Source organism: Sesamum indicum, linkage group LG7 (genome assembly GCF_000512975.1).
Source record: "Sesamum indicum cultivar Zhongzhi No. 13 linkage group LG7, S_indicum_v1.0, whole genome shotgun sequence".
Classification (NCBI taxonomy): domain Eukaryota; kingdom Viridiplantae; phylum Streptophyta; class Magnoliopsida; order Lamiales; family Pedaliaceae; genus Sesamum; species Sesamum indicum.
In genome coordinates, this window is record NC_026151.1 from 7820807 (window position 1) to 7892303 (window position 71497).

The 71497-nt window shown below is 33.1% G+C and overlaps 7 protein-coding genes across 12 annotated transcripts in view; 5 read left to right on the forward strand and 2 right to left on the reverse strand.

Moving 5' to 3' along the window:
* LOC105166564 (methyltransferase-like protein 6) lies at positions 6150-17795 on the forward strand. Of its 3 annotated transcripts, none has more exons than XM_011085958.2 (7): positions 6150-6435; positions 7541-7650; positions 9852-10027; positions 10171-10262; positions 10369-10444; positions 10580-10722; positions 11093-12054. In XM_011085958.2, exons 1-7 carry the CDS (start codon positions 6223-6225, stop codon positions 11405-11407), a joined length of 1125 nt encoding a protein of 374 aa, XP_011084260.1. In that variant the 5' UTR covers positions 6150-6222; the 3' UTR covers positions 11408-12054. The 3 variants fall into 3 exon arrangements, with proteins under 3 accessions (XP_011084260.1, XP_011084259.1, XP_011084261.1); XM_011085957.2 differs by having other exon boundaries at positions 10369-10471; positions 11093-12050; XM_011085959.2 differs by lacking the exon at positions 11093-12054 and adding an exon at positions 17461-17795 and having other exon boundaries at positions 6153-6435; positions 10369-10471.
* LOC105166565 (cell division cycle 5-like protein) lies at positions 18931-24776 on the reverse strand. 2 transcript variants are annotated; one of them, XM_020695308.1, is made up of 5 exons: positions 24428-24776; positions 21678-23390; positions 20596-20877; positions 19513-19923; positions 18931-19464 (listed from the first exon to the last, which is right to left on the reverse strand). In XM_020695308.1, the coding sequence occupies exons 1-5, from the start codon at positions 24602-24604 to the stop codon at positions 19159-19161; spliced, it is 2889 nt and encodes a 962-aa protein (XP_020550967.1). In that variant the 5' UTR covers positions 24605-24776; the 3' UTR covers positions 18931-19158. The 2 variants fall into 2 exon arrangements, with proteins under 2 accessions (XP_020550967.1, XP_011084262.1); XM_011085960.2 differs by having other exon boundaries at positions 18931-19923; positions 24428-24775.
* LOC105166566 (peroxisome biogenesis protein 12) lies at positions 26881-37052 on the forward strand. The gene is made up of 10 exons (XM_011085961.2): positions 26881-27079; positions 28591-28696; positions 28913-29061; positions 30253-30499; positions 31120-31229; positions 31957-32031; positions 33768-33854; positions 35080-35166; positions 35541-35678; positions 36654-37052. Exons 1-10 carry the CDS (start codon positions 26972-26974, stop codon positions 36723-36725), a joined length of 1179 nt encoding a protein of 392 aa, XP_011084263.1. The 5' UTR covers positions 26881-26971; the 3' UTR covers positions 36726-37052.
* Positions 37482-39312, reverse strand: LOC105166567. The gene is made up of 3 exons (XM_011085962.2): positions 39156-39312; positions 38914-39029; positions 37482-38607 (listed from the first exon to the last, which is right to left on the reverse strand). The coding sequence occupies exons 1-3, from the start codon at positions 39222-39224 to the stop codon at positions 37746-37748; spliced, it is 1047 nt and encodes a 348-aa protein (XP_011084264.1). The 5' UTR covers positions 39225-39312; the 3' UTR covers positions 37482-37745.
* On the forward strand, positions 44912-49636 carry LOC105166568. 3 transcript variants are annotated; one of them, XM_020695495.1, is made up of 9 exons: positions 44912-45119; positions 45563-46003; positions 46613-46995; positions 47463-47712; positions 47820-47985; positions 48093-48210; positions 48502-48630; positions 48762-48974; positions 49057-49636. In XM_020695495.1, the coding sequence occupies exons 2-9, from the start codon at positions 45769-45771 to the stop codon at positions 49333-49335; spliced, it is 1773 nt and encodes a 590-aa protein (XP_020551154.1). In that variant the 5' UTR covers positions 44912-45119; positions 45563-45768; the 3' UTR covers positions 49336-49636. The 3 variants fall into 3 exon arrangements, with proteins under 3 accessions (XP_020551154.1, XP_020551153.1, XP_011084265.1); XM_020695494.1 differs by lacking the exon at positions 44912-45119 and adding an exon at positions 45207-45456; XM_011085963.2 differs by lacking the exon at positions 44912-45119 and adding an exon at positions 45212-45456 and having other exon boundaries at positions 48108-48210; positions 49057-49335.
* Positions 51659-53494, forward strand: LOC105166569 (putative expansin-B2). The gene is made up of 4 exons (XM_011085964.2): positions 51659-51869; positions 51979-52091; positions 52465-52655; positions 53036-53494. Exons 1-4 carry the CDS (start codon positions 51722-51724, stop codon positions 53352-53354), a joined length of 771 nt encoding a protein of 256 aa, XP_011084266.1. The 5' UTR covers positions 51659-51721; the 3' UTR covers positions 53355-53494.
* The window catches only part of LOC105166647 (monocopper oxidase-like protein SKS2), a 10123-nt gene continuing 1575 nt past the window's right edge, over positions 62950-71497 (forward strand). Inside the window, exons 1-7 of the mRNA XM_011086086.2 lie at positions 62950-63165; positions 63564-63673; positions 65709-65979; positions 67905-68019; positions 69030-69390; positions 70299-70667; positions 70930-71011. Of these exons, the coding sequence (XP_011084388.2) occupies positions 62986-63165; positions 63564-63673; positions 65709-65979; positions 67905-68019; positions 69030-69390; positions 70299-70667; positions 70930-71011 (1488 nt within the window). The 5' untranslated portion in view covers positions 62950-62985. The remainder of the gene's footprint in view (positions 63166-63563; positions 63674-65708; positions 65980-67904; positions 68020-69029; positions 69391-70298; positions 70668-70929; positions 71012-71497) is intronic.

Here is a 71497-nt window from a genome sequence, read left to right on the forward strand (position 1 = left end):
ATAACTGAGGTGGTTGGTCAAGTTTTCGTGTGCTGTTGTATTATTTTTCTAGGATAATTAATTATACCCAAGTACGTATACATATATATATATATATATATATATTCTCTCCTAAGTATGAGTTTAAGTTACTTATACTTGTGGTATAATTACATGGGAAAAAGTTGCGTTTTTTATCGTATATATCAGGGTTTTTCCAATTTAGTTTTATTTGTTACAGTTTTCTCACATTTGCATCTCGTAAATTGAAAATTTTCTCAATTTTAATCCTCATGTCCAATAACTAATGGAGCCGTTAGCAGTCTCACGTGCATCTTCGTACATTTTCTGTTAATTATTAGATGAATTAACCTAAAAACTAAAATTGAGAAAATTTTCAATTTATGTGATACAATGTAAAAAGAAAATAGCAATAAATTGAACTAAATTAAAAAAAAAAAACACCAACATACGGGACCAAAAATATGATTTTCTTGTTAATTACAGCAACACCTAGCTATATATTAGTGGTTTGTTGCGGTACGAGTGAGGCGTATAAACGAGAATTGCCTTATATTACATTATTGAAAGATTGTAAGAGAATAGTACGTACGGACTGCTTATTTTATGTTTTTAGTTAAAGTGGTTGAGCTTTTTGATGAAAATGTTGGTTGATGCGAATGTTGGTGATATTGGTGGGACAATCAAGTGCCTAATGGTGCCGCCTTGTTTATGTGAAAGAGAGATCACGACCACAACGGATATTAGTGTTGATTTACCTCCTTTTATTATTTTTTATTTATTTTTTTATTTATGGTGGATCCTTTAATCTGTCGAGGTGACTGCCTAGCCTTTCATGTTGTATTGTACCGATATACTACCATTTATTTAATAAAATTTATATTTTTTGTAACAAAAAAAAGAGATCACGACACTAGAAGAAATATAAGTTCGAGTCCTATAAATATAAATATATGTCTAACTCAAATAATTATAAGATTCAAGTAAGAGTGAAAATAAAATAAGAAAAAAATATTAAATTAATTTTAATTTTTCAGTAATTATTTTTCTTTTCTTTCCTCTTTTACGTACCCTACCCTACCCCACCCCACCCTGAAAAAAAGAAAAAAATACAAAGTCACCGGAACCCAGAAATCCCCAACCCAAAACTGAACACCACTACAAAAAGAAAAGAAAAAACAGAAGATTACAGAAAAAAAAAGTTTTAGTTTATATTTAGCGATAAAAAGTTTTAGTTTATTACCCACTACAAGAAAAATAACTTGATAGCAAATGGAAAAAAAATAACATCGAGGTAATTAATAAGTAAAATTCTTGTTACTAAATCACATTATTTAATGTAAGAATTTACTTGCTAATATTTAGCAACGAAAATTTACTTGCCAATGAATTTAGTGACGAATTGTCTAGAATATATATCAAATAGTGTAGATTAGTAATGAAAATTTTACTTGCTAATTAGCTCGACGCTAATTTTAGCATCAAATTTTTCGTAGTTGAGCTATTTTCTTGTAGTGACCATAATAAATTTCATAGTTCTAATAGTGATAATTATTGTGTAAAAATGATCATCACAAAGAATATTTGTGACAAAAGTTGCGGATAAAACTGCAACAAAGAAATAATCAGTATCACATGCATGAGTAGAGAAATTAATAATTTATAGTCATTGTATTTGTGTTGGTCAATATAAATACAACATTGATGGGGAGATCCCAATTTACCAAAAATACCCTTAATGAAGGGTATTTCCGTCATTCACTAATTCAGGATCCGCGTCCTATTAAAAGCGGGTCGAAAAAACCCGCCTCAATAGCCGAAGACCCGACTTCATAAGAGCCGTCCGATCGAAAACGTCGCTAACCTGATGGTGACACATGGACCAAACCACAATATACACTTGGAGCTATAAATACCCTGACGTATCATTTATTGAGGTAGATGTTACTTAATATTTTCGACCTACAATCTTTAGTTCGCATATTTTTACCTCGATCAACCCTAACTTGAGCGTCGGAAGGTCGTTGTCGGGGACGCACCCGATGAGCCTCAAGTTCGTGTTTTAATCCTCAGGACCCAATCACTCGATCTTGGGAGGGTACATGGCCGAATTTGATCTACTAGTTGTAGTCGCTTATTTCGAGCAAGATCAAACATTAATCATCTATGTTAATAATTTATAGTCGTCATATTTGTGTTGGTCTAATCCTTCATCTAAATTATTAATTTTTTTCATCAAATAATATCATTTTACGATCTTCAATGAATTATATAATGCAAGAATATGTTCAACTAAATAAATAATATCAGTTTAAATTTAAATAACTTAGCATACATTAATCTAAATTATTAGTTTTCCCATTAACTATTTTTTTTATTTTTTGTATTTCTTATATAAAGTTGGATATATGCAAAGTTGTTTAAGGATTTAAATATAATACTATAATTTTTTTGTTTTTAATGCATTACATATGACTTACAAATAATAAAAAATATATAAAATCAGGAGCGGGACGGAAGGGGTCCAGGGCGAGTCCGGTACAAAATTCATACCCCATCCCGAACCCAATTGGGTCCCAATCATAAAAGCCCAAACCCGGTCGAACCCACCAAAATTAATACCTCCAAAAAACCAAAGCCAATAATCATCTCTGTCCAACCCTCACTGCCCAAAATTTATGACTATCTCAGCTTCCACCATATCTACCCAATCTCTCCTGTTAGTGTCTGTTCAAAAACTTAGCAATGTGACAAATATTTTTATAAATGAATGCAATGATATCTTCCCCGTCACTTCGGACAACCACAGGCAATATTTGTCTAAATCATCATTCAGTATAATTGTCTTGCCATCAAAATACTTTTGTTTTGCATCACAATTAGTACAAGAAATTATGGTTTTGAAACCCTTATACTATAAATGCTACGGACACGAGTCTCGATCATGGAATCGATCTCTACAATATGGCCTAATACGGTTCCAAGTCATAAAATCAGTTACATTGGGGCGTTGTCGCCATGACTTGCACTAAATGATATATTTATATGATAATCGTCATTTGTATAGACAATAGTATATGACGTCTGCGCACTTTAATAGTGTTTGGTGAGGAGATATCAAGTTCATTTAATAGCCCGCAAGAAATGTCATATGCAATCCTCGTTAGGCCTTACCGATTTTATTCAATTCACTTTTTTTATTACAGTGACACAGTAATTAATCCTTAAACTTGAGGTTCCATGGTAGTCTTGTGCATAATCCTTAAATATCATGGAATTTTTTGTATTTTCTTTTTTTTATAGAAAATTTCTTAAACTTTTCAAATTCACATGAAGATAAATTGTATTTAACTTATATATTATCGCACTAGACAGTTTGCAATAAAGAAGCCAGTCACAAATTTTTCAATAAATTCACGATGATAAGCGACATTCAACGTCCCTCGTCGCAAAACCCGGTAGAAACCAAAATTTTGTTGCAAATTTATGTCAAAATTTACTACGGACCACTTTTGTCGCAACATTGCTACAACTTTTCACCAACAACTGCGAAACTCATTTATATAATGTACTGTAATGATTCAGTAAGAAGTTATATTAATTTTGGTAATAACTAATTATTATGATTAAAAATAAAAAATGTGAAAAATACTAATCAATTATGACTATTAATCGTTATTTTTATAAATAATGTCGAAATATTAGCCACAGTTAAAAATTATACCAGATGTTTTGGCTATAGTTAAAAGTTTAAAACCATGGCAATTGAACATTATCAATGGTTAAAATTTAATTTTTTGTATCGACTTTATTCTATTTTGGTTGATAGTATGAATTTATCATAATTTTTAGTTTTAAATCGCAATCATTATAATATAGAGAATAATTTAATTTTTTTTATTTTTTTGTGATAAGATGTCAATTGAGTTGTTTTTTCCTGAGGAGAGAGTGATGGGAAAATAGCTAAAATGAAGGCCATGTGAAAAACATAAATGAAACACAACAACACCAACAACTCACAGACAGCATCAATTCTGTGCAACTGAATTGCCAATACATTAATACATGTGGATGTGGTTATCAATTTCTTTTTTTTCAATCTACAAAAATAAACAAGTAAATTCTTCAGTGTATATATATATAAATAAAATGTAATTTATTCCTGTATGTTAAAAAAATGAGTAATTTATCTTCATGTGAAAAATAAAACAGTAATTTCCTATCCTGTGTTATTAGAAATAGAACAAAATATCCCCTAAACTCAGCGGTGCACTACACACGCCCTATGTGCATCTAAATATAATTTTTAATCAATAAAAATATTATTTTATTTATATATATTTAATTTTATATGTTAATACATATATATTTAAAAATATTCCATTCCTTCCTCGATTTCCAATTGCCGGACTGCCGCTACCGCCGCCGCCTCCACTGTCACCCTGCCGTCACCAACTCCCTCCCCCAACCCGCCGACGACCCCAGGCTCCTCTCGGTTGTTGCTTCCCCCTTCCTCCTCTCCGTTCCCTCATCCTCGCACTACGCTGTTTTAATTCGAGTTTCATTGTTGATATCACTTACGGACACAATGAATTTTTTTTATTCATTATTTGTTCTAAGAATAAAATTTATATTATTAGTCGAGTGTTGTCATTAGTGTCATTTCAGCACTCAAGTAATTTTAAATAATTTAATTGATATTCAAGTTTCGCTATTAATATTAATTTAGTACAACAATTATTATTTTCAATACTCATTTCTATTGTCTCTTTATATAATTACCATCTTACCCTAGGATATTAGAATGAACCTAACAAATATAGCAAATAAACATTCAACACATATTTATTTTTTTTAAAATATATAATAAATACATATCAATATATACACTATTATTAAATATGTACTGATATCTATTATATTTTTAAATGATTATTAATTGTGTATTATAACTCTAATATATTTTCTCAATTTAGATAGTGATTTTTTTACTACAGTAAATATGGATTAAATATTTATCGATATAAAGACACCCAATAAATTATATTATAATTAACATCAAATTTTTATTTAATATTCTTTTACGTATAAAGTAGTTGAAGTGTTTATTAGTTTCTTTTAATTTGTAATTTTCATTACTATTCAACAAACATATAAAAACTATTGATTCTTTTTTGTTGAATATTTAAAATATTGATCTATACATTATTTTATTCCTTTAATGTAAATAAGTGATAAGGGTGGATTGGGTCTTATCCAAAAATTCAAATAAGTCCCAAATACATTAAATATGGAGAAAAATACAATTTTAGTAACATAATTTATGATATCTTACAATATTGACACAATAATTTAAAAAATAGCTTGAAATGATACTATAAAGACGAGAATGTTATATTTTTATACTACTATTAGATTTCTAACGTAAGACCATGTGTGTTGTACGTAATCGTGAAATCATGCAGCAAAGAGGGAAATGGAAAAGGGTCCACACTTATTATTAAGCACATTTCACATATTTTTGCCATTTTTTTATCTTATTTTATGTTGAAAATGTGAAAATAATATCTTCATCTAAAAATTTTATAAAGTATTTTACATAATATGTCCTTAATATACCAAACATATAAATGCCAATAATAAAATTATAATTGTTACTTTCCCATCCTTATTGCATTCTGAAAATCATTAATTCTTCACTCAAATTTATTTTTTCATACGAATTAATCCCCAAGTAGGGCTGTCAATTAGTCGAATGGAGTTGAACATATTATTATTTGAGTTTGTTTGAATTAGTATCGAGTTTAAAATTAATAAATTATACATATATGTATATATATATTTATACAATATTAATATATAAATATGTACATAATTGGACATATTTATATGTATATATTTGAGGGTGGGCATAAAATTTGAAATTATATAAGGGTGGGCATAAAATTTGAAATTAAAATTTGAACATGTCAACACAGGTATTTTGGATTTTAAAGGTTGCTGGGGTGTTTTTTGTTATTTTATAAAAAGTAGGTGATTTGTATAAAAAAGCAATAAATGTGGGGTGTAAATATAATTATCTCTATTTTTAAATCAAAACACGTTCAAGTTGAGCGCAGTCACAATATATAGCATTTAATTTGGGGAGGGGTTTTTAGTAATTAGGAAAGTGCAACATAAGCACTACCAATCGTACCAAAATCTCTCCGAGAGACGTAAACGATGAGCAGAGAAGAATTGGTGGCAGAAAATTATTACTCCAAAGATTTCGATTGGGAGCAATTAAGAGAAGAAGTGGAGAACGATCCGTCTCTTCAATTCCATTTGCTGCCTTGCTCTTCAGAAAAGATTGATAATCTGAACAACCACGCTGAGCAGGACTCTGAAGCGTGGGATGAATTTCATGCTCGTCATTCTACTGGCAAGTTCTTCAAGGTAAAATTAATCGTTGAAGTCGTTGAACTTTTGAAATTTTATCTTCTTTTGGTGTTATATGTTAAAAAATTTTGAGCTGTTTGGTTGGTTGTTTACTGGTCTGTACTTTCGGAACTTGATTGTTGTGCAGAATGATGTAAAAAAATGTTCTTGATGCCGGTTTGTATTGTGTTTGTAGATTGCACATTGTAAAATGATTAGTTTGTATATTTAGAATAAATTATCTACATCCTTATTGGACGTCATGGTCAAGCTCCTTATATATGCATGTAGGACGTTAGGTGAAAAGTGTAAGTTGGATAATTTGATCTTTTGAAGGAAATTTAAGATGGTGTTGTAACAATTGTCTATGTACCATGTTCCTTGAATGAGATTGCTTCTACTTGACTTTCGTTATGAAGACGATTTATATTGGCTTTGGTTGTAATATAAATGTTTTTCTGTTAAGTAATTATTTTTATATGAAATGTATAACCTGCCATTTTGCTACAATTTTGTCTTTGTTTTTTGCAAATCTTCGACAAACTGGAATCATGGCATGCCATCTTTACACTCTGTTTGTTCAATCTTACCCCAGTAACAAAAGAAATATAATGTAATGTATTGCCTGTGCTGGTAAACTCTTACCAACATATGAATTAGCATTGCAAAAACTATAGAAACTGTTTTCACAATGCTTTTTTTTTTTTGGGAAGAAATCTGAAGTAGGTCGTTAGCATCTTAAAGATTCAATTAGGCTTATCATCTCTCTTTGTCTTTAAAGAGCCAAAGGTTGGTTTCTCTTAGCTTTGACTCCATCAGAAACTATTCCAGAGCCTTAGAATTTCTTGGTTGTGGCCCATTTCTAGTTTATATCACATTGTCCTTTCACATCTTTTGGCCTTTGATTAGTTGATTTTATTTGATTGGTATTATTTGTTATTCCATTTTGTGAGATTGCATAGAGTATTAATTAGATTCTTCCCCATTTGTTCAATGAAGACTTTATACCCTGGTTTTATCCATTCTCACATGTTACATATATCTTTATACTCAATCCAACTAAAGAACATAACTTTTTACTTCCTTACCTTTGTGTCATTGTTGAAACATCTCCTGGATGCAGGAGAGGCGGTATTTGTTGAAGGAATTTCCGGAACTAGCAGCTTGCAAGGACTATTCAAAGGTTTTAGAGGTGGGCTGTGGTAATGGGAGTACGGCTCTTGCAATATTGCGGTAAACTAGAGGCTTATTTACTTTCAATTCTTGTTAGCTAACTCTAGCCTTGTACTTTCTAGATTACCTTTGTGAATTCCTTCATGTGATTGGTAACCTTGGAATTGAGTGGTTAGTTAGTTACTCCTCTCAATATTCATGCAAGATTTCCTGTGCTTTTCCTGTTGTTTTAATTTTTGACAGACTGTTAGGTTGGGGTATCAATGTACGACTTTCAGAAGTTTTATTGCTGCACAAACTTTTCCTGAATCTTAATTGTGGAAAACTCACTGGGGCTTACCCTTATGCATCAATGCGAGAGGGTAGAAATGAAGATGTTGAAGCAAAATATTGTGGGAATTGCAGATAGAAAAAGTTTATAGCTGATATTTCCCCATCAAAATCTAGAAGATTGAACAAACATAGAAGAAAAGTTGAGACCATCTCTGATTGGAAATATGTTGAATTGGTCGACCTAGTTATGCGCACGTGCTTGTCTGATCAAATATTTTGGAGGTGATTTCAATGGTGTCTTCCATTCTACCAAAATGGAGGTTATGTTGTAGAATAGTTGCACCACCTCTCATTTGCAACAGATAAATTATCAACTTTTTCTCATTTCATAATTGCAAAAAACTTCCCTCAAAATTTGTTTTGGTGAAAACCTAGAAAGCTTCTGCCTCTGGACATCTTAGTTGTGTTATATGTTTCTGAACAGGTGTTTTTTGTAATGTTTTGTTCTCCTCTATCTGTTCCAATTATATTCTGCATCTTTCTTGTTTGTCTACCCTCTACTCTGCTCGTTTTGCTTTGCTATTTCTTGCCGTCCTCTTTCCCCTCCTTTTCCCCTTCTACTGCCCAATCTTTCCTCTTGCAATCCCCTTCTTCTACGGCCCCCTTCTACCTCTCTCCTCGGTAGTCTTGCTCTCTCTTTTCTGTTGTCCATTCCACTTTCTCTTTCTCACTGTTACACACCTCCTGAGGTTTTGTCATATTACAATTAACTCTCATTTTTTGTGAAATTGCTTGCATGGATCAAAGTTTTCATAGGTTTCTCATAAAACAATGGAAAAGTTATCAGTTTTTATTCAATGGACAAAAATTAAGATGGTTAGTTCAGAACTTTCTATTTTTCCCCCCATAACCTTCTTTTTCTTAATATCATGTGGAACCTCTCAGTTTCCATGGAAACATTTTATTGTTCCTAAGTTTTACTGAAACTCTTGTCTTCAATTTGTAATGATTATATATGAACTTTTGATGTAACTAATACTATAAGTATTTTATTCAATGATAATTGATAATGCTATCATGGAACCTGGTAGTAATAATTCCAGTTGTAGGCACATGCAAGACGCATAAATGGGACACGAGAGTATCTTGTTTGTAAAATTAGGTGAAATCTAAGGACCAAAAGTCAGAGGTCATTTGGAGCATCAGCACTTTTTTCCTGATGACGTCATCTTCTTTAACCATAAAAAGAGGGAGGAGGGAATCTGTAATCTGGATATGTTTGATAGTGAGCTTGCATATAATTTTGCCACCTGAATGCCTCTACTTTCCAATTTATTTTGCATATTGTTGCAGTTACTTTTATACTTTCTATACCACATTATTTTGATGAACTTTCTGGAAAGCTCCTCTGGGGTTCATCTGTGATGTAATTGAGCAATGAAATGAAGGATGCATTCTCTTTCTCTTTGGGAGAATAAAATTTTCTTTCTACTGCAGTTGTAATTTTTATGTTTCTTCTCTGTCAAAAGGTTCCTCTGTTCAAAGATTTTAGTACTAGGAATCAGATATTGAAGATGCAAACCCACTATACTAATTCAAAATTTCAAATGAGCTTGTAAAAATTGTTGGCGCTAATCTGCCAAGAATTTTCTTTCAGACCTCTAAATGCTTAAATCATTGCCCATGTTAATTTCATGAAGCAAAGATGAGATTCTTACATTGAGGAAGTATTATATCCTTGATCCTGTGATTGTGTCTTAGATCATACCTACTCTTTTGTTGGTTGAGAACATGTTAAGTGGCTAATTATTTTCTGTTGAATCTGTATAAAGGTTAAAGTGGCTACTATTTGTTAACTACTTCGACCATTACCTCTTCTCTAGTCACAGATACTGAAAAGAGAAATTATCCATCTTCCAAGAAATTCCATATCTGCATCATTTCAGTTGCCCCCTTTTTTTTTCTGAATTTTGGTTCTCTTTTTGCAGTGGACGAGAGAGCATGATCTTATATGCCTGTGACTGCAGTAATGAAGCTCTTGTGAGGGCTAAAGAGATAATTGGTGCTGCTAATTCAATCTCTGATAAACATCGTTTCCATCCGTTCCAGAATGATTTTTCAACAACGGCGTTTCCTTCGTGGTTGGCCTGCAATATTTGCTCAGGTAGTTTCTTGCTGAAGCATCATTTAGGATTTTCAGGTGTCGTTGTCACTATCTGTATTACAGGCAATTTGTGTCCACTACCGACTTCTTGAATTCACTTGGAAGTATGTTTCTAAACACTTATTCGTTTGAGACTCATACAGGTGCAAATAGCAGTTATGAAATAAATGGCCTTAATCCATCCTGCTCTGATGAAACTGAATGCTGCATCGGGGGAGTAGATTTTGTTACATTGGTAATTTACAATCTCATGTTACTGTCTGTTTTTATCATGACCTTACACAAAGATATATTGAAGAGTTCACTGGGATGAAATCTGAATATCATCTATTTTACGCCAGATATTCACTTTGTCAGCCTTACCGCTTGACAGGATGCCTAAGGCTCTTGCTCACTGCTTTGCTGTTTTAAAGCCAGGTGGCCTGCTATTATTTAGAGACTATGGTAATTGCAAAAAATTAATGAGATTGTGTGGCAGTTCAGGTTCTATGATGCTTCTAGGTTTTCTGATGCAACATAAACTAAAGATACTAATGTTTATGATGAACCCAGGTCTGTATGATATGACCATGCTCCGATTTCAGCCTGAACAAAAAATGGGATATAGAGAGTACTTGCGGTCAGATGGGACTCGCTCTTATTTCTTCTGTTTGGATACTGTTAGAAATTTAACTTCTGCTGCCGGCTTCACTGAGGTATAATTCTTGTCAGTAACACAATTCATCTGTTTGGTAAAACCTGAGAGTCTGCTGGTTGCATTTTCATATCAATATTGCAATTCATTTTTGCCCTTCCTACAACCCCATGTCTCGCTCATTTCAACAACACATTATTATTTGTTCCATTTGTTTTGTCAAATCTAACTCCATATATTCTGAAATTACTATATTGCCACTGCACCAGCAGTCTTCAAATATAGATGCCATTTGCTACTCAAAACAGAACTCCTACTATGAAACTTGGTGAAGATGTTCCCAACAATAAAGAGACTTGCCATTATAACAATTTTATAAATCTCCATTGTGAAGGCCTCTGTTCGCTTGTCACTCTCCTACTCGTGTGCAGGATGGTATTCCACTGTCACCCTTGTACGTTGGTGCCCAAACAGTCATTGGATGCCTTCATACTTGGTGGATAGTATTCTGTCTCAATAGAACATCCCATATGAATAGTTTCCCAGCTGAAATTTTGCAAGAATCTCCTCATTACCCATTGGTGTACAATCATGCATGTCGGCAACTCCTTGCCAAACCAATGACTCCTCTCGGAGCCACTGGCACTATTCTTTATAAGGTGCAACCAGAGACACCCTGGCTACTGCTTGTTTGTGGGCTAAATCCGACGGTTGAAAAATCCTTTCCTTTGCTGTTGTTGGTTTAACTGTGGCCTTGACCAGGGTGGTGACATATCATACCCCTGTTCACTGGTGCCAGCCCTCTTTCCTCCTTGGCTGCCATGTTCTCTCCTCAGGGAGAATCTCTGTTGGGATCTGAAAAGTTTAGGCAGGGGTTAATCGAATAAGGATTAGGGGCTCACAAAAATGTAACTGAAAACTAAATGCATTTTTGGATTGTTGGATATGATGATGCCAGATGGTGTCTGAGATACATTGATGGGTACTCGCATCACATGGGCAACATAATTCAAAGTTATTTATTCATCCGAAAACATTACCTCCAATTATAAGTTCATCACCTTGCCATTCTTTTTGAGAACCCTTTCCCATAACATCCCAAAATTTTAACATTCTAGGAAACTCAATTAAATGTGTAAGCTACTTTTAGCATCCATTTAAATTTAGATGGTTTGTTTAGACCGAGACAGTTAATTACATGGTATTCTCTTTTCTTCTTTTTCTCCCTGTTTTGTCATTCTCTCTTTCATTTTCTTCCCCTGTTTTTTTTCTGTCTGTTTTTGTTCCCATGCTAGAGATGATAATACTGGAGTTTGTATGTCCTGGTTCTGATAACTAAAATTACTAGTTCGGCTTAATATCGTAGGATGCATAGTCTGTTGTCTGAGTGAACTGGAACAGGGAATCTTTTGCTGAGAAGCTTCAAAATCTCCATTCATGGAGAGGATCTTTGCAAGCAGGTATAAAATCTGAGAGGAAGAATTTTTATTGAAATGAAAGTGGGTGTGGATACCCATTTAAATACACAGAGGTACAATGCAGGTGAAGAAAAAAACAAACTTCAGCCACCTCAGCTATTCTGGTAGAAAAACGCTAATAACTAATGAGAAACGCTAAAAGAGAAAAGCAATATGTACAATGAAGAAGTTGCTAATAACTAAGAAAGAAATAAAAGTGCAAAAGCCCTCGGATAAGTCGTGAATGCGAGAATGCGAGATGCTCTGTTTTTGTTTTCTGCTGCTCTGCTGCACATGAAGAAACTACAGCAGCAGCTCCACTTCAACACCCCCCCTTCAAGCTGGGTCTGGAGGACGAAGCAAACCCAGCTTGGACATGAATTTGAGAAAGGCAGCACTGGGAAGTGATTTCGTGAAGACATCAGCAACTTGTAACTTGCTGGAGATAAAAGAAGGTAGAATGAAACCTTCTTTATACTTGTCGCGGACCACGTGACAATCAATGTCGAGGTGTTTCGTACGTTCATGGAACACCGGATTAGCCGTGATGTGTAAAGCGGCCTGATTGTCACACCAAAATGGAATAGGAGTCGAAACTGAAATCTGGAAATCTTTGAGCAGGAAAGAGATCCATTGAAGTTCACAAACAGAGGCAGCCATGGCACGATATTCCGCTTCGGCTGAAGAACATGAGACGGTGTTCTGTTTCTTAGTCTTCCAGGAGATGAGGGAAGAGCCAAGAAAGATGCAAAAACCAGTAACGGAGCGACGTGTATCCATACAGGAGCCCCAATCAGCATCAGTATAAGCTGCAAGCTGAAAATTAGAGGATGAAGGAAAGAATATACCAGTAGTCAAAGAGCCCTTAAGATACTTCACAACGTGCAGAGCCGCAGACTAATGTTGATCAGTGGGATGTTGCAGGAATTGGCTTAGTTGCTGTACTGCAAACGATAGATCAGGACGCGTGAAACCAAGGTACAATAGGCGCCCTATCAGCCTTCTATATTTTTCAGGATCAGGAAGAGGGGATCCAAGTTCAGAACTGAATTTAATACCGTGAGGAAGAGGAGTCAAGACTGGATGTGCATCAGTCATCCCAGTATCAGTGATAATATCACTGATATATTTACTTTGTGTAACACTCATTCCGTCAGAGGAGCGGGCAATCTCCAATCCCAAAAAATATTTTGCATACCCAAGATCCTTGATTGTAAAAAGATCATCCAAGTAAGCCTTAACCTCTATGATTAGTCCCTCCGCCGGACCCATGATGAGAATATCATCCACGTAAATGAGCAAAGCTAAAAAACCACCACTAGTGAGTTTAATGAACAGGCAATTATCGTGGGCAGACTGGAGAAATCCGAAAGCACTTAACTTCTGAGTGAATTCATGGTTCCATTGGCGTGAGGCTTGTTTCAAACCGTAAAGTGATTTGTGTAATTTGCAAACCATGCCAGGTTGCACAGCATATCCTTCGGGAGGCGTCATGTATACCTCCTCATCCAAACGCCCATGGAGGAAGGCGTTGTTAATGTCAAGCTGATGAACCGGCCACGAATAAGCTGCAGCAATGCTAAGAAACACCCGTACAGTAACACTCTTAGCTACTGGAGAGAAACTCTCAGTATAATCTACTCCTTCAATCTGAGTGTACCCCTTCGCGACAAGACGAGCCTTATATCGACTGACACTTCCATCAGGATTCAGTTTTAACTTGTAGACCCATCGTGAACTGATGGCTCGTTTTCCATGCGGTAGATAAGTTAAACTCCATGTATTATTCCTTTCAAGAGCCTGAATTTCATCCCTCATTGCCAATTCCCATTCAACGCGTCCCTGAGCTTGAGAATAAGATCTAGGTTCCTGCAAAACAGATAACTGGGCAACAAAATGCAAGTGTGCAGTGGAGAAAGTAGAGTGATGATTGCAGACATAATCAGATAGCCAAGCGGGCTTATGAACATGACGAGTTGAATGTCTGAGAGGTCTAGGTGATGTATTTTGTATAGGAGAAGGGAATGCATTAGCAGGAACAGAATCAGGAAACATAGGTTCAGTGGACTGAGGAGAAGGGGTCTGTATAACATCAGGGGCAAGTTCTATATCAGGGACAAGAGGTAGACTGGTATCTGGGGCTTGAGTTGATGGAGACTGCAAAGGAAAAACATGTTCATGGAAGATAACATCACGTGATACTACAAGCTTATTTGTGTCTAAATCATACAATCTATACCCTTTGTAATCATGGCAATACCCAAGAAAGACACATTTTAGAGCCCTTTTACTGAATTTATCCTTGTCAGACTTGGGTACGGTGGCAAAACATAGACACCCAAAGATTCGTAAATGATCATAAGTTGGAGTAGTATTATATAACATCTCATATGGACTTTTCCAAGATAGTACACAAGAAGGTAGCCTGTTGAGGATGTAGGTGGCAGTGAGCAAAGCTTCGCCCCAAAATTTTGTAGACAAACATGACTGAAAAAGCAGAGACCGTGCTATTTCAAGGAGTTGCTTATGACGTCTCTCAACTAAACCATTTTGCTGGGGAGTATATGGGCAAGATTTTTGATGAAAGATGCCTAGCAATGCGAATAGAGATTGACAATCCCTGCCTAAAAACTCGGCCCCATTATCAGTTCGTATATGTTTAACGGATGAATGAAACTGATTCTGGGCATATTTAAAGAATGTTTTTAACAAAGTAGGAGTTTGGCTTTTGTGTCTCATCAAATATGTCCAAGTCGCACGAGTGTAATCATCCACAATCGTAAGAAAATAATGGCAATTGGACAAAGTTGGTTTATGATAAGGTCCCCATATGTCGACATGTATAAGATCGAAAGGTTTGGATGTCGAAGAAGTGCTATGGGGAAAAGGCAACCTATGTTGTTTAGCGAGAGGACACACAGTACATATTTCAGCATTTTTAGTAACATTTTTCATGGTGGGAACATGTTCAAGTACCTTGAGCGAGGGATGCCCCAACCTCTTGTGCCATAACAAAGCATCAGATTCTATAACACGAGATACAAAGTTCGAAGAAACAGATTGGAAAGATTTGATAAAAGCTGTATCAAAAGACTGTTTATTGAGAATATAGAGATGTTTGGTTTGCTTTGCCACTGCCACCACCTCATTAGTCATCCGGTCCTGTATCAGACAACAAGAGGGAAAGAAAGTGAAACGAAGTTCAGAAGTGGTACACAACTTGCTAACCGAGATCAAGTTAGACTGAAAAGTGGGAACGTATAGCACATCTTTGAGCACGAGTCTTTTAGATAAATGTATGTGACCAGATTGTTTAGTTTGTATTGAGGTGCCATCAGGTAGATATATAGAAGATGTGAAAAAGGATTTACTCAAAAAGTGGAAAGCATTGACATCACTGCACATATGACTTGTTGCACCAGAATCTATAATCCAGGAACTTGGATGCAAATGCTCAATACCAGTAAAGGTGCAGTAGTGCATACCTGCAAAATTTTCTGAAGAACTTGCCTGGATAGGGTCTGAAGGCAACTTTTTCAGCATCTTCATAAGCTCCATGACCACATCATTAACTGAGGATTGATCCTCCCTTTGCACTTCTTTTTGAAACTTAGGTTCTGGTCCTTGCGCAATATTCACCCTGTTCGAACCCCCAACACTTTTCCTTCTTTGTTCGTTCAATTCTTTATACCATTCCGGCACTCCGTGCAACTTGAAACAAGTACTTTTGTCATGACCTGTTTTGCTACAATGCTCGCATTTCATACTTCGTTTATCTACTACTCCTCTCTTTCTGTAACTCTGTCCTCTTGGTAATTCCTCTCGTTTCCTAGCTGCCCCTTCAGCAAACAATGCTGCTCCCTCAAGTGATTCACCCATGTGTACTTGCCTTTGCCTCTCTACGCGTAAAATCATCGAATAGGCTTTATTTATACTCGGTAGAGGTTCAGCAACCAGAATCTGACTCCGCACATTATCGTATTCTTCATTCAGACCCATAAGAAACTGCATAAGATGATTTTGCTCAATCAGGTCCGCCATCGCCTTAGTGACATTGCATGTACAGGCGCATGCACAGGTACACTCAGGTAATGGTCGCAACTGAATTAGTTCATCCCATAGCATTTGGATTTTGGTGAAATAATCCACAACTGACAAATCTCCCTGTCTAACAGATGCAATCTCTCGCTCCAATTGATATAAGAGTGGTCCATTACATACTCCATACCTTTCATTCAAGGTAATCCACAAGGTTCTAGCAGATTTAGTGTATATAAAAGCATTAGCGATGTTTTTAGTCATGGCATTAAGTAGCCAGGACGTCACCATACAGTCAACACGCGTCCATTGTTCCAATAACTCAGGGTCTTCTACAGGTTTTGCACATGTTCCAGTAATAAAATCGAGCTTCGATTTTGCTCCTAGAGCACGACGAACAGCTCTACTCCAACTCAAGAAATTTTTGCCATCAAGAGGCGTGGATACAAGCATCATACCTGGATGCTCTGAGCTATGAAGCTGCAGAGCTTCGGACTTCAAACGATCCACCGCATTTACAGTGGTTTGAGTCGCAGCCTCCATCGCCATAGCTGCTGCGCCTCACAAGTGCTCTGTTTTGTGTGTCGCGGAAGCAGGATCAGAGACCTTCAATCGAAGGCTCTGATACCATGCTGAGAAGCTTCAAAATCTCCATTCATGGAGAGGATCTTTGCAAGCAGGTATAAAATCTGAGAGGAAGAATTTTTATTGAAATGAAAGTGGGTGTGGATACCCATTTAAATACACAGAGGTACAATGCAGGTGAAGAAAAAAACAAACTTCAGCCACCTCAGCTATTCTGGTAGAAAAACGCTAATAACTAATGAGAAACGCTAAAAGAGAAAAGCAATATGTACAATGAAGAAGTTGCTAATAACTAAGAAAGAAATAAAAGTGCAAAAGCCCTCGGATAAGTCGTGAATGCGAGAATGCGAGATGCTCTGTTTTTGTTTTCTGCTGCTCTGCTGCACATGAAGAAACTACAGCAGCAGCTCCACTTCAACATCTTTGTCCTCGTTAAAATCTCTCCTTAGCTATGAGGAAATCATAGAGTAAAGGCACCACAGTCTGTTCCTGATGGAATAAAAGATCCAAGAATTATTAGTAGGGGCCGTCAAAAGCTCCTGCAGTTGTATAGTTAAACACCAGGAAATTTACGTATGTGAATTCGACTCGAGCCTCTCCAGAGAAGCTTGAATTGAAACAGTGAAAGCAACTGATGTAGCCCAGTTCTTTTCTGTTAATTTTATATTTACCTACGCACTCTCTCCTTAAGATGTAATGTCATGAGCCTTTTTTTTTAGATTGAGCTCGAATACTGTTGCGTCAAGTCGATAAACCGTCGGAACGGCAAGATCATGAAAAGAGTATGGGTTCATGGGAAGTTTCAGAAGCCCTCATGTTCTTGACAGGCAGCAATTTTATTTCTCGATGGTTTTGATACGATATTTTGATGTTTCTCGAACTCATCTCTAATGGAGAGGTATAACACTAGGCTTTCCTTTCTATGTGAATCGGATTATTATATCACATTCAGATGTACTTATTAAATACGTTTGTGATTCCAAATCAAAGAATACGTTCAAAGAAATGAGAAATTAGTGTATACTCCAGGAATTCCCTCTGGAGAATTTGGTTATAGATGCATTTATTTTGTTTGTAATTTTATTCTTTTTGTGTATATGAAAAGTATTGAATCACATTCATAACCCCATACAAACAATGGTTATTAATAATTTTAGAAATTAAATTAAAAATATAAAGTTCATATTTACTCTATGCTTTCGATATATAAAAGCAAAATGATATTTGGGATTTCTTGCAAATAATTATTTCTTGGTTAATACCATTATTGTCTTCATGTTTAAGAAGTTATTTAATGTTTTCTGAAAACAAAATATGTTCCGTGAAACAACAACTTATATTTAATAAAACCCCTGTTTTAAAGGGTAAAGAAATTTATATCTTCCTTAAGGTGATGTAGCAACGTATATGAAGCAACTTTAAACCTTCTCTATGGACTCCCTGTAATAGAGCCTCAAATCTTATGTTATAAGTAATATAATCCCTTCCTATGTAAAGATTATAGATACATGAGTGCAGATTTCAAAATTTAAAGAATTTGGAATCTTTCAACTCTAATTCTAAATTATATTTTTTTATTATTGATGAATTTCAAAAATTCTTTTCTAATGAAGTTATTTGAAATCTTTTTCTCAAATCTAAATTCATCAAACCAAAGGTTATATTTGGTTCGACAAATTTGAAGTCTCGAATTTTAAATTCTTTTGATATGAATTTTTTTTTTCAAATTCTTTCCCTAAATTCAAATGTATGAAAGTTGAAGTTTTAACACTTTGTAAAATCAAATTATGACCTACAAAAACAAACTTAACATAGATCTCTTATGTGAAAATCATGCAGTTGAAAAATTGTAAATCACTTACAATTATAATTGTAAATAATATCACCCTTTTGAACATCAAATAAGGTAGTATTTGTGATCGTCTATATCCTTTATGCCACTGAGAATATTAAAACCAAAAAAAAAAACTCTACATATTCTTATTTAATCTCATCTCTAATTGTCCTCAAAAAGAAAATTACGTTATAGACATTAATACACCTTATTATATGGGTATATTTATTTGGTCTGTCTAATAAAAATGTGATACGATTTTGATCAAACACGTTGCTAGAGATAAGATGCTTGTGAAGACATCACATACTGGGAAACTGAATGCTAGAAGTAGAGGAGCTCATGGGAGTTGAAGGGCTTCAAGAAAGCATGCGAGTTCATTGCGCCAACGGAAAAGGTACAGGTTCAACTCAAATGCTCCATGTTTGGAATAGAAACAACAGGAAACAAAGAACATTCATGTTCTCTTTGGCTCCTTGAATCTCAAAACACTTGCACATTTCCATATATTTCGAAATTAAGGCATATCCTTCTAATACAGATTCCTTGATTAATCTCATTCCGAAAAATATCTTCTGCAACGTTAAGCTTCGCCAGCAGTACCTGATTCGAGGGTCTCACTGGTGACTGGTGTTGCTTCCTTTTCTGCTCCATCATCTGTCCCATGTTCTGAAATTAACTGAGGATTTATTTGAGCTTCATCCAACTCTTGGCTTCTCTTATCATCAGGATTGTCCACTTTCATAGAGTTTCCCTCGTCAATGCCTGTAGGTTCAGGATTTCCAAGATTTGGTGCAACGGATTGATCTAAAGTAGGCTCAGGCTCAGCAGCAGACTCAGCCTGAGACTCAACAGCAGATTCAGCGTGAGACTCAACAGCAGATTCAGCCTGAGGCTCAGCAGCAGACTCAGCCTGAGACTCAACAGCAGATTCAGCCTGAGGCTCAGCAGCAGCATCAGACAATTCAAGGTCGTTATTTACAGCAGTTTCACCCTTGGGAGTTTCAAGATCTGGTGCAGGTGTTTGATCCATAGCAACATCGGTCTTGTCTGGTGCAGGGCTATTGTTCTTTGCAGCCAATTCTTGTTCTCTTTCTGCTTGCAATCTGTAAGCATCTATCAAATGCTGCAGCCTCTCTAGTTCTGGTAATAGGTCACCGTAACGCTTCTGTAAAATGCGCTCAAGTTCCTTCTGTTTCTGAACCTCTTCCCAGAGGTTGCTGATCCTATGTGTTGCTGATAGTTGCTCTTGCTTCTGTAAAGCTTGGAAACACTCAAGTTCAGTTCCTGCAGTGTCCATCTGCTTGAAGGTGGCTTCAATTTGTGTCCAGAGTTTTCCAGCTCTCATCTGATAATTGAGAAGCCAGTGAGTGAAATCCATGCATAAATATCAAGCAAATCAACTATAGCATAAGAAAATACTAATCAAACTTCTGCCACAAGATAGATAGATTTTTCATTTCAGAAGGAAGATTAGAAATGCTGGACCAAACATAATCTTATTTCTCAAGTGACCACAATGTCACCAAAACTGAATACAAAATCATTAACAACCTTGAAGTGCAGCAAATAAAATCCAGGAAAAATTGTACAGCCACAGATTATTGAACTCTTGTAAGTTGTAAGTCATATTTATAAATTAAAACGCCCATTACATGCATCAAACATTCGGCTATGCTTCTCTGTCGGGTTTTTGCAAAGAACTTCGCATCTAGACATGGTCTAAGACCATTCAGGCCAAAAGCACTGGCTAGAGCAATACCATTTCTTTACAGTTAAAACACCAAATATTTATGTAGAAAATTATTTGAGAAACATGCATTAGCATTTTAAGCCTTTAATTAATAAACTCAAATAGTTGAAATTATAACACCTAAAGATAAATCTAACATCTAAACATTTTATCAAACTTCAACCATGCCCAGATGGTCCTCAATGATTAAAAACATTTCATTTGAGAGCAAAAATGGAACAGAACAAGACAATATTCAGGACAATTAGCTAGTGAAGTAAAGCATACTTGGTAGCCATTGGTAAGAACTTTTATCTTCTGCTCAAGCCGTTGTGCTTTTTTAGTCTCATCGTCCATCTTCTTCTTCACATTTTCGAATTCATTCTGCAGGGCAGCAAGCTTCTCCATATTGTTGGCAACACTTGATAGACCATAGCCATCACGAGTAGGGAAGTACATCATATCATTTAAGCATGTCTTGTGTGCTTCAACATAACCGTCAAGAGATTCATTCTCATGGCCCATTGCAACACGAAGAAGTTGTGCCTCATCCTTTATTAATTCATCAGCCTGCATCGTTAAGAGTTTATTAGTAGATGCAGTGAAGATAGATCACTTGATCAGCAAGAAGGTGTGAATGGCAGACACGTGAAAGTGAGAATTCTAAAAATTCACCTCTATGAAAATCTATCACATTGCTAACGAAAAATAATGTACATGTATAAACAAGGATATACATATGTGTATGTGTGTGTGGCGCATTCGTATACCAAAAATTACACTGATAAACCTGTTACGCTGATTGAAACCAAAAATTACAGACTGTTTGTAGCTTAAAGGAAATAAAACTCAACTCAGTCTTAAATGAAATTATAGAGCAAGTATTTACAGCAAAAATTCCTTTTACAAAGATTAACATTATCAGCTCATAGTGTTAATAAATAGGGGTATGACATGGAGCACAAACAGAAGTAGGCTGACAGGACAATATGTGAACTACCATGCTTGAAAAGCATCTTTTCGATAGTTCTAGAAATGACAGCTAAAAGTGAATATATTCACAAGAATAGCTGAAGTTCAGTTGAAACTACGGAAGTGCACAACAATTTGAGCATTAAACGAGAGGGAAAAAAAATTGCAGTGAGCGCGACGCAGGTGAGCAACTAGGTCAAGTTTGCAATGCATACCTTTTGATTGCTGAAAAGTAATAAAATGCTAAAGACAGTAACATTACCAAACATTAACATGTAATGTCAGCTATAAGCAACAAACAAGAACTCAAACATCAACTCAAAAAGAAAACAACAAAGTCTCATTGCAATAATTGGCATGATCAAATGATATGAGTCAAAGATGGAATTATGTCATACCTCTTTCAGTTCATTTTCTTCAAATTCATCAATCAGAGGCACAGATACAGATTTTCCATTTGCAGCACGTTTGCCACCTTTCTTCTTTTCCTTAGTGGATTTTTCATCCAGGGGATATTTTACATTATCATGCTCTAGCAAAGATAGAAGCTCCTTTCTTATTAACTCATCAGCCTGCTCAACTAATGTTGGAGGGACAAAGGAGCTCTTGTCTTCATCAGCTCTGATCAAAGAGTTTCTAATGAGGTCCAATGAAGCAGGAGGTGGTCTTGGGAGCTCTCTCTGCAGTACTTTTGATCTTTTCTTAAGTAGTGCTTGTTGCCTTGCTTCTTCCTCGGCTTTCTCTCTAGCAATTCTATCAGACATATCCTCCTCGATTTTCTCCTCTGGTTCTTCTTCATCTTCAGGGAAGGGCTGGATAACAATCTGGTACTCATTCTTGGGTTGTGGAAGATTCTTCAATCCAGAAAGCAGTTCTTTTTTTGAATCAGACTGCCTTAATTTGCCATCTTCATGCATATCCATGTCTTCATTAATGTGCAGCTCATCCCTCATGGGAGTTCCTTTTGGAGTCATACCAAGAGAATATACATCACGTGAAGGCGTCATGCCAATTCTAGGTGTAAGACCCGTGCCTCCAGGAGTTGCTGAAGGAGTCAAGAGCGGATTAGGTGTCGCAATATCCCTTTTCTTTGGAGTGACTCCAGAAAAGTCTGAAGGATGCAACATAGGATTCTCTCCACCGAGCAAAGGAGTCTGGGATTGAGTTAACCTCCGCTGGTTTTCTGCTTCCATCATAATGGCATCCTGCTTGCCTGCAGGAGTCCTTTGGGGGGTTCTCATTGGAGTCATACCCTGCCGCGGTGTCTGGGCATAGCTTGCAAGAAGAGCGCGTGTTGCAGCATTTCCTTCTGTGAGCTCTTCATTTCCAACAAGATCACTAGCAATACCTATCTTGGCAATCGCCTCCAGTTCATGGTCTGGAATCTGCGGTGCAGGGAGATTCAGTTTAGATCTTTTTCTAACTGTTTCAGGATCATTAAGCTTGTTAGCTTGCATGATCGCTGACGGAGCATCCTGCCTCTGTGCTATTTTATTTCTTGCAATGTCCTGCTTTCGTAACCGTGCTTCTTTATCAACTCTTCTTTCACCTTCAAGTTCTTCAATAGTGGTCGGAAACTTGACTAATTCAGTTGGCCGATCTTCATCAGCAACATCATAAAAGCCTGGAGGCGGCTTCTTTTCAAATGGGATTTCAGCATTATAATCAATTCCCCTTCTCTTTCTCTTCCTTTGACGAATGTCAATTCCAGCGGCTTTCAGTTCTCTCCTTTTCTGCAATGAAGCAAGCCTTCGAGCCTCCTCCAGCTGCTTCTCTCTGGCTTTTCTTTTTGCCTTCTTGCCTCTAGTATTAGCTAAGCGTGCCCGTGCTTCAGAAAGCATCTCCTTCTCATCTTCATCCATATCCACAGGATCAGGACGTGCTGGCTTGGATTCTGGATTAGGGTCAATCTCCCCAGGACGCAATTTCCGTGGGTCATCTCCAGGTTCATAGTTCTCATCTTTGGCACAAGCAGCATCCAGGAGCTTCTCATACCTTTCGAGGCACTGAGATGGAGTACGGCCAACAATTGGGGCAATTGTCCGCCATTGTGTGGGCATAAGTTTTGCAAGATGCAATAGCTTCTCATCTTCTTCCCGAGTCCACTCAGTCTGAAATTCATGAAAGTTTGTCAGTTATCAAGCAGACAAGGTAAGATGCATACAGGAAATACAAACTAAATTGATAACCTTCTTCAATTGAGAAATTTGAAATATGTTCAAAACTCTAAGGTGAAAAAACAAGGGGACATGCAGAACCATGTTATCATTACTAAATATTCCCTCTGCCAATACTATATATTTGATGTGAAATGTATCAAATGTATTTTAGTTCACCAAGTAAGTTTACATGCTAATGAATTCTAGGTACCAGTATGGTCTAAAACAATTCAAGGCCACAAGAAAAATCAATGTTTCATTAGATTCATATTATGGTAACCAGCAAACGTGAAGTCCCTCTCACGTTTAATCAAGGTACTAGCTTAAGATTCTGATATACAAATTAATCATCAACTTAATTAAAAAATCAAACAAATTTGATGAACTGTCTAAAATTTGGCAAATTTTTAGGATGAGCGTATTCATGAAATTATATCACTATGTACTGTATTGGATATTATAAGCAACACTTTCTGCAAGTCTCTCAACACCATTCATCCTCACTCGGTCGGTCCACCAAATTCCGTAGATAGTATCCTTAAAAAAATTCACTTTCCTTCAGGAGAACCCTTTTCCTCGAACTGTTAATTGAACTCAGTTCCTCTCAAAAGTTAAACTTTAATATTTAATAGAGCATTTCGTACATGCTCTCCCTTCACTGCCTATATCCACAGCCTACGGAATTTTCCAGTCTTCTTTTATGTAGTTTTTCTATTCTCCCCACTTCCCAATTTCCAATTTTTTTCCCCCCAAACGGACTATTTCTATTTGAATCTGTGTCGGAATCAGCGAAAAATAAAAGAAACACTATTCCAAAAAACAAACAAAGCCAGCCCCAAATTTCCAGTAGAAAAAAAACCTAATGAGCACAAGATAAACATAGTGGAATAGCAATCTAATACAATATCGGCAAAAACAGAAAAATAAACAACAGACAAAAAGTCCAAAAACCTAGCAAAATCGAAAAACCAACCACTGGAGCAATATACCTTTTTGATGGAGGGATCGAGCCATTCGTACCACCGCGCCTTGCATTGCTTTGCTGATTTCCGAACCAACAGCGAAGAAATTCTAGCCCATTGGTTCTTCCCATACTTCATAACCGCCGCTTTCAAGATCTCGTCCTCCGTATTCTTCCATACTCCACCTTTGATCATAATCCTCATCTTGCCGGCTTAATTCGTGAATGGAATCTGAATCAAACAAGAAATCGCGGGCTTTATTTGAATTAACAGGATTCTTCTAGGGTTTATGTAGCCTTTCCGCTCTGTCTCTCCTTCAGCTGAGATAGGATAAATATAGAACCCAGCAGCGGAATGGGTTACACTTACACGAACCCGGATCTGGTTCCACTTTTTATGTAAAACCCGCACCCGTCAAATGTGTGATAATAAATGACGTTTTCATTTTAAATATAATTAATAATTTGCATATAAAAAAATAAAATATATAGATAATATGGTTTATGTAAACACGATATGCATCTATTAAATACTAAATAGCATATTAAAAATTTCAAAATACCATCAAATATTTTAAAAATACAAAATTGAAAAATATTATTTGATCAACCTCAAAGATTTTTTTTCATTTTCAATAGATTTTCACGAAGAAAGGTGTTAGAAATATCAAGTTGTTAAAAGTATTGCACAAAATTATCGAAAGTATGAGCCACGTAGTATTGAAGGATGTATTGGAGATTAAATCTGACAGTTCAACACATTTACTAACACTATGAGTTAGCATGCTCGGATCAACTTTAGCAGTTGTAATTTGTACACATTGGCATATGTGATGGGACTTTTCCTACCCTCTCATTCTTCAATTCAGAGAGACAAAACTAGCGAGGGGGGAGTTTTCTGAAACCCTTGAGATCAATAGAGGATTTTTTATGCCAAATTGTGGGAGGATTTGTAATTACAAGCATTTTATTCATGAGCGCACTCAACTTACGTGTTTCTTCACTTTTTTTATTTGTATTTTGTAGTTGAATATATTAGTGTATGGGGTAGATAACCCCTGGATACTACGTCAGAATAAATCTGACTTCTTTTATTACAATTAGTTATCATGGTTAAAAATAAAAACTATATTGAATACTAGTTAATTACGGACACACATGGCTATTAGAAGTATAGTTAAGAAGTATATATATATATATATATATGTGGTTGCAAATGGATAGAACTAAACTCGAGTAGTCGAGTATACCATTTTGAGGTCGAGCTTGTTGTCAATAGTTTTGAGCTGAAGCTCAACTACCACGCAAGTGCTAGCAGTCGTCTTTTTTCTTTTTTTTTTTTTTTTTTTTTATAATTGAGTTATATAACATATTAATTTTCATAAAATAGATAGAGATAAACTATTTTCTAAAGGTAAAACGAGAATGGTCATGAAAGTTCATTTTTAAAATATGATAATGGAAATTTAAATTTTTATATCTTTCAGCTAAATAATAAAAAGAATATTTTTTTTAAACCAAGCAATAATCGATTTAATTTTATACATTATATAATGCAATATCAATGAAAATAAGTGAACTTATTCAACCAACATTGTTATTATTATTTTTTATTAATTCATGGAGATCACCAAATTTCGACATAAATTTATAAGCAGTAAAATAGAAATATTAATATTATGTATCTTGATATAAATATATACTCACAACTAAATATAAAATTATAAGCTAATAATTAGAATTTGTACATTTACAACAGTATAATCTTATAAATTTTTAACCCTTGTGGTCTAGTCAGATTTCTTTATGCATAAGTCATTTTTTTACAAATCAAAATATTTATATTGACTTATTATTTTAATATATGTTTAGGTACTTTTTTACTCTACTAACTTAATAATACAATTTATATATAAATATTTTATGTTAATTCATTTTTTCAAAATATATGTATATATTAAATGTGTCATATTTACAATATGATATTGAATATATAGTAATATATAAAAATAATTAAAAAGAAAAACATATTAAATTAACTAGAAAAAAATATCGTTAGGGAGCTCAGCAATCGAGTTTAATATCAAAAATTTTCAAGCTTGAGCCGTGCGGATGGGAGGCGCGAATGCTATTTGCCAACTGGTGACCCTGCCCGAGCCTCTCAGGGAAAATTTTAGTTTGGATTTAGTTCGACCAAACCTGAATCAATCATATGGCAAGTACAATACATTTATAGTGTGATTGGTATATAGTTTAAAAAAAGCGATCAATTATAAGTATATCATGTTTGCTCTGTGATTGATTTGGTCTGACCAAACTTAATTCGAGTTAGAATTTTTCAATTTTCTGACGATAGATAATGCTAAACTAACCCCAAGCGGGTATGAGTGCAAAAAATTATATATGTTGGGGGCTTAAGCGGGGTTCTGCAGAATATTGGGGGACCTAAGTACAAAAAGTATTCTTTGAGGGGCAAATCATCAATGTTGGAATTTATGGGGAATCGCAAACGGAAGAAGTGAAGAAGAAAAGCAGGTATAGAGAGAGAGAGAGAGGAGAGAGGAAGAGAGAGATGCTGTTTCAGGTAGGAGGACAAGGTACACGGCCGACGTTCTTCGAGATGGCGGCCGCTCAGCAGCTGCCGTCCAGTCTACGCGCCGCCCTTACTTACTCCCTTGGCGTATGTATATCTTAAGTTTCTCCACTGCCTTATCAATTTATCCTTTTTCTCCACACAAATTTTTTTGGTGGAAAACCTAAAAATCATATGTTATTTTTTTACAAGCTAGAATTTAACAGGGAAATTATCTTAAGAAGTAGGAGAACTTCCGAAATAATAGAAAACACATTGACTATCTGAACTCTACAGTTTATTAAAAATTTCCAGTTTGAGGAAAAATTAAAGTCCGCGTTAATGTAGTTTGCATTTTTACTTATGTCACTGTTATATACTGTGTTATATTATGTGAAAAATAAAACAATTCACCTCTCTGTAAGCACAATGCAGAAAGACAACCTTTTCTCGGTGAAAATGAATTAACGAAACAATTATCTCATATTGCTTGAACTTATCGGTGCTTAACATAAGCATTTACTCGTTCTCTGTGTATGATTACTTTATTATGTTCATCTTACTTTAAGAAAGTGCAAAATCATGTTGTCTAGTTCCTACAAAATATGTTTTAAGTAGTAGGAGTCTGACTTACTGTAATTTTTGTTCCTACAAAATCATGTTGTCTAGTTCCTCCTTTTTCTTTTTCTTTCCCCTCAACCAAATGGATTTGTAGAATAATATTAATTTAAGCTATTCTTGTTCTAGTAATGTATAAAACTCTCAATCAAAGTTGCGTTTTCAATATATTATTGTAATGATAATGAAAAGTTAAAGGTTATTGCATTCTTTATAACTCGAAAGTCCCTTTTCACCTAAGCATAATTTTACCCATATAAGATTCTCTTGGTATATGTGCATATGCTTGGATGGTGCTTACTAGCAGGTCTAGGATGTGATGTTACAATGGGATGTGCATTCTTAAGCATTTGACTATTTGAGTCATGGAAAATTGAATGTTAATGCAGAAAAACCTGTAAAACATAACTTGCTTTCTTCCTCAGGTAACATAGTGATTTGGTATATGCATGCTCAAGTGTACAATATCTGGACCCTGCTTCTGCTTCCAGAATATTTCTGGTTTTCTTTATAAAGGTTGATTTTATCATGAAAATGTGAAAGTATGACCTTGCTTCTTGTAATTGCCAGAACGCAGTGTTTCTTGGTTTTTGCAAGCATAACCGTTCAATTTTCAGACTCTGCTTAAAATATTATTTCATTCAACAGAATGTTTATTGTGAATGGTCGTGTGAAACCCATAAATATATCTTGCTTTGCAGTACTAGGATATTGTAATATCTTGGTGTGTGCGGACTGAACTGAAATCTTTCAACTTCTGGACTTTGGCTCAATTTCTATTCTTTGTTCCTTGGAATTTTCGTTGGATGAAAGCGGGTGTTATGGTGAAAAACCTGTAACATGTGACGTCTCTATCATCTTCTACTGTAACCTTGTTGTTTTCACACTTAATCAATTTGATTTCTGGACCTCTTCTTTCATCGAATTTTTTCTGCAAGAAACTTTTGTCAGAGAATTTGGTGGTGCCATTTAAAGTTATGTTTAATGCCTCTTGTTTGCAGGTATTTGCTTTGAGAAGACCCTTCGTCCATAAAATCTTGGATTATGAAGATGAGTTTTTCGCTTTGCTTATGCTTGTCCTTGAAACTCACAGTTTGCGTACAACAGGTGCAAGTCATCTCATATGTCTGCTTCTAAAGTACTTTTCACTTGTAGTTTTTGTTGAGATCTATACTTGTTGATCCATTGAGATGAATCTATCGAATTTTTGTTGCTCAGGGATCAGCATATGCATTTTGCAACTTTCTAGCTTTCGATTCTGCGACCTAAAAGATGGTATTGGTGATATGACATTGCTGATTTGTTCTTTTGTATTTCCCTCAGATGCATCTTTTGCAGAATCTTTATATGGATTACGTCGAAGAGGAGTTAAGATTAGATTCAAAAAGAGCAGTGTACTTGCAGACTCTGGTGATGAGATCCAACATGCTGGGTTACAAAAGCGTCAAAAAGTGCTCTCTGTTGTATTTCTGGTAAACAATATTCTTAATTACTCATTCAGCTATTAGATTGTAATAAATTGAACAATCTGTCTTTTGTGGGGCACTGTTCTGCTGCATTATTGTTTAAATCTTCACCTATCTGTGTTTCGAACCTCATCCCTTTAGCTGTCAAAAAAGTATGTTTATTTTTGTTTAACCTGGCCAAGCTCAAGTGAAACACGATTTCGTTGAGTGTTTTCATGTTCAGGACTAGAAAGATTGATCTAAGATGATGGAGTAAATTCTTAATGAAGTCAGCTAGGTCAGACTCTTGAGATGCCATTATTATTTCTCTCCACTAGTCAAGTAATTTCTCTCTCTGAAGCTAATATGCTGCTTAAGAGACAACTTACATGACAAGGATGTTTCTTTGACGTTCTTTATCGATACCGTTGTTTTTAATGGAAGTGACATTGCTAAAAGTTGCTGTCATGCTGCTTGCAATTTGCTGATGTATCTAGCTGAAAATGTATTGAGAGTTGACAACAAGGAGTGCAATATTCTTTTCTGCACATTAATGTCTTTGCTCTATTTCGTAAGTTTGATTTTTAGAAGTTAAATCTAAAGTGTTATCTCCAAATTTTTCTTTTGATACCATCTGTGTATCAAGGTTTTTTTAAGTACTTTTCACTGTTCTGGTGTATTTTTATGCAGTTTTGTAGTGTTTTCATATAATGATAGAAATTATATTAGTCTACTCTTTTTCCTACATACTAACTTATTAAGAAATTAAGTTTAAAATATTATCTTATATGTTTGTATTTTTATTCTATTTTCAAAAGTAGTGTTTTCTGTTCAAGTGTATTTTAATCTTTTTTTGGTTATCAAATGATGACTTATATCTTACTATAATTATTATTTATTTCTTTAATTTTTCTTTTTAATATATTATTAGAATGATATAAGTTATTTAATCATGTGAATATATCATGATATCTTAGATGAATACTTCAAACTAATTTTTAGTTAAAGGGTATACTTGTCTTTTATAAAACATTCTAAAAAAAGACATGTACCAGTTTGAAAATTATGACAAACTTGGGTATCCATTAGAGAGATTTAAACACTCATTTATCACTTTGACATTGATAGTAAAACTCAGGTTTCAAAATGATTCTTACTCAGTTTTTAATTGTTGTTGACCATTGTTGTCTGCTTGGTAATTCATCTGATTTTTTGCAGGTTGTATTACCATATTTGAGGTCGAAACTGCAATCAATCTACAACAAGGAAAGGGAAGCTACTCTTCAGGCAAGTCTATGGGGAGACAGTGATGAAAGATTTGACATTGACTTTGTTGGTGGAGGCGATAATACTTTGGGGTCAAGGGACAACTTAGATAATGAAGCATCAGCTGGAGCTCGTTGGATCAAGAGGTTACGGAAGACTATAGGTGCTTGCTATCCTTGGCTACATGCTGGAAATGAAGGTCTATATAGAATAAGTTTTGCAACTTAATTTTTTCTCAACATTTGTAGGGTTTGTTTGGTCTTTATACTTTGGGTGGTAAAGATTAGATTTATTCGTGCATACACTTTTTTAGGTGTTCAAAATTTTAATTTTTTTTTATCTTTGAGCCGTTTATATACTAAATGGAATCTAGGGAAAGGAATTTTAGGGGAAGGTAGACCATTTTGCCAATAATATCTACCTGGGTTACTGCTCATAACCGCTCATTTCTGAGCCATGTGAGTAGTTTATGTAGGAGAAAAGTAGCATAGGCTTGAACCTGTACCAGACGGACAGACAGAATGGAATTAGTTCTATTGAAACAGTTCTTAGATTCTTAACAGTAATATCTTTTAAAGTGAAGGTCCATCTCACTAAGCCCATGACTGCATATAGTTGAATGTCGTCTTGGGCTCTTGGCTTCCTTTTTTGGTTTTCTTTATAAGCTTTACGCAGAGTTTGACAAGCATCCTTCTTTTACCACTTTTCCTTTGGGTCTAGATACAGAGAGAAAATATACATTCATCATGGAGCAAGCTGTCAGCATTTCCTACTGAATCTATTGCTATTGTCCTTCCAACGAGCTAACGTTCTGTGCAGGACTATCTTTTGCTTACCAGCTGTTATATTTATTGGATGCGACTGGCTTCTACTCACTGGGATTACATGCACTTGGAATTCATGTTTGCCGAGCAACTGGGCAGGAACTGGTATTTATTGAAGTTGATATGTTGTATAAACTCTCCAGATTTAAACTTCTGTCTCTTTTTCCAAATGTCAAATGATCTTATTATGCTGGCTTTCATTTTTGAATCTTGTCAAATATTTTGAGTTATGATTTCAGCATGGTAGTATGTGAAGATGACAATGGCTTGACTGAACATGCTAAGATGTAGTATGCCTACCCTCCTTTGATTACACGCTTACGAGATAGAATTCATTCAATTACCTCTCTTTGCCTACTGCATGTCATGCTAACCATATTGGCCATTGAGTGCGGGTATTCTTGTATGAATTTTTTTCCATGTTTTCGCTACCTTGCTAGAAATGTTTACTACTGGACGCCTTAACACAGGAGATTCGAAACTTTTTAGTCTTCCATTTTCTGCAGCTGGTAGAAATTCATTATTTGACGGCTAAAAGCATGTGGTGTATTGCTTTCTGTCTAATATTGATGCTTGAATTTTCGTGCCACCTGATTGTTTTATGATTTGAAGTTTAGAGTGTAATCCTTAATTTACACAAATAAGATGTTAATATATACGTCAGAGCATCCTGGGCATGTTGCAATTCAATCTCTCCAGCGATTCGTATGCCATTTTTGAAACTTATACAAAGTATGAATCCTGTTCTAGATAGAAAAATGTATTTTCCTGGTGCTTCCTCTGTATATTCTCTTATTCTTTTGTGCCTTCTCTCTTTATGATGTCAAGATAGATGGATACATCTTCCAGAATTTCGAAAATAAGAAGCCGTGAACGTGAGAGACTCCGTGGGTCCCCTTGGCTAAAGGTATGGGTTAATCTTGTTCCTTCATTTGACGAATAGTTATATATACTAGTGGTTGCGGCATGTAACCCATGTGTCCATAACTTACCACATTTAATATGTTAGAGCACATAATATTCCAGCATGCAATGTTTATCATTACCAGGCAACCTTACATACAGAGTACTTGTGTAAATTTCTTCCATTGCAAAACATTATTAAGACATGTTTTCCTTAATTAACAAATGAAGCACGTCAAAAGTATATATTATGTGAACAATGAATACAAATCTTCCTCATGTACATATACACATGGTACAAATATTATTATGCTATTTCTCTTATGATTAACAATCAAATTCAACCAAAAACTGAAACTGAGTGTAACAAAAAATTGACTAAACTGAGTGAAGTTAAAACACGAACTAAGAAACTAAGGGAGAGATTGCTTGTGACATTTTTCTCGTCTCATACTGTTAAGTTTTTTGGTGATATGTCTTTGTTTGTGAGAAACTTTTCACAACATATTTTAAACACATTTCACTTTTTCTTTTATTAAAAAAAAAACATATCATATCGATTATAGTCATTACATTCCTTTCTTACCTAACACATCTTACATATTACATCAAATATCATCATTATACTTTTTTTATGTCACATTCAATCACATACTAAAAATTTTTCACCTCAACCAAATCCATCTCATCTCATATTTTGTCACTGATATGAGATGACATCACAAGCAATCCCTCCCTAAATGTGCTATATCTTGGTCAAAAGGGAAAGACTAAATTGGTAAATAAATGACAGGGTAAACCGGAAAGGCCCAAAATTCACATGTCGGTTTCACATATGAACAATGACAGAGCAGAACAGAGGTGAAAGAAAGACTAACTCACCCGGTGGAAGTTGCAGTAGCCAGTAAGGCATGATCAATGCTTACAATTCTGAGAAATAACCAAGAAATAAAAATACAATTACTGGTTTGGAGTTTAATATTGAAACTTAATTTTCATCACTCTCCAATGGGAACAACCATCTTGCCTAAGCTTATGTCTCTCGGATAGATTGGAAGAAAGCATAGAGAATATTGGAAGTGGAGATGGAGCCTGTTGAATTGGTACAGAAAACTGACTGAGGGTTGAACGTGGAGAAAGAGATGTATTGGGAGTGAATGAAGTTTTACATGTAAAATGATGTGGAACTCCTTTCAAAAAGAAAAACATGATGCGAAACATTTGGAGGAGATAGGTTACTGTAGTTGTCCTTAAAAGATTATTAGTTGTGGATACAGGTTTTCAAGGGTGCAATTGGTATGTTGAAAATTGGTGTAGCATGAGTGTAAAATGCCATGCTGATTCTTTTTGTATTATATATGGATACATGTATAAGTTATATGATAATCTATTCAATTTTGAATGACAAAAAACCAACTAGGTCAAGTTTGCCTGATACATGCCAAGGCCGTATTATTTCTTAAATGTGTTGTTAACAGACTGGGTCAAGCAGGAGACAGGCAATGGCTTTTTGGTCTTTTATGAACAGGACTTGGCATTTTAGGTCTCACTAGTCGTGGGGTATTTTTGGATACAGGTCGTGTATTACCCTGGCATTACTTGTTAATTGCTCTAACAATTTAGGGCGCCTTGCTTGTGTTATTTTCTATCCTAAACTTCTTTTCCCATCCAGTGAGGAATTCATGTTTGTGCTGTTGCTAGGTTCTGAACTGAATCAGTTTAATCCAAATTGCATCTCAGGCTTTACAAGGTGGTTTGCTCAGCTGCGCTTATGCTGTTCTTGACTATGCCCAGACTGGTTTGATTGCAGCTGTATTTTTCTTTAAAGTGAGTATCACAATATGCTCTGGCTTGTTACATATTAAGTCTGAAAGACATTATGTAACTTAATCAGAACTTTATTCTGGATTTTCCATGTATCCTTCTTGCTACTTGCTTGGACTTGTAATTGTTGGAAATAGCTATGAATATAAGTTGTGGGCGTGCAAGCTGCCAACATTTAGATCACAAGGTTTCTTATTTTTGACTACGAATATGGATATTAGACACTTAATCGTAATATTATTGCGTAAAATTCCTGGACTCTTGATCTTTTTTTTTTTTGGGCAAAAATTGACATTTTACCATATTCAAAATGAAACATCCGACAAAAGAAGAATAATAACTTAAAAAAGTTAAGGATCCTAGATCTGTCATATTTTAATGGGTTGAGGACTTATATGTGTGTCGACCCTTCTTGTTTGTTTCATTGGACTTTGTTTTGAGCAGTGCTTTTGGATGGTGACAATCTGAAACGAGTGAACATCTGCGCTCACTAAACAATGCTAACTTTTTGTTACTTTGTAAATGGCTAATTGGAATTGCCATAAAAAGATGGTTAAATCATTGGAAGTTTGTAAGTAAGCACATGCCGAGTTAGGGGACTGGTTTTTTATTCAGATTTAAAGTTTGTTTACTGTGAATGATGGAGTCGTGCTTACACATGGTCAAAATCTGTGCACTTTTTGTTTCCCAACAGAAAGTATAGAGCTGGAAGATTGTAAACATTAGATGAAGAAGAGGAATAAGAAACTAGGCAAAAAGATTTAAATTTTAAATTCAAGGCTTTATGGAATCTCACCAATAAAGCAAGCTTGCAAGAAGACCCTATTTATGATCTGAATTGAGAGAGCTTACAATATATAATTAGAAATATAGAATTCTGAAAAATAGCTAGGATCAACAAAATCCTTCTCGAACTTGATTTAACTAATTAATTCATGACCACTTCGGCACTTCCTATTTGAAAGGACTTCAAAATTTTTTAGACAGATCTAAAGAATAGAGTGCTGAGATTTACAGATTTCCATCAAATTATCCAATAGTTTCCAGTTGACAAATATTCAAAATGCCCTTGCAGCTGCCCACTGCACAGGATGTCTTTTAGTTAATATTTTCATGTCCTTTCTTTGTTTTCTTCCTCTAGCATAACCTTTTGGGTCTTAAGTTCCCTTGTGCTGTCTGTCTCGACATTTATGAGTCTTCTCCTTGTCCATATCTTGTGGATGCACAGATGATGGAATGGTGGTACCAGTCTGCAGAGGAAAGAATGTCAGCTCCAACCGTATACCCCCCTCCACCACCTCCGCCCCCTCCAAAGGTGAGCGGCTCTCCTGTAAAGAAATCTCATTTCCGTCATTTTCTTTTATTTTGTTTCATCTGTACATCTGAACAATCTTGAAGAGTCATTCTTTATGGCTTTTATTTCTCTATGGTTGTTGAAAGTTTTTTGCTCTTTTAAATTCAGTAGCATGACCTGTTATATTATGACCTATAGATTATGAATTCTTTCTCAAGTGTTTGTTTGATTGAATTGGAGAAGTTATATATGGTTGGAGTGGATGACAAGACTTCATGTTTGGTTCCATCCCATTGATATTAATCTGACTCGACTCGTTACTGTTCTGGATTTTATTTATTCTTTTTATATGACTGGTTTGATACGTCATCCATAACATATTCTCTACCAAACAGGTTGCAAAGGAGGGGATTCCACTGCCCCCAGATAAGACAGTATGCCCTTTGTGTTTGCAGAAGCGAACAAATCCATCCGTAATGGCTGTTTCAGGATTTGTTTTCTGCTATACTTGTATATTTAAGTATGCCAATCAGGTTAGAATCTACTGCGGCAATTTTTTACAATAGATTTCAATGCTGTTTTTGCCCCTTGAGATTAAAACAAGTGTTGTTTTGGGAATATATCACGTCTTCACCTACAATGAAATTTGACCAATTTTATATGATAATTTCCATGAAAGAAGGTTTACCACATTTGCATTTTGACCATCTCTTTGTGAAAGAGGATGGAGTCATTACAAATGTCTAACCATCAATCTTGGGAAACTTTAGCTTATGAAAACACGAGTTAGACAACCTCTTGATAGATTGTACGTTCACAGTGAAATTAACTGTACCCTTTACGGCAAAGGATTACTAAATAGAAATTGAATCAATTCAATAGATAGACCACAACAAACTTGAAAGAGAAGAGAGACAACCCAGCAGACCTTCCTCCCCCAATTAGCCACTCCAAGGTCAGTGGGGGGAAGCAAAAATGGAGTCGCTCCTAAATGTCCGAGTCATATGATTGTGATTGTTCTCTCTCTTTATTATTTCTATATTGCATCTTATTCTTCTTTCCACAACTTAGTTTTACGTTAGTTTGGAGAGAATTTAACTAGAGTACCTAGTTTGAATGAATTTCAAGATATGGGTCCTGATCTATTGAATCCAAGTATAGACAACTACTGATCTTATGTATTGGGATCATCCGCATGCATCTCTTTTCTTGTTGCATATGTAATATAACTAGAGAAACTAAAGCGAGAGAAATTCTAGTGATACCCGATATTTGGAATCCATTTGGAATGTAACTTTCAAGGTTATGAATGATCAATGAATTGACAGAGGAATCCTCTTAACACTTTTGTAGAAATTACTGTGTTCTTTTCTCTTTCTTACATAATGATTTCTCTCAACTTTTCTGTGTCGTATTTCTTGTATTCATTTTGTTACTTCTGATTCATATACTTTTCTGCCATCTATCGGAATTCTCGAGTATAACTTTGTTTCTTCGAATGGCCACAGTACAAGCGTTGTCCAGTTACATTGATGCCTGCAACAGTAGAACAAATCAGGAGGCTATTTCATGATGTATAAAAGATGCTTTTTTTGTTGGGCATGCTTTGCCATAACCGTTCTACAGTACTATGAGAGTTGAGTGTTCAGTAACCACTGGATCATGTTGAACCGTTCGTGTTAACCGATGGGGTGGTGCTGAATCTGAAAGTTTCTCTCCTTAATTAAGTTCCGCTTGTCAGATCACCAAGGCAGAGTAAGTTTGCCATATGTTTAGCTCACAATAGACTCTTACTCATGGCAATTAGGTGAAAAATACATTTGGAACTATTGTAGCTTAAATAACTGCTCAAATCATTTTTGTTACCTATCTTCCAATAAAAGTATTGGCCACCGGTTTGTTGCTAATTGCTATGCTGTTGAGTTGTATAATCAATTTCCCCAATTTGGAAAGTGAAAATTATCCCCTCTTTGTCCTGTGATGTAAAATAAGTCCCGATTTATCGAATTGAGTGGGAACATTCCAATTATGGGTTCAGTTCAGTTTGTTTCTAGGGTTGATTGCGTTTACCCCTCTCCCTTTTATGCTCATCTGTTCTTCTCTCTTTGGTTCCAATCAATAAATCAATTTACTCTTCATAATATTCGGACCAGAATTATATTTTTGTAAGAGTTGTGGTTTGAAGTCTTGACACCACAAGATTCAATTTCCTATACCTTTAGGGAGCAACGCTCAGAGCTCTTACGCCTTTATCTAAATTCTGGTGTTAAAGGTAAAATTTTACGACACTCTTATACAAGATTTTCATAACGCAAGATTGAAAGTCACGACAGCAAGAAGATATATGATTGGATTGCATATTAATTTCAGCAAGATACATTTTAGTTTTCATATGAGAAAACCAATAACCATATAGAAAGAAAGCACTTGTGAGAATAGAAAATCTAAAAATGAAAATGAAATTTTTTTTAAGAAGCAATTCAGAACACTAAGTTTAATCAACAAAACAAATTGCAGTACATTAAGTTTTTTTAAAAGAAGCCCACTGCATACCCGGGTCGGGGTCGTTTTGTGCCGTATATTTTTGCCTATTAGTGTTTTCACATTTTAGTTTCAATGGCTAACATCCCGCCACCGGCCACACTCGTCTGCTGCCAATACCTGCCCACTGTGCCGACACCAGGTTGATCATCAGCGCTATGACACGGTGTTGATCCACCAGACGTTGACTCAACCAACTGCTTGACGTCTTTAGTAGAAGTAATCACCCCTAAAACTGGCCTCTCTCCGTAGTTCTTCTCACTCCCTGGGGAGGAGATGCTACTAGTTTTAGCCCAGGCCGACTTCTCGGATCCAACCAACCAACTAGAGAGGCTAGTATCCATTGGAATTTCATTTGGCTTCAACAACAGATCATCACATCTGGTCTTCGACTTGTGGAGTGATGTTTGATCTTTGCTTGGTATGATCCATTTTTCCTCTAAAGTATTGACATTCTCCTTGTCTTCACTGTACCTAAACACCGTGAAACGTAAGCTTTTCTTGTTGTTCTCTCTGTCACTTGGCTTCAGTGGGCTGCTGACCTCTTTATCAGCTCCCATTTCTGAGGCAGAAACTTGTTTCCTAGAATCTATAGATAATGAAAACAATGACTCTGAGGACTCCGGCTGAATGACACAACGATGATCATCGGTGCCTCCTTCCCTTGAAGTATTCTCTAAAGTGAGATCTATTGAGTTCACAGCAACGCATTCTTCTTTGCTCATCGATAAATCTTGATGGCCGTGATGTGGTCTAACGATATACGAATTTGAGCCCGAGCCACCGTTATGATCCTTCCCTAGAATACTTTCAGCTTTCCCTTTTTCATTTTCGACTGAATTATCAGTATCAGCTGTATCAAGATTTGAATTAACAGATTCCTTTCCTTTGCTTCCATTCATCTGCTCCTCGTTCTTAGCTCTAATGCACAAAATGCATAAAAAATGCACATAATGAGTAACAGAGAAAGACACGGCAAACAAAACGGCCTAAACGCAACAAACCTTCTGTGAAAACACTAATAGACAACAAAAGAAGGGCAATGCGATCCCCTGACGTGAGAAGTACTGAACTTTTTCTAAAAGTTACAGGAGTCACATTATCGGGTATTTTACCGAAAGGGGTTTTACACCTATTAATGATTTCACAGGGAGTAAAATGCAATTAACCCAACGCAAAAACACGAACACAAGACTCCTCATAGCCGAGCAGGAGACGGTAGCTTACTCGGATTCTAATACGGGTTTCGTGCTATTAACAATCCCCTCTTCCTTCTGTGATTCAGTACCAGCAGCTGAGATTTCCAAAGCTTCATGTAGTAATTCATCCCTTGGAGACAAAGACTAAAATAAACAAAAAAACAAAATGATTGAGAAGCAAATCAGTACTATTCTGCAAAAATTCAAGAAAAAACAAGAAGCAGCAGCAGTTATAGTGTAAATTGGGTGAGACTGAATTGGGAGTTGAACCTGATTTGGGAGTTTTTTCATGAGTTTTTTATGCTTCTTGGGATCAAAACAAGCAGTAAAGCATCCCATCTTTCAGTTGGAATTTTGTGTGTGTAGACTGTAGAGAAGAGTGGTTATTGAGGAAAAAGGGGAAATGGGAGGCAAAATGCAGTGATGATGGGCTTAAGAGTTTGAAAAATATGACCGTTGCGGCTCTCTGTCCTATCTGTCTGTCTATTAATAATCAATTATTTCTCAAGAGTGATGAAATCTATACATAGAATCCCTCAACTCCCAAATCACACATTATGAAAATGTGGGTTATTAATTAATACATGAGATAATTATATTTACACCATTAACTTATATCTTGTTTACATAAATCACTTATATATTTTGCATAATTAAAGATTCACCTCTGACATAAAAAAAAATAAGGGTAGTTTGTGTACTACTGATGATATTTTTGCGAAATATATGTATATTTTTCTAAAAAAAAGGGTGGTTTGTGTAAATAATATCGATTTTTTTGGTGGGTGTATGTGCAATTATCCAAAATACATGGGAGATTTATGTAAACATAACATAAGTCAGGGGATATAAATATAATTATCACTATTAAATAATGTATTATATTTTTAATTTCATTAAATAAAGTATTAGTGAAATTATTAATATAATATAACATAATAATGGACTTATTATTTCATCATTCTAAAATGGGATTATTTTACTTTTGTCCCCCCAAGTAAGTTATTAAATCATTTTTAGTATTTTATATTCGGATCTCATCAAATTTTGATTCCCAAATTTTCTTAAAATATTCTAAGTTAATTATGATCGTTAGTTGGCCGTCTAAACTAACAGGCCCATTTTTTGATTAACTAACAATCATGATTAATTTTGATGATTTAAAAAAAAATTGAGAAGCAAAATTGATGAGGTCGGAATATGAGGTACCAAAAGTGAGATAGTGACTAAATTAAGGGACCAAAAAGTGTTTTTCTCTCAAATTTTGCCACTTTTCACCTGATGGCAGATAAAGGGTTGTTAATTTTTTTTATCTTTATTATTAGTTTGCCACTTTTTTTTCCGTAAAAAAGGTTCAGTCTGAACTAAACAGTCAACTAACGAGCACGACTAATTTTGAATAATTTTAAAAAGAATTGGGGATAAAAATTGATAAATTGAGATATTAAATACCAATTTAATGGATCAAAAATGATATTATCACATTTAAAATTGATTATGCTCTTTGGAAGTTAGTCTTAGATATTATATTATTTTAATCTATTTCTTTTGGTTTAATATAAAATTGTAAAGCAAATGACGTCGTATGATTTTATTATTTTGAAATATTGTATAGTAAATGAAAGTTTTCGTTTAATTAATAAAAAATAGGGTTAAAATACACTTAGAACTAACTTTTATTAATATTTTAGAGTATTGGGTAACTTTTGTAACAATATAATATCCACAGCATAACTCAAGTATCTAATTTTGCTTAATTATTTAGGATAATTACACTTAAAACTCCTTTAAAAAACAAAATTACACTTTCACCCCAAAAAATTCAAAATTACACTTTCACCTTTTTCGAGAACTATTCGTTTATATCTGTACTCTTCTGTTAAGATTTGAATGAGAAATGCTGACGCTAGAAAAAAAATAATTAGAAAAGCTTTCAATTTTAATCCTCATTCAATATTCCTAATAATTTATTGACAAAAATACTATAATAATATTTTTATAATTGTAACGAGATAAATGTAATATACATAAATTTAAAAGAATGTAACTGTAATAAAGTATTACTCTTAAATTATTGTCATCGGATAAAAATTAGCCGTTGATGAAAGAAAATAACTAGCCATGTTATCAAAAACTTATGAAATATTGAATGAGGTGTAAAATTTGAAGTTAATTATATATATATATATATATATATTTTGTTGACATCAATATTTTCTATCAAAACCCTAATAAAAAGGGCGCAACTATAAATGGAGAACTCTCATAAGGGTACAAGTGTTGTTTTTCTCAAAAGCTTTTCTGGAAAAAAAATCTAATGTCCTTAGAGGGGTCTAATTAAGTGTAATTAACCCTTTAAAAATACGTAAATAAATTAGAGAGTAAATTACAGTGAGCTTCCCTGAAGTTTGCTACAATTACAAGTACCCACTCGTTATTTTAAAAATTACAAATAAACTCCCGTAAAATTACAAATAAACTCTCGTAAACTTACAAAAAACCTAAAAAACACTCTCATATAATGAGCTGTCACGAGGGGGTAGTTGTAATTTTAGAGGGGTATTTATAATTTTTTAAATAATAAATTTTTTTTTATAATTATGACAAATTTTAAAAAAAGTCGTTGTAATTTAGGCGTAATTAATTGGTCAAAGTTTAGGAGTGAGGAAGTGGATATTGGTGAAAATGATGGTAAAGAGATGGAAGCAGTGAATCACAATTAAAATGTTAAATCAAAAGTGCATGTCAATGTCAATGGGACAAAACCCTATCTTTAAGTTAACTCAAACCCCTCACTTATGATTAGCTTTTTCCCCCCTTTTTTCTTTTTGTTTTTCTTCAACACAAATCAACAACCCATTAGTTTGATGTTATGTTACTTTTTAAACCAAGTAATGTCATTACAAAGTATCAATAGTATAATATTTCTTGATAATTTTAAAGTTATTATTATAAATATATATCAAATGACAATAATTTTGGTTTTGTAGATTATGATTATTAATAATAAAAATTATATATAAAATTGTCATTTTAAATAATCGTGACATTGGCTATAATGATAGTACAATGATAATATATATAATTGGTACTGTATTTGTATTTTTACTATAAATATGTCGCTAATTATCTGTAATGATCACATATGCATAATTTTATGTCCACTAAAATTAAATTTGAAGCAAATACTATCATTATTAGAACTATGGAACTCATTATAAAATAACAAAATATTTATTTGTTTTTATTATTTTATATTATAATAAAATATCTGATGGGGTCGAGGTTGTCCACATCGGGTCTTGGATGCTTCAATTTGGAGGTAATAAGCTTGAAATTCATAATAAAAATAAAGGTCAGAGGTGCTGGGTTGTCCCTAACGAATGCACTCCGACGATCAAGTTATCGATGGTTTTAGGTCAACAGGTTGAATAGAAAGATTAATAAATAAAATAGGGATAATTACACAGTTTACTCATAAGGTTTGACATAATTACACACAGCCTCTTGTGGTTTGGAAAAAATGCTATTACCATTGACGTTTATTTTCGTGCAACATATAGACCCATCTGTTAGTAAAGTTTATGGAATATGCTAAAATTAGTAAAAATATTGAATAAAAATTGATATTTAAACTTATTATAGGTTAAATAATTTTTTTATAACCAAACTACTCTTACAAGAGCGAAAATGTACTTCATCACACGCATTAACGTGTGAAGATATATAAAGATAGTTTAGTAAGAATAGAATTATTTGACTTACAATAATTAATCAATAAGTTTATTATATTTGTCAATCAAGGGCCCAAATTCTAAGTTAAATCGGATCAGGAACGATCCTAAACCCGCGTAAAAAGACTCTGATCCTAGTCCCTTTCTTGAGATTTTCCTAACATTGAGGGGCAAGAGTGGTATTTTACACTTTCTACCCATATCAATATCATTTAATTTTGTATTATTAATATATATATATATATATATATATATTAATAGTGTGCCAATTCATAAGTTAATTATTGAAGAGTTTGAATAATAAGTAGCACAAAACTTAATTACCTCAGACAAATGCATACAGCCTACACACTACCCCACATCCCCTCCATATATTTAAACTAATTACCTAATTAATTAAATAATACAAAATCATCTGCTTTTTCTTCATTACTCCAAAAATAACAATATTGATTATTATTATAAATATAATAAAAAAATGTAGATGATGACGAGCGATCAACATAGATTTTAGAAGCGAACAGCTGGGGCTGATGATGATGGGAGTTGGTGTAGGACCACCGCGCCGCACAAAGAGATATATTCCACCTGCACCAGCTCCGCTCCAACATGGATGCTAATTGTAATATTTTATATTTAAATATATATTATAAATGAAAAATACAAATTAACAAATTATATTTTTTATAAAAAAATTAAAATATTATCGACATAATAAAAAAATTGATGCAGTGGTGTTACAATGACGTAAAGTCACTTTTATAAAATAATTATTTATTAATATTTAGATTATTTAATGATGGGTATAATTGTATATTTAAACATTTATGAGGTGGTGTCACTAATCGACGTTTGTAATATAGAGATCTTTACTTTTTTTATATTAATATAGATAATAAAAAAATTAAAATAAAAAAGAATAACGCAATACCATATATTATGTTTGGATCGACGAATTTGAACATAGAAATCTTATGTTCGTAGTAATAACCAATTCTTCGAATTTATTTTGGATAAATCATGCTACAAATATCGCAAATTCTTCAGACTTTAATTTTTAATTATACTCTATCGACATTGTAATGAATTTCAGATCTATTTAACATGGAGTAATTTGAAATATTTACTTCAAACTCTCTCCCGACGATTCTAACCAAATACAACTTATATTTATTTCTTCTAAAAAATAAAACAATTAACTACACGTGGTCACACAGTCCTTCCTTATTTAATAAAAGACTAAAAATTCGTATTTTCATAAGGGGTCTATTGCATTTAATTCTACATTATGGTGCATATGAGCGAGCTATCTAATTTGTTTTATAAGGTTAATGATTGACCCAAACTTAATTTTTTTTTAAATTATTATTGTAAATTAAGTTTTGCTTTGACTAATTTATTATCTCAAAGTGTTGACGATTAACGTTATTAAAATTTCAAATTATAACATTTGTTACGTTACTTTCAATTAATATTAGAAATATATTTTTTATATTTAGTTTTTTAAGAATTGCGGACTAAGAAAATAAGGACAATTACATTTACACTTTCTAACCTATGGATTGTTTTGCACAAGCTACCCATATATTTTAAAAAGTTATATATACATTATTTTTTTATTTATAAAAATAAAAATAATTATATAAATAGATCATAAATCGAGAAGTGTAAATAAAATTATACGAAAAAAATATTAAGAACAGTCAAGTGTTCTTTTCTTTGATAGAAACGGTCAATTATATTATACGGTACATAAAATATTTCATATATATCAAGAATCTCAATAATTTCGCAACAAACTAAAAGTTATATTATGGAATGCATCAAAATACTTGGTATCGAGAATCTCAATAATTTCGCAACAAACTATAAATTATTATAAAATAGACAAACATTTAGGTAAAAATATATTGAAAATACAATTACTCTCGAATTTTTTCTCTTATTACAAAAATGAGAAACCGGAAGTGAAGCCCACAAGTTCATCAGAAAGGATGATGACTGTGGGTTGTAGGTAGGCCGGAGTGCCTAAACCATAACTTGCCTAATATTACTAGAAATTAAAGTCTAACAGCAAGGCCGGCCGGAATGCCCAAACTATAACTTACCTAATATTATTAAAAATTAAAGTCTAATCAGGATTGTCAAGAACTGTGGGGTGCATGGGGTACAATTCTTGAATTATTATTAGTAAAAATAATGGTAGTAGAGTGAGTCCACACTCCACACACAGACACACACACGCCACATAGTAAGCTAGGGATGAAATGTGATGCCCAAGGAGCAGAAAGACATACTGCTGCCAGTCTGCCTACTGTGAAACGGAATATGATGAAGAGAGCGATTATGATACGTCAACGTCCCTCTTTTGTTCCTTACATTACGTCTAAAGTAAATAAAGATTAATGGGGTCGCTTCCAAATTCATTATTCTTACTTTTTTTTAGGGAAAAAAAGATTCTGGGCAAGCAAGAAAACACCATTTCATCTGTTGGTTTCCGGTAATCTTGTGAACCACACTTTTCTTTTTCCATTTTGGTGAAGTATTGGATAAGTTTTTGCCTTTTTCTTGAGCTGCCTTTTTTCTTACCTTGATTGGGTTGTAATTATTTGTTTTAATTCCTGAAAAGAAATGCTTCACATGTGTCTCTTTGCATGGATTCTTTATTTCCTGGGCTGCCCATCTGTCACTTCTCTCTGCCTTTTCACCTACTAGAGGATTCATCACTCTTCCATTGTTGACACTGTTGTGCCCTTTTCTTGTTTCCATCTACACGTTTCCGTGGGTTTTCTGTGTTGAAACTGATTGTGTGAATCCCCTGAATGAATTGCATTGCTGTATGTTAGGAATTTTCAGCTGAATTGTTTCCTTGCTTTAAGCTATTTGAATTTGGTCGTTCTTGATTGTGGGTTCTGAGTTATTCTTCGTTTGATTGGTGTTCAGGTACTCCTCTGTGATCATAACTGCTGCTGCTAATTTTAGTTGAGTTGGACAGGTGAAATGAGAGAGTGATGCGGGAAAGTGCAAAAGCTCATGTGATTTGCAGTTGAGGTTGTTGGGAGCACATGGCATAGTTTCTTTTCATGTATTTGAGGTCTCTCTGCTTGCTCGATTTTGAATGCAATTGGATGATCATTTGAGGAAAAGAAATGGAGGCATTGAATCAGAAGTCTCTTGATAGAGTTGTTTCACAAAGAGCCTTTCTAATGGGCAGCTCTTTTCCATGCCAAATTTGTGTGTTTGGATTCCTTTGTGGGGTTTGCTTGACCTCTCTGTTTCTGGCTGCCCTCACTTCTTTTGGTGCTGCTTCGTCTGGTAGCATTTCGTTTTCTCCGTTTTCGACTGGAATTTCAGCTTCAAATTCTACCTCATCAATGGTTACTAGTAAGTTGTGGCTTCCTTGTTACTGTAAAAGGATTTCTTTGTTGTATAAATTCTACTGAGGTTTGATTTTTCTTACGTTGTATTTATTGTTTTTGGTGTTTTTTAGACGTGTTGGATGATTCGTTAACAGACTGCTTTTACATATTTGTTCTTACTATTGTCGTGGGGAGCCTGTCTTGATTAGAAGAAAGGCCGCTTGTTCGATGCCATTAAGATGTTTAGCAAGCGTAGTGGTACATAAGCGATGTTAGATACGAACAGGACTTTAAATTTTGTAATTCAATGTGAACTACGATATCCGGTGCTGTCTTTGTAAATATGCAGATCAGAGCTGAAAAGTGACAAAAACCAAGAACTGGATGGCCAAAGATAACAAATTGTAGACGAGTTCTGTATTTTTTTGACTTCCGAAACCTGTTGGTGCTCTTGCGCTTCCGTTTGTTTTCGCCTTATCTGATTACTGACTCAAAAGTTCTTCAGAATTAAGAGATTGGACCCAATTGTATTTGACATTCGTGGGATTCTATGATGACAAACATCGTCACTATTCATTACACTTGCTCTAGCTGATCATACTTGTAGACATCTCTTATATGACAAATAATGCAGGTCGAAATTGCAGCGGCTTGCTTAAAGAAGGAGAAAGAATCATGTACTCCAAAGAAAGCGCTATAAATCATGGAATTGATGAGAAAGTTGCCTTACTATATGCAGCATGGAGTAACTCTCTTAGTGAATCGATAGAGAAGGAAGGCCAGTCCTCTCAGAGAATCAGATTGAGCAAATCTAATGTACCTGAAGCTCCACACTTGGAGAATTGCAAGCTGAGTGCGGAAGTAAGTCAGCGTCTTGATACACGTCTTCCGAATAGGACCTTTCCTCCCTGGACAATTTGGAAGGGAATGTTGGACGACCTTCCATTATCAGTGACCGACGAGCAGCTTAAGTATTACAGGGATCAAATGATATCTGAAGGAGCTTATCCTCCCTGGGTATGTATTGTCACGTGTCCTAATTATTTGCATTTGATGCTTGATTTAATGGTTGACTTCAAGTAAGGGTTCTCTATGAACAATCACTTGTTCCAGATGCTGGTAACTAACTAGAAATTCAATCACCTTATCTTCTCTGTTGGCTTTTTGGTTAATGTTTCTGTAGGAAGTCTTCTATGGTGATCTCTCCCTCTCTCTCTCTCTCTCTCTCTGTGCGTTGTCTATGTCATTGCAAGATTGCTGAACTCTGCGTCGTGAACATGGGACAGTCTATCAATTTCAACTGGTTTTCTGCATACAGTGTCATAGAAGTTAAACATCACTTGTTTCTGTGGGCACATTATATGAAATTATACAACATATATTCTCAACTAAATTGCACATTATACACGGGGGTACATTTAAATGATGTCAGAAGAATACTTCATTTTTATCCTTTGGATCTTACCACCAACGAATTTTGCCAGATCACAGGATCAGATGTGGAAAATTATCCTCTAACCAGGAAAGTGCAGCGAGACTTATGGCTTCATCAGCATCCGGAAAACTGCAGGGATCCTAGTATAAAGTTTCTAGTAGCTGATTGGGAGAGACTGCCTGGATTTGGCATTGGAGCTCAGCTTGCAGGAATGTGTGGTCTGCTTGCTATTGCAATCAATGAGAAGAGGGTTCTTGTTACAGGGTACTACAATCGAGCTGATCATGATGGTTGTAAAGGTAGTGATACACGATCCAATTATTGCTGGGAAAGTCTTTTCTTTTGCTGCTGGAATATCAAGAGAGTGTTCGCCACTTGTTAAAATGTTTGAGTTGCTTTTCTGTAGGTTCATCACGTGCCAGTTGGTCATGTTATTTCTTTCCAGAGACCTCCCCTGAATGCAGAAAACGAGCTCTTGAACTTATGAATGACAAGGTAGCATGGGAAAGGGGTGTTATAACAGGGAAAGACAACTATACTTCCAGAGACATATGGTCGGGACGGACACCTAGGTAAGATACTAAATACATTGATTTTCCTGTGGCCAGCTCTCCCACAAACCACTATGTGCTCCCAAAGAAAACTAAACTCATTCATATCAAATTGCCACCCTCAACAGTACTATATATTTCAGGGCATGGGGCAATCCTTGGAGTATTATGCAGCCAACCACGGAGATAAATGGGAGCTTGATAGTTCACCATCGTAAAATGGATAGGAGGTGGTGGCGAGCACAGGTAGAGCAACACGGTGCTTTTAAGAGTTAATAAATCTGCTTTATACAAAAGATCTCATGATTTTTTTCACATATATAGCTCTACAATCACCTTAGTAAACAGGGGAAAGATGTTTTGCACTATTATGCACGGTGTGAAGCTGACTGATTGTATGAAGCAAAATTGGCTCATTGCTGTTCACCTTGCATCTTATCATCATTCATGTTATGCTTGACCTCCACTGGAACTAAACTGGAGAAGTGCAAATGGAGTTTTACAATTAATTTTTACAAATTCTGTACCATCTTTTAGGCAGTTCGCTACCTGATGAGGTTTCAGTCCAAGTACACATGCAACCTAATGAACATTGAACGTCATACTGCTTTTGGACGGGAAGCTGCGGCAATGGTTCTCGCATCGTCCTCAGGAGATCTTATCGAGGTTTGCTATTTTATCCAAATTTGCTGTATGCCAAATGATATAGTGTCAACTAACAAGCAAAATACAAGAAATGTCATCACAATATGGCAATAACATCTAGTAATTGTATCTGTTCCACTCCCTTTCTGCAGAATGTACAAGAGAACAATCAAGACATAGAAAGATTTGTTTGGTCAAATCACAAACCATGGGTTCCTCGCCCGTTGCTAAGCATGCATGTCAGGATGGGAGATAAGGCATGTGAAATGAAGGTGGTTGGATTCGAAGACTACATGCGTCTGGCAGAAAAAGTCAGAAAGAGCTTCCCACACCTGAACAGTGTGTGGCTTTCTACTGAAATGCAGGTTTCTCTCATCCTTCATTATTTCAAACCTCAGATAAGTTTAATCTAAGTAATGAATTAATGCTGAAAGTCTTCATTATCAGGATGTCATTGATAGATCAAAATCCTACCAGCATTGGAAGTTTTACTACACCAATGTGACACGCCAAACTGGGAACATGACCATGGCAACTTATGAAGCGAGTCTTGGCAGGGAAATGAGCACCAACTATCCTTTCGTTAACTTCTTGATGGCTGCAGAAGCCGACTTCTTCATTGGAGCATTAGGCTCTACATGGTGCTTTCTCATAGACGGCATGAGAAATACCGGAGGAAAAGTCATGTCTGGTTACTTAAGTGTCAACAAGGATAGATTTTGGTAGACTGCTTGAGCTAAGAGCAATGCGCCTTAATGCTTTGATGTCGTCTGATGCCTATTCAGGTGGAGTTTGGTCGAGTCCTGCAACGGGACCTTAGCTGCTGGGAAAGGGGGGGGAATTATAGCCGGCCTGGATACATCGGATGAGTTCAGATGAAGATTATCCACGGAGGTTCTGTATATTCTGCAGTTCTTAGTAGTAATTTGCTTTTGCCTGTAAATGTTGGGGGATCATATTTATCAGTTTGAAATTTTTATTTAGTTTGTTATTATTAGCCATTTGAGCTGTGTTTATTTTTGTTTCGGGGGTCATGTATCATTTTGTGGTAGACTTGAATCTTTAAGTCCAAATCTGCCATTTCGAGGGATTATTTATGGATAGTCCAAACCCGGTTGCATAATTTGAAACAAAATTTGTACTCAATCAATTGGTACTATTGCAAAACACCCACATGCAAATCTTTTATTTAAATTAAGTTTGGTTGAACCCGTCAATCTCATAATAAATGTGATAGACTTGTTATGTGGTTGGTTACTCTATTTATAATGTATATTAATCATATAGTAAGTATATTACATTTGTCTTATGATTTATTTATGTTTGACCAGACCTGATTTCAAATAGAATTTCTACTAGTAAGTAATATTTAATTATGGTTAATTGTTATGATTAAAAACAAATACTCATAATAAATAGTTATTGGCCACGATCAAACGACGATTATTGTCCATAATTTTGGCATTTGCTAAAATGTTTGTCACGGCTAAAAGCCATATCAAAAATAATTTTTATGGTAGATAGTCTAAGTTTTTTTATCGATTTTTTTTTAATAATTATAGTCAATAGTAAATTTCTTTTAATGTTCCATCCCAAACATTTGATTTATAATTGACCCTTCGGATGCAATTCAGGGACTACTTAGTTTAGATTATATATTAAGGTTAATTACACCTAGACCTCTCAAAATGAAACATTAAATATACTCTAATATCTTCTCGTATATTGGTTAATGCATATATAAATTAGAGATACACAACTCTTATCAAAAGTTTAGTGTAATTACATGTAAACCTCCCATAATTTGAAAAATTACATTAGTACCCTTAAAATTTGCTTGTATCTAATAAGTCTGTTTACTAATCAAGATTCACCAAATTTTTTGACGGTAACAAAAATATAATTTCCCAAATAGTTTCCATTGGCGGTATTACTAACCATGTAGTAGGAACTTTAAAATGGATTAGTGGGATGAACATTTTTTAAGTTTTACCTTATCATCATATATGCTCATAATTGTAATGTACATGCAATTAAACTTTTATGTTTGTATAATTAGTATATATTTACTTTATTATAATGTGAATCCTGCGTACGTTATGTATTAATTAGGGGTCAATTAAATTGATACTCCTAAGGTTAGGTCAAAATACATAAACACCATCTACTTTATGCAACATTATAATTATACCCTCTTGAGGTTATAGTTGTAATTACAACTACATTTCCTATTCAAATGCACAAACATCCTTTGGAAAAGATTACACTAACACCCCTCATTTTATTGTCAATAAGGCATAGCTCAGTTGATAAAATTGAAACTTCATGATCTTAGTAGTCATGGGTTCAAACCTTGCGATATGCATTGAATGTTGTTTTTACTGCATAGTAGGTGTTGATTAAATTTAGTTTATATGATTGTTGTAATAATTTTTGTTAAAAAAAATCACTCCTCATTTGTTTTTCATAGTACTTATATATATATATATACTATGTGACTACCGCCAATATTAGAATATATGATTAATTAAATAAAATATTTTATAAATAGATGTAACGCTAAAAGATAAAAATGTATTTGCAACTCATATTCCATCTGTTACACGCACCAAAATATATAAAAAAAATTTCCTGAAACATATGCAACATTAATATCATATGTGGTTTTAATTAAGTAAGAGATAAAATGCCATTTTATAATAAAAGTTTCAAATTGGTACAATCATTTACTTTGCATTTGCAAATCCAATTACTTTAAGATTTTATGAACCATTTTACTTGTAAAATGTTCATATGGGACCAAACTATATGAATCAAATATAGTCCATTAATATAATTTATAATAATTTTTCTTAAGAAAATTATATCATATTTATCCTAAAGAAGCTACTATAATAAAACCTCAACTTTATTAACTATTTTCAGTAAAAATTCTCATCATTTATTTAACTAGCTAGGCATCAATTACGGTGCATTGTACGGTTACAAGCTAACTAATCAAATATATATAAGTTTAACGATGCATCGAGCATCAAATACCACAATCACGTACACTTCTCTTTTCTTTTCTTGTCTTATCACAACTTTTCGTTTGTTGCAATAGTTGAGCAAGATGTTTGCTCGCGTTTTTCAGCCTTTAACTTTATCAATTGTTGCAGTTGTTTTGTTGCTCCAAACTAATAATTGTGTGAGTACGTATCCAAGTACTTTTTCAGATGCGGTGGCGACATGGTATGGGAGCCCCACGGGGTATGGAAGCGGTAATAAGAGTTTTTCCTGTTTTTTTTTTTTTATATTTTGAAAAAATATTAAATTGAGCATATTGTATAACTTAATGAATGAAACAATAGTTGTATATGTACTTTTCAGGGGGTGGTTGTGGATTTGAAAATGATGTGGGGAATGCTCCGTACAATGGGATGATAGCAGCAGGAAATAATAATATATTCAAATCAGGAAAGGGTTGCGGAGCTTGTTATCAGGTGTTGTTTTCTATCCTTCTCCCCTAAAGAAAAAGGAAAGAAAAGTGATAGTTTCTATATAATACACATGTCGACAAGCTTTAAAATAAATATACGAAAATAATTCTTTTCATTTTTTTTTTCTTTCTATCAAATTGAATATTGAAACTAATATATAAACATATTGTATATTATGATGGGCAGCGTAGTTTTCAGACCAATATATATATAATTATATATATGTATTATCACATAAAAGTTTAAAATTGTATTTTAATTTAATTTAATTATTATATGAGTCGAGCTAGACTGGATTTTAATGTAATCAAGCATGAATCAGACTTGACTTGCTTGATTTTCTACACATACCTTTATCGAATTGAACTTTTTGCAGGTGAAATGCACAGATCATTCATTGTGCTCAGGCTCTCCAATTACTATAACAATCACAGATGAGTGTCCTGGCGCCTGCAACAATGAAGCTTTTCACTTCGACTTAAGTGGAAAAGCTTTTGGATCTTTAGCCAAGCCTGGCCATGCTGACGCGTTGCGTAAAGCTGGGAAAGTAAATATAAAATATAAAAGGTATGAAATTTTTCAGTCATCTTAATTCATACAAAATTAATAAGTTTGGTTTAGATATTTCAGAAAATAGAAAATACTTCTTAAAGAATTATATTTCCAAACAATTCTTTATAATTCAGTGATTTAAATATATTTTTTTGAGGTGAAATTACACTTTTAATCCTATAAGATAGGGAGTTCAATTCTTTTAGTCATCAATTTTATGAAAATTTTAAAATGGTCCCTAAAATTGGGAAAAACTCAACGCATTTAAGTCTTATGCTTTAAAGGATTGAGAATATTTAGTCCCATAAATCCCGTAAAGCAAATGACTAAATATTTTAGCTATCCTCGTAAAAATCACAGCCAACAGCGGTGGCGTGACCGTGTTGCTTTTATAGGGTACAATGCAACTACAACGGAGGCATGACGTTCAAGATCGACGCAGGTTCCAACCCCAACTACCTAGCTTTTGCAATTGAGCATGTACATGGAGATGGCGACATTGCTGCAGTTGAAATATTGGCCTCAAACTCAAAGGAGTGGATGGCCATGCAACCCTCTTGGGGTGCGACATGGAAAGTAGGGCTGCCCGTTGAGGTAAAAGGCCCTTTTTCTGTGAGGGTAACTACTATTCAGTCAGGAAGAAAGGTTGTCGCACATCAAGCAATTCCGGCTAATTGGTCGCCTGGACAACACTATCTTTCACACACTAAATAAGAGTTTATTTGTCGGAGTCTTTGAAAAATACTTGTCGACTTTTGGGTGTTTGAATCAAAGCTATGTCATGATTTTCAGCTATTTTACCTTTTTGTATATAATAATGATTTTTGTACATAAAGTTTAAAGTATCATTTGTTGATTAAACTCCACGAAAAGTCCTTCTTTCCAAACAATGGTGAAGTCAGAAAATTAATTTAGTCCTAATGAAATTTAATTAATTAATTTGATAATTAAAGTAATAAATTCACAAAAAAAAAAAAATTGATTGTAAGTTTTAATATTTTGTAATAATTATTACTTCTCAAAAAGCAAAAGCTCATGCAAATATTCCCCATTCTTGCCCAAATTTAGTTCGACCGAACTAATCCAATCACATAGTACATTTGCTCTGTGATGGGTCATTTTTTCTAAACTATACACCAACCACATGGCAAGTGTATTGCACTTGCCATGTGATTGGTTCATGTTTGGGCGAATCGAGTCCAGACAAAAATTTCCCACAAGACTAGTGGTCAGTTTGCTGCTGATCTTGGCATTATATAATTGAAAATCGAGAGTACTTGCGTATACAGATATCATGAAATTTTCTATTATTTTGTAAGAAAAATTTATAATTAGGAATCCACATGCTGCTATACGTTGCGATACATTTGGGAGTTTTACAAATAGAGTTGTGAAAAAAATAAAAAAATTTGTATTATATACCTGAAAATTATAGTAATTCATCGACTGAAACATCAATTGAATAATTAAGATTTCACAATATATAATTGGCACCTTTGCTGTAGAAAGAAAATAGGTTCTATTATTAAAATCACTAATAACTTCTCAAATTTATGGTTAATTAATGAAATCAGCTTTGCTTTAATCTATACCTAACAAAAATGATTTTTTTAATTTATTATTTTCTCAATAAGAAAAATAATATTTTCCTCTGCTAAGTGATGTGAATTTAACCTGTTGCTGTCGGACGTTTTTTGCCACAAAAAAAAAAAAAAAATTGTCCTACTTTTATGTATATAAATTTTGGTGAACAAGTGCAAAATTAGAGGGCATTAGAAGGATCAAATTGTCCAAGTAATTTAATGGCTCCTTTCAAATTACAAATTCAGATTTCAATGCCACGTCAGCACAACTACAAATTATGAGTAATTTTTGGCATAATGTTGGAAAATTATAAATACCCATGTGATGCTTGACAAAATTACGTAACTTTTGAATGGAGTTTTGGATATTGTTAATTTTGCATTTGTTATGATTTTTCTCTTTTTAAAAGAAAATTAAAAAATTATAAAAAATAAGACGAAGTGGATAGAAAAACTTTAAAAGTTGTAAAAAAAAAATTATCCACTTAGTCCTTAAAAAAATCTCAAAAAATTTTAAACTATAAGTAAAATTATAATTCATAGTCGAGAAGGATGTTTTGGTCAGTTCACAGTAGAAAATAGATGAAAAGCTAACGGAGACTAATGAATTGAACTAATTATTCGACGTCCGATAAGCAGGGAATATTGATAAATTTTCAAATAACAATAAATATTTATAATTGTATCAAACTTTAATAGTATCTTTTATTTCATTTAATATCTAAGTATATAATATTTTTTAAAAATAAAATTGATAATGTAATTTTAGCAAAATAAAGTTTGAAAAAAATTCAATCCACTATATTGTATTGTTAATCTGTGAGGAGTTGTTTCAAAAGATGTAGAAGATTATTACATATGAACTTAAATTTTTTATATTATATATATATAATTTTTTATTTGTGTGATTGTCAAATTCCCCATAATAAAATATTAGTACCCAAATTATTCCTTAAATGACACAAATAATCTGCAATCATTGACTCATCAATCTATGTCAAATTGAAATGTCAATTGCATCTAATTCAATATTTCATTTTAATTTCGTGAGGTACTTTTATTTGTTACATAGTTGAAACTATATATAAGAGGATATGTTCAAGGACGTAACCCTTAGAACGTCCTCAACCAATTAACATTAGTGTTCCTAGGAGCAAAGACATAGCACGATGAAATTGCTCTACCTAATTCTTGTCCTAGTAGTAAACATCCACCAAACATCTGCACGCTCATGTGCGACATCTTATGAAGAGATTTATGTTGTAAATAATCTCCCTCCAAATTCTGCTGCATTGAAAATACATTGTGCGTCCAAAGATAACGATCTTGGATATCGTTTACTCACGGTCAATCAATTTTTCAAATGGAGTTTTTGTGAAAACTTGATTCCTAATACTTTGTTTTTTTGTCATTTTTGGTGGGGAACAAATCAGGTGGCCTTTGATTCTTATTCAGGAAAATGGGCCGAATCTAAAAAACTTTATTGGGTAGCAAAAAGTGATGGAGTTTATTATTCTAGAGACACCCTTAACCCAGGGTCATTGCTCAAAAAATATGATTGGAAAAATTGAAATTGTAGCGTGATGTTGTACCAATCATTTATGGGAATAAATATGAATATTCCTTTGTCATTCCTTACTTTTTTTTCCCTCTCTGATATATGATTTTTTTTTTAAAATTAATGAATTGATTATAATTACATTATGAGTTTAAAGTAATCCAACATTCAAACATTGATGGAAATGTTTTGCAATATTTTAAGGGATAATCACACTCTGCTCCCTTGAAATTTGGTGTAATTATACATAGATCCTCTGTGGTTTGAAAAACTAAATCTAGCATTTTTTAGATTTGCTTCCGTCTAATAAATAAGTTCCTTGTTTAGTCATAATTCACTAAATCTGCTGATGATATTAAAAAAAAAATTAGAAAAAAACATCTATAGTAACCCCCGATGAACTTATTACTAACTTAATACACTTGACTCTTATTTTCATTTAATAAATAGCCCATCCATTAGTCAAAATTAAAAAAAAAAATTGATATTAGCAAAACATCGATATATAGCCCGAAGTTGCTTGAAGAAAGCACAAAATGGAAGAAGAAGTACGTAGATTAAAAATTTTCGCTTCATCAAGTACAACGAGGGAGACCTTGTGATGGGAAGGTCCCATATGCAAGATTGTCAAAGCCATTTAAGGGAAGAGATCCTCATTTGATGCAGAAGTATATTGGTTATTTACCAATTATCAATTATATTGGAATAATGCCTTGATGGTAGATCCACAATGTCCTTCATATGAGCCAATTAAAGAAGTATTTGACAGAAAGGAGGACGACATCCACAATCAACTGAGCCACCCACAAGTTGAACTAAAAAAAATGCCAAAGAGGGTGGCTGAAGCAATTATGAATCACCGAATCACGAGCACAACAACACAGTGTCACATAGTACTTGGTGAAGTGGAAGGGATGTAGCAGCAAGGACAATACTTGGGTATGAGTAACGGACTTGAAGGCGTTCAAACCTTTGAGTGAAGCCGATATGCTTCTCTGGAGTAGAAGACACCATTATCTCAAGTAGAGGAAAATGTTAAGGGTTGCCTGCACTCTAGGCTCCATTGAAACACATTCAACTACAGACTGCTCCATCAGGTCGACCAACAATTTTTGCCAACAAATGCTGGACTACACAGTCTTAGAGTTTTAGGGATATGTCTTTTGTCATAGTACACTTGTAAATATTTTTATATTTGGTCATGGGGGACTATGTGCCTCTTGACGTATGATTTTCAGCTTTTTAATATTTAGTGTTGTAAATAGGATTTATCTTTTAAAACTATTATTACTGGAATGAGTATTCGAAACTCGATATAGTGTTGTGTGCTAGTGTCCCCTCAAGGATATCTCCTTGCACTAGTATTGTTGTACAATATATTTTGTTTTTTTGTCATTAATGCACTCCACATTTTGAATCTGTGCTCAATTTATTGCTTATGTGCTGCACAATGCTTATTGTATTGTTGCTGTCAGATTTGTTACTGTACAATGTGATGTTTCTCGATCAAAAAATTTGGTGTAAAAATAGTTATAAACGACAAAGTGTAAAATTCTTAAAGTTGAGATGGTAAGTTGACAAAATAAAAAATTTTGAATGCCAATATGTAAAAACTGTCATAATTCGTATGACAAAATATAATTAACCATAATATCAAATAAACTAAATTTAACCAACACCTACTATTATTTAATATATAGAATATGTGTATAATGTTTCTTTAAAAATAAATAGATGATGTACAATGTATATGTTAAATGAAATGAGAAGTACAGTAGAATCTCAAACTATATTATATATATTAATATGTGGAGTTGTTTCAAATGTTTTACAAGAATATCAATTTTAAACTTAACTTTCTTATATTCTATATGTGTATGATATTTTATTTGTGTGGTTGTGAAAATACTTCATAAATATTACTACCCATTTAATTCCTCAAATAACACACATAATCTGCAATCTTTATCAATCTATGTCAAATTGGAATTTTAATGGAATCTGATACGATTTTCATTTTAATTATTTCTTAATTTGTTCACATAATTCAAACTATAAAAAGATATGTGAAAAGACGAAATCCTAATATCTCGAAACCAATTAAAATTAATTTTCATATTAACCATTAAATATAGCACGATGAAAATCCTCTTCCTATTTCTTCTCATAGTGGTAAGCATCTTCCAAACATCTGCACTCAACAAATGTGTTACATTCTACGAAGAGGTTCATGTCATCAACAATCTCCCTCCGAATTCAGACCCGTTGAAAATACACTGTGGTTCCAAAGATAATGATCTTGGATATCACACGCTCGCGACTAATCAAGACTTCAATTGGAGTTTCTGTGAGAATTTGATTCCCACTACTTTGTTTTTCTGTCATTTCTGGTGGGGATCAAAGCAAACAGCCTTTGATGCTTTTACATCAAAATGGAAGGAAACATCCAAAAAAATTTATTGGGTAGCAAAGAATGATGGTGTTTATTATTCTAGAAAGGGCCTCGACCCAGGCTCGTTGAAGAAAAGATTTGATTGGACAAATTGAAATTGTAATGCATAATCTTGTCTTCCCATCAATCATTTATGGGAATAAATATGAATATTTATGGGAACATAATAGTAAATCAATTACTATTATATTATAAATATTTTGTGTGAGGTATTGTCTGTTCTGATTTTATATGATTGGTAGGTCTCAATAACCATTAATTACAACCGTTGCCTAGCTACAAGCTTGACATTGACATCATTGGTACAAACGAAATCCTCTTGAAAAAAAACCAATTATCCTCCATTTTTTAAAAGAAATATAATTAAAACACACCCACCAAATATTTCATACATCTATATGAAAATAATCCATAAATATTAGTACATATTTTATTCCTCAAAAAACACAAATAATCTGCAATCCTATGTATGTGAAATTGGCATTATAATGGCATCCAATGCAATTTTCATTTTAATTACATAGTGAAGTTTCTTAATTAATTTGTTCCATAGTTCAAACTATAAAAGCATTTGTGCAAAGATGAAACCCTAACATCTCTCAACCAATTAAAATTAATTTTTCATATTAGCAATGACATTCAACATGACAAAAATCTTCCTCCTATTTTTTCTCATTATAATAAAAACCTTCCAAACATCGACAAGCGAAAAATGTTTCACATCTTACCAAGAGATTCATATTGTCAATAATCTCCCTCGGAATTCTGCACCGTTCAAAATACATTGTGCATCCAAAGATGACGATCTTGGGAATCATACGCTCAAGACTAATCAAGATTTCAACTGGAAATTTTGTGCTAATGTTATTGCTACGACTTTGTTCTATTGCCAGTTTTGGTGGGGATCAAAGGAAGTAGCCTTCGATGCTTATCAAGCAAAATTCATTGAAGCATCCAAGGTAATTTATTGGACAGCAAAGAATGACGGTATTTATTATTCTACAAATACCAGCAACCCAAAGTCGTTGCAGAAAAGATTTGATTGGAAAAATTCAAAGTTGTAAAGCATGAACTTGTTCTCCAAGCAATTATCTATGGGAATAAATATGAATATGTCTTTGTTACCTCTTACTTTTTCTTTATGATAGATATATATATATGTATATATATCATAAATATTAATAATTAATATATAATTAATTTCAGGATAAAACTATGAAGTGGCTTACGAGTCAATCAATGATTCTTTGGATAGCAAAGAATGATACGAGTCAATAATAATATATCAATGTATATATATATATTACTCTTAATATTAATAATCAATATATATATATATATATTAAAATACTCCATAAATATTATTACCAATTTTATTCCTCAAATAACTCAAATAATCTGCAATTGTGATCAATCTATGTCAAATTGGCATTATAAGGTGGTACAAATTTTCATTTTAATTACATATTGAAATTTTTTCTTAATTTGTTCCATAGTTCAAATTATAAAAGGATATATTTAGGGACGAAACCCTAACATCGCTCAACCAATAAAACTATTTTTCATACTAGTTATTATATATAGCACAATGAAAATCCTCTTCTTATTTCTTTTCATAATAGTATACACCCTCCAAACATCTGCAATATGTTTTACATTTTACGAAGAGGTTCACGTTGTCAATAATCTCCCTTCCAATTCTGCACCATTGAAAATACATTGTGGGTCCAAAGATAATGATCTTGGATATCATACGCTCACGACTGGTCAAGACTTCAATTGGAATTTTTGTGATAATTTTGCTCCTAATACTTTATTTTTCTGCCATTTTTGGTGGGGATCAAAAGAAGTAGCCTTCGTTGCATATAAATCAAAATGGATCGATGCATCCAAAATGATTCATTGGGTAGCAAAGAGTGATGGTATTTACTATTCTGCAGATGTTCTCAAGCCAGGGCCATTGCAGAAAAGATTTGATTGGAAAAATTAAAATTGTACTGCGTGATCTTGTACTCGAAGCAATCATTTATGGGAATTATATGAATATTTCTTTATTATTCCTTACTTTTTTTTTCTCTCTTATATATATATAATGAGAGAATTGATTATAATTATATTATAAGTTTCAAATTTTAACAATTAATATATCAAGTATGATATAAAATAGGCTTAAATGTAATTTTCATTATGTATCTTTTGTATCTTGATATTTTAATCCTTTATTTTTATAGGACAACAAATAGATCATATAATTTTTTAATCTTTCGCATTTTGGTTCTTCAATTGCCGGAGTTTGCAAATATTGCTCGAAAAGAACATGTGTTCTACATGTGCTTTTTTTTATTTTAGAGTTTTTGTTCCCCATTAGTCAATTTCTTTCAACATGAAAACAACTTTTTAGTTCAGTAATTTGACGGTTTAATCCTTTATCTTTCTAAATTAGCAGATAGATCCTCTAACTTTTAATGTTTCAAAATTTCATTTAATCCTATCTTGTATATATATTTGAACAGATATCAAAGTAAATCAACGGTCTTACATTGTTGAGAATCTTTATTAATATTTAAGATAGTACGTTCATAATAAATATTCTTACATCTTTTTATGGGTGAAAATCATTGAATCAATGCATATCAATGGAGCAAATCTTTCAGTCTTAAAAGAGTTTGTCACTACACAAGAAAAATAGAAAAAAGGAAAAAAGAAAATGTTTTCTTGATATAACACCCATTTTTGTGTATTTTCTTTTTTATTTTTGAATTATAAAATTGTTTTGTGCTAATTTAAATCTCGTAATTTTAATTTCACCCACTTGATACTTTTAACTTTTAAATGTGTACAAAAGTATCTTTTCTCACCAAAATTTTCATGATAATATATTTTGAATATATGCAAGTACTTGGTACATTTAAAATTTTGGACTTCCAATATTTCAATTTAGTACAAAATCAACCTATTCTTTTTAGTACATATACATATCATTATAGATGTAAGTAAATACCCACACATAAACAAGACATTTTATTAAATGAAAATTTTGTGATTTTTAATCCTATTATTGAAACAAGGCCCCATTGGTCTAACTCTTAGTTTGCATCTCATTGCTAATCTATATTAATTATCAGGTATTTTGTCTTTATAAAAAATATAATTAAATAAATATTAGGGTAAATTAGAAAAAATAGTATTTTTAGTCTCATAAGTTAATTAGGCACATGTCACTTTTTATCTTATTCATTACACGATTAACACTTTTAGTCCCGTAACTTACAAAAATTAGCACTTTCGATCCTCATGCACTTTTTCATCTACAAATTAATGATGTAGGTCATGTGCCTAGCACGTTGCTGTTAAGTATTTTTGGTTGGAAGAAAAATTGGCCCTTTTTTCAACAGTAGTATATAAGTGCTTCATTTGGCATACGGGATTCATTTGTGGAAGACATGATTTTTTGTATTGCTTCTGCTTGGCTTCAACTTATAGAAATATGGGAAGGATATGATTCGATTTTTATGAGAGAAGAGAGAAATCACTATATTTTTTACCCTAATTTACTTCACAATTTATTTTTTCCCTCAAATATAGTTATATTTTTCTCCAAGAATGATCCCAAATTCCGAAACAAACTAATTTTCTCTCCAACCAAAAGTATTTAAAATCATGTTAGGCATTGCTCTACACCGTTAAATTGTAGACAAAAAAAGTAGATGAGGACTAAATGTACTAATTTTTGTAAGTTACAGGACTAACAGTGTTAATTTCATAATAGATGGGATCAAAAATGAAACGGGCCTAACTTATGGGACCAAAAATATTATTTCCCAAGGTAAATTACAATGTGTTTCTTTGAGAAATGGCAAATTTACGAATACCTCTCCTTGTTCGAAAAATTACTAATACCCTCCCATGATGTTTGATAAAATTATATAATATTTAGATGAAGGTTTGAAATTGTCAACTATGCCCTTGCTGTAATTTTTTAAAAAAATTATAAAAATAAATGGATTCCTTGGATGGAAAACTTTTTAAAAATGTAAAAAAAAATTGCTCAATTGGTCCATAAAAAATTTCCAAAAAAATTCAAAAAATAAGTATAGTTAAATTTATCGTCAACAAGGAAATTTTGGTCAGTTTAACACAAAAAATGGTTAGAACTAATAGAGATTAATCGATAATTGGGCTAGTTGTTAAACGTCTGCTAAAATTAAGGGGGTATTTGTAATTTTTACAAAGAACAAGAGGATATTCATAATTATGCCACACAAAAAAATATTGCTTTAATTTACCCTAATATTATACATATATGCAATGATGATTAGATGGGATTTTTAGTCATAATCAAGAACAAAAGACTGGCATAAAAATCGTCGAAATCCCTAAAAAATTCCATCCCCAAACTGGAAAACTACAATTATTGACAACTTCAATTAACATAAGGAAACAACTCAAACAAAGCTCTAATCAAAGCCTTAATTACTACATCATGCCAGCACACCCAAACCATTGTAGCTAGCAAGAGATTAATAAACAAACAATTAATATATTTATATATATATATATATATATACATACAATATATAATTGTACCCTCTCTTCTTTGGCCTTTTCTCTTTCGCTCTGAAAATTTCACCCGCTTAGTAAAAGACGAAATTCATCACTATTTTTTATCCTCTTCATGAACACAAATCCGGGTTTAAAAAGGGCCTCATTCATTAATCACTTCTGATAAACCCTAGTACCGTCCTTCCACATATGATCATAATGATCAGTAGGAAGCATCGCCACCACGAGACGGCGGCCCTCCGCCTCGGCATGTGGTGGTTGGCTTGCTGCGTTATGGCTTTATCCTCGGCGGTGCAAGGGGAGGAGATCTTCCTAGAGTGGCATGTTAAGATAGACAACACGATCAAGCCGGTGTCCGTTAATCAGCCGGTATGACTAATTCTTAGGGCTACACAGACGCACATACACATACGGGATAATTACATTTACATTCAGTTCACACAAAACGTCCCTATTTTTTAGATAATTATATATATACACCTACTTGAAATGTTGATATTATTTATACAAACATCCTCAAAAACATCACCATCATTACACAAATTACTCACATTTTTTTGCTGTCAGGATTAATTTATGTAATTATATAAAAGAAGGGAATGATTTTTGTGTACAAACTATATAGGTTAGACGTATAAATATAATTATTCATATATTTACATTGTGTGAAGTTAAAGGATTAATTATTTTGTGATTATTAGTGTTAAAATATTTTTTTATTTTTGGTCTATGAATTGGGAAATGTTCAATTTTTTTTTTTTTGGAAGGTTATTACGATTAATGATTTATTTCCTGGACCTCTTATCAACGCAACAACAAACGATAATGTGCATGTCAACGTGTACAACGATATGGATGAGCCACTTCTCATGACATGGTACGTAAAACAAATTAAAAAGCCCTTTTTGTTTTGTCATTTAATTTATTCTCTTGCACGAGGAAAAATTGTATTTTTTGTGTTTGTACTGTAATTCTCGTCCCATTAATTATAAAATTTTTATTAATGATTTTATAAGTTACCAAAAATCTTCTTTTTAATCTTTTCATCAAATTTCTTTAACATTTTGATGAAAAAAGCTGCCTCTTTGTTATCAAGGTCGAAAAATTAATGCTCATGGCTTGCTTCCGTCAAAATACTAACAGAATTTAATTAAAAAAAATTAAAAATAAGAATTTTATAACTTATGAAATCATTAATAAAAATTCAATAATTAATGAGACAAAAAATATATTAATTAACCCGAAGATATAGGGACAAAAAGTACTATTTCCTATATACACGAATATATGTATTATAATTCATTTCTTTGTCAAATTTTTTTATTTATTATGAGGACTTCGAAATGTTAAAAAATATTTTTTCAAGCTATTTTTTATTTCTTTAGTGTATGTCTAATTGGACAATTTCTTGGTTTTTTCAAAGAAATTATCCAAGTCCCGATCTATATACATGTATTGCATAAAATATGTACTTTGACAAAAATAAGATCTACATAAAAAAAAAAAATCAGAGTATTTTGTTATGCTATCACAAAGGTATATATATGTATTGCATAAAATACAGAAATATTTCTTTTTATATAATTAATTAACTCAAATGATACAGACCGCGTAGTATTTAATTTTTCAAAGAATGTGGTATTTAATCTATTCTGATCGATCTTACTTTCATCACATTAAAAAAATTACTATTTTCTACATTTTTAATTAATAACTATGGTCTAAAAATTATGGTAAATAACAAAATTTTAACCATGATTACGTAAAATTGATGCAAATAAAAATTTAGCTTAATCTACACCATTAGAATATATTTTGGCATGATTATGACAAATGTTTTAGTCACATTCATAAAAATTACAATAAAAAATCGTTATGTTGCGTAACTATAGTCAATAACTATTTACTACTACTATTTATTTTTAATTATAATAATTAGAATAATTAAATATTATATTCTTTGGGTAAATTATATGTTGACATCCCAACTTTGTCTGTTTTTAAACTTTGCCTTCGAAACTTTTTTTATATCAACTTTACGAAATTTACACTTTGTCATATATGAACGTCTTTTCGTTGATTTTTCCACTAAAAAAACATAACATATGTGAAAAATATCATATCAGATAACTTTTAAATATTACATGTGCACTGCATGAGATGTTTCTATAATAATACTTGATTGAAAAACAGTTATAAATGATAAAATGCAAAATTTTGTAAAATTGAGATGGTAAGTTGACAAAAAAAAAATTTAGATACCAAAATATAAAAATAATCATAGTTCGAATGGCAAAATATAATTAACCCTATTTCTTAGTATTAGTGAGTTCAATTACAGATACAACTTGTCGCAATATATAAAGAAATACAAAGTTACAATGCATCTATGTATGGACATAATTTAGAGTATTTATTTGGACTATAGTATTATTCAGTTTGACCGGGCACGAAATTTTAAATAAGAATTTAAAGGCGGAAATTTCGTGTAATTTCATATTATTATCCTTAAAATAATAGTTGATACATAATTAATAACGCCATATTTATATTTTAATATAAAAGGTACTTCTAAAAATAAAATCTTATTTTGAAAATTCACGAAATAAAAACAATTTTGGAAATGAGAGTTTTAGGATAATTGCACATTTACACCCCTTAATTTATAATTTATTTAAACAAATTATTTTTTTCTTTTTTGTTATTACAGATACCACCCCTGTTAGTCAAAAACAATGGATAGTTTTATAATATTGTTAATGCTTTTGGGGTGTATGTATAATTTTTTAAAAAAATAAAAATAATTTATGTAAATAGACCATAAATTAGGGATCTAAATGCAATTATTCATATATTTTTTATATTTAACTTAGGTAAATAATTGGATATGATTATGAATGATGTTTACACAGGAATGGCATTCAACAAAGGCTGAACTCTTGGCAAGATGGGGTGTCGGGTACCAATTGCCCGATCCGACCCGGTACCAATTGGACTTATGTGTTTCAACTGAAGGACCAAATCGGCGGATTCCACTACTTCCCAACAATTAACTTCCAGCGGGCCGGGGGAGGATTCGGCCCGATCCGAATCAACAATCGGATCGTCATTAATGTGCCCTTCCCCAAGCCCGAACAAGAGTTTGACCTTCTTATTGGTGATTGGTACGGATTAAGTTTCAAGGTACGTACCCCGTGACTGCATTTTAGTGTGTGCGTAATCTTTTATAATTATTTAAAATAAAATATTCATATAATTTTAGGATAATTACACTCTCATTTTCTGAAATTTGGTGTAATTACACATAAATTTTCTAAAATTTAAAAAATTACATTTAGTACTTCTAAGGTTTACTTCTATCCAACCAACATGTCTATTTGTCAGTCAAAATTCACTGAATTTATTGTTATTCGCCAAAAAATTGAATCAAATTTGATATCTACCTTCAATTGACTTAGTACTGGTTTACTACATGTTAAATAAATTTTTTCTTATTAAACTATCCATATAAAATTATAATGATGAAAATATACTTCTTCACATGTATTAATGTGTTTAGATGTACAATAAATCAATCGGGGGTAGATATGAGTTTTCATCTGATTTTTTGGTTAATATCAGCAAACTAAGTGGACTTTTACTAATAAAGAGACTTATTTATTAGGCCAAAGCAAACATCAGAATATTGAATATATTTTTTCGAACCACAAATTTACGTGTAATTATACCAAACTTGAAGGGAGGTAAAATTTAAGAAAAATAATAATATGCAAAGGATTGACAAAAAAATAAATAATTTTGTAAGAGAAAATATGGAGGGAAGGAAGAAAAAATCAAAATGGCTAAAAAAAATCTCTATTATTATATATATAAAGTAGGTTTTCACTCACAAACGACAATTTGTGACATAATTACACCATTCTTTTTATTGAAGTTAATAATACCCTAAAATTAATTTTCTTCTAATTAATTTATTTTTTTTAAATGTAATGTGTCATTTTTTAAAAAAAAATATGTGAAGTATCGATTTATATATTTTATTTTTATTTGTAATATATTTTAAAATATAAAATATTTATGTATAATATCTATATAAAAACGACGTGCCACCATGCTAAGAAAAAGAAACTGCCCGACACCTTGTTAATGACATATACTAGTAATTGAGCATAGTCGATATCTGTACAAAATATTAATATATATACATCTACTAATAATAATATATTATTAATCAAAATCATTTGTTTTTAATTATTAAGCTTCTAACTTTACATATTAGTGATTATAATGATGAATTAAAATTCTAAAAAGTTTGAAACAATCACAAAATTTAAATATATCGTAACGATGGTTATTAAATTAAGTATTCGGTTGATAATTATCATTATAAAATGATGTAAAAACAGGTAATTATTTTTATGTATATTAAAAAGGGTATTTTAGTAAAATACATAAAAAAAAGACTCTTAATGTTTTATTAACAGTGTAAATAGATTATATAATTTTTGTATTTTCATGATTTTATTTTGCTTAGAATAAAATATTTTAGTCGTCGTAGTAATATATATATATATATATATATTTAATATATTTTGAAAAATCGATACACTTTGCTTCAAATGTCTCTAAATTATGGGATTGAATAGACATTTTATTTAATATTTAGGGTAACTTACATTGATATCCCTGAAATTAAATTTAATTACACAAACATCCCATATATTTTTGTAAAACTACAAGTAAATCCATTGAGGTTGTAATGCACTGGTTTATATATTTTACTCTTTTTTATAATATATTTTAAGTGTAAAAAATTATTTTATTAAATGCACACAGAAACTGCGTGCAACACCGACTAGTTTTCACTCATAAATAGTGGTTACTTACAAGCGACCCCAATTTTTTAAATTATCGAAAATATCTTTATGTATTTTCAACTATCCCTCCTCAAATTCTTCTTCTCATATATATGATCTATACTATATTTTTATACTAATATGAAAATTTTACCCACGTCAATTTTTTTTGTGCTAATAATATCTCTAAATTATTTTTTTATTTATTTTATTTTTACATATAATTAATTGAGAATACTTCTAATTTTGCAGAAAGTTAGGGTGACGTGGGGTGCGGACTATTTTCCTGATTGGATCCTTATGAACGGAAAAGGCCCATATCATAGCCCATTTTCGGAAGCCCACGAGTCCTTCAACGTATCGAGAGGTAAGAATTTATATATATATTTTTAATAATTTATTAAATTAAATAACTATGGAAAAAATCAATAAAAAATAATTATTTGAAATATTTAATCTAGAGAGAAAGTTCTAGAACTTAATCTGAACAAAAGTAATATGAATGTGTGGTTAATAATCAGATATGGCTTCTAATATACTTACTTTTCTAATTTATTTATTATTATTTAGGAAAAATTACATTGGCATACCATGAAGTTAGATTTAATTACATAAATATCTCTTATTTTTTACAAAATTATAAATATATCTCTTGATATTGTAGTTCTAATTATAAGTATATTTCTTATTCAATTATTTTTTTTTACGCAAATACCCTTTGAGTACATTGCTGTATCACCTTCTCAAAGGTGTACCTGTAACTAATTAGCCCTAATATAAGGGGTACTACTGTAATTTACCCTATTATTTATAGACGTTTTAGGTAATAATTTGAATGAATTTATGTCATTTATAGTATTTACTAATAACAATGTTTTATTTGAAAAATATATAAAATACAAAATAATATCTCTGGCTACATATTTTATTACTTATAAATTAACTGATGATATTTAGAATTAAATAAAATAAAATTCAATATTTGAGAAATTTCTTGACATATATGTTCTTTTTATTAATCATACCAAATTATTTCAAATTAAAAAGAATAAAAAGGTTGATAGAAGAATATAATTCATTTCCTATCTTTCAAAATGGCTTTAATTAAAAACATTAATATAAATTTATAATAAAAAAAATTCTAATTTGATTCGGGTCCGACCAGATATAAACAGATCATATATAAATATAATATACTTGTTATTGATGTATAATTTAAAAAAAAATAATCATGTACACGTCACGTGCAATATATATTCGATATATTACTGGTTTGATTTATCAAACCTAATTCGAATGAAATTTTTTGCATTAAGATAAAACTCGAAAAGATGGTTGGAGTATAATAATTATTTTTTTTATTTTTTATTTTTTAAGGAAAAACCTACAGATTTAGAATTTCAAATGTTGGCAACCTGTGGAGCATCAATTTCCGGATTCAGAACCACAAAATGCTATTGGTGGAAACGGAAGGATCCTACACCAATCAGATTACGTTGGACTCTCTCGACGTCCACGTCGGCCAGTCTTACTCTGTGCTCGTCACAGCTGACCAGTACCCAGCTGATTATTATATAGTCGCAACTCCAAAATGGGTCAACTTGACTAAGCCCAATGCGATTGCTGCAGTTGGGCTATTGCACTATGACAACTCCACTGAATCTGTTAATGGGCCGTTGCCAAATGGGCCTGACCCGTTTGATATCGACTTCTCGCTCAATCAAGCTCAAGCCATCACGTAAGTGAAAGTTTCCTGGATCTGACGTATACTTGTTATGTAATTGATTAATTAATTATTTTAAACTGGAGTAATTGATACGCTCAATGCATGTAGTTAATTTACTCAAAATAAAAACATATTTATTGTTTTTATAGATTATGTATCAATTATATAGAAAATACGAGTTAGTTGTCTTGTAACTGGTTCGGGCATGATCGACTCCAACGATGAATACTTTTCTCCCAACCGGTGAAAGAGTCGTAACTTGTTTTTTTATCTAAATTTTAGCCCTATCGGAAAGCTTGTCTGCATGCTTCATACGAATTACATTTTTGGTCATTATACTTGACTATCTATTCAATTCTTGTCCTTAAACAAACACTAATTACAGTTTTGGTCCTCAAACCGATACTTCTTTTACCATATTGATCATTTTTCTGAATTGATTGTTAAATTTAAGGGTTAATTATACTTAAACCCCCTCCAACATTTACTGTTTACACATGACTCCCGTTTTTTAGTTTTTTTTATGAGAAATAACGACGTTAGCAAAAAAAATTGCATATATTTTCTATTTTGCAACTCTATAAGTACAAATCTATACATGAAAATGTCAAATGAGGGGCAAATTAAAAAATTATATAATTCTTTTTGCCTACCTAGACATTGTCTCTCCCAACCCTAATGGAATGGGGTCAGATATAAATTCTTGAAAAGGGTGTAAGTGCAGTTTTAAAACTTCTTTTAACGAAAGTATAATTTAATATTTTTAGAGAGGTCTAACCGCAACTCACCCTAAATTTAAAGTAAGATATCCTATGTGTAATTAACATTATAATTCATATTATGGGCACAAATTTTTTGATAACTTGGGCTTGTAACCCTAGCTAATTTTGTAGTTTATTTTGGTTATTCTTGGTGTGTAGGTTGAATATGAGTACAGGTGGTGCTAGACCTAACCCGCAAGGGTCATTCAACGTGACGAATGTGACACTGTCACAAACCTTTCTTCTCCGCGGATCACTTGCCGTCATAGATGGCTACCCTCGTTATACTGTGAACAATGTTACATATGTAACTCCATCCACGCCTTTGAAATTGGCTGATCAGTTCCTCAATGGCTCCGGTGTGTATGAACTCGATGCTTTTCCTATTCACTCAAGCCTGCCGGCCCCTGTCAACGGCACGTTTGTTGTCTCGGGGACTCACAAGGGATGGCTCGAGATCGTGTTCAAGAACGACTTGGATATGATCGACTCTTGGCATTTGGACGGGTTCGGGTTCTTTGTGGTCGGGTGAGTTTTATGAATTTTTTTCCCTTTTCTCTTTTTTTTTTTATGTATCTTGAAATTTAATATATATGGTTTTTGATATTCTGAATGTTTGAAATCTAAATTTCCGATAAAGGGAAAACTATATTTTTGGTTGTTCCTACTGTAAACTACATTTCCTACTGTAAGAAATTTTTAGCTCAAGCCACTAGGTTGTTCCTTAGAAGACTTCAATGTAAGTTTGAGCTTGTTAATTCCATTGTCATGTATGTTTTTGCCTTTGTAGTTTCGGTCTAGGAGAATGGACGCCTGAGGCACGATCAACAATGTACAATTTTGATGATCCAGTCGTACGTTCTACGGTCCAGGTGCGGTAAATGTATAATCCCTTCTTGTATGCACTACAAGAAATTATGCCAATAGCTACAAAAATTAAATAGGAGAGTAAACTTGTTGGTAATTAGCAACGGATAAGAATTTTAATTTTTTTTTTTAAATTTCAAAATTAATATTTGAAACAAAATATTTCTTGCTGTAATTAGAAAGAAAATTTAATATTGCAAAACTTTGTAATTGGCTACCTTGGCCAGAAAACTGAAAAGTTCCCGCCACAATTTACTAACAAATATTTTTATTAATAAAATTTCTACCAAAATCAACAACGAGAAAAAAATCACTACTAAAATCAGTAGTGAATTAATTGCAAAGTAAATATTTTTCTTGCTAAATCCGTTGCTAACATAAATTAACAATGAATTCCACTATTTTGCAAGGAATTTGTAATATTTTTTTGAGCATTACATCAATTCAATCAATACATGATCAATATTAAAAACAAACTCCCGATTTAAATA

Excerpts from the sequence above, each read along its gene's own strand:
- LOC105166564 (XM_011085957.2), top strand. The coding sequence starts at position 6,223 with ATGAGCAGAGAAGAATTGGTGGCAGAAAATTATTACTCCAAAGATTTC. Across the intron at positions 7,651-9,851 it reads ACGGCTCTTGCAATATTGCG|TGGACGAGAGAGCATGATCT; the intron begins GTAAACTAGAGG and ends CTCTTTTTGCAG. Across the intron at positions 10,723-11,092 it reads CTGCTGCCGGCTTCACTGAG|GATGGTATTCCACTGTCACC; the intron begins GTATAATTCTTG and ends ACTCGTGTGCAG.
- LOC105166565 (XM_011085960.2), bottom strand. The coding sequence starts at position 24,604 with ATGAGGATTATGATCAAAGGTGGAGTATGGAAGAATACGGAGGACGAG. Across the intron at positions 23,391-24,427 it reads TCGATCCCTCCATCAAAAAG|ACTGAGTGGACTCGGGAAGA; the intron begins GTATATTGCTCC and ends CATGAATTTCAG. Across the intron at positions 19,924-20,595 it reads TTCTTACCAATGGCTACCAA|ATGAGAGCTGGAAAACTCTG; the intron begins GTATGCTTTACT and ends CTCAATTATCAG.
- LOC105166566 (XM_011085961.2), top strand. The coding sequence starts at position 26,972 with ATGCTGTTTCAGGTAGGAGGACAAGGTACACGGCCGACGTTCTTCGAG. Across the intron at positions 29,062-30,252 it reads TGCTCTCTGTTGTATTTCTG|GTTGTATTACCATATTTGAG; the intron begins GTAAACAATATT and ends GATTTTTTGCAG. Across the intron at positions 31,230-31,956 it reads GAGCAACTGGGCAGGAACTG|ATGGATACATCTTCCAGAAT; the intron begins GTATTTATTGAA and ends ATGTCAAGATAG.
- LOC105166567 (XM_011085962.2), bottom strand. The coding sequence starts at position 39,224 with ATGGGATGCTTTACTGCTTGTTTTGATCCCAAGAAGCATAAAAAACTC. Across the intron at positions 39,030-39,155 it reads TGAAAAAACTCCCAAATCAG|TCTTTGTCTCCAAGGGATGA; the intron begins GTTCAACTCCCA and ends TGTTTATTTTAG. Across the intron at positions 38,608-38,913 it reads AAACCCGTATTAGAATCCGA|AGCTAAGAACGAGGAGCAGA; the intron begins GTAAGCTACCGT and ends TTTGTGCATTAG.
- LOC105166568 (XM_020695495.1), top strand. The coding sequence starts at position 45,769 with ATGGAGGCATTGAATCAGAAGTCTCTTGATAGAGTTGTTTCACAAAGA. Across the intron at positions 47,713-47,819 it reads TGATCATGATGGTTGTAAAG|GTTCATCACGTGCCAGTTGG; the intron begins GTAGTGATACAC and ends GCTTTTCTGTAG. Across the intron at positions 48,975-49,056 it reads GGCTTTCTACTGAAATGCAG|GATGTCATTGATAGATCAAA; the intron begins GTTTCTCTCATC and ends CTTCATTATCAG.
- LOC105166569 (XM_011085964.2), top strand. The coding sequence starts at position 51,722 with ATGTTTGCTCGCGTTTTTCAGCCTTTAACTTTATCAATTGTTGCAGTT. Across the intron at positions 52,092-52,464 it reads GTTGCGGAGCTTGTTATCAG|GTGAAATGCACAGATCATTC; the intron begins GTGTTGTTTTCT and ends AACTTTTTGCAG. Across the intron at positions 52,656-53,035 it reads GTAAATATAAAATATAAAAG|GGTACAATGCAACTACAACG; the intron begins GTATGAAATTTT and ends TTGCTTTTATAG.